The sequence below is a fragment of the Anopheles marshallii genome, chromosome 3, assembly GCF_943734725.1.
Source record: "Anopheles marshallii chromosome 3, idAnoMarsDA_429_01, whole genome shotgun sequence".
NCBI classification, from domain to species: domain Eukaryota; kingdom Metazoa; phylum Arthropoda; class Insecta; order Diptera; family Culicidae; genus Anopheles; species Anopheles marshallii.
In genome coordinates, this window is record NC_071327.1 from 78,292,405 (window position 1) to 78,359,480 (window position 67,076).

Here is a 67,076-nt window from a genome sequence, read left to right on the forward strand (position 1 = left end):
CCACATCAAATCTGATTGTACCTGCACATACATTCCCACCTTGAAATCTTGCCAGTACTTGGAAATAACATCAGACGGTCGAATATCCATTGCAAGTGGCATTTGTTAAGTGGAAGTTCTGCAAGTAGCAAAAGCATTTCTCAACCCGATTTTGTATTGAGTTTCAAAATAATGTACAACAATGGGGATTTTGCGCTACTCGCGTTGTGCATCCTGTTTTAAGCCCCCAAAAGTGATTTACGAGTTCATCAATTGAAGTTAACAACCGACCTACAATTGCTGGTTGGTAAAACGATACGATTCGAATAAGTATTTAGTGTGCTGTTTCGTTAAATGCCACTTGACACCTACGGCTTCCCGGATCAAATCCATCACTGGGCCGCAAATTAGGGATTGGTGATTGCACATCAGGAATTACTGATTATTTGCAATCGTAGAACGCTATCGTAGAACTTACGCAACGGGTGACGGTTTGTTTGGTCAGTTTGTGGACGTGAGCGGCGTCCAACTATCGGCACGATGAAGCGTATACCAAGATACCTCTCAACTGCATCACCACAACCAACCAATCACTTCCGATTAGTGCCCCAGTCCAATCGGACATCGGCATCAATGCGCACTGCCTATTAGGGTATCGGCGGTTAATGTGTTCTACATCGCACTAACTGATTAAAAGTGGACAAAACACTCGCCCATGCATATACGGATCCGTAAAAGCTTCACCCGTGTACGGTACCTGCCGTGGGACGAAAGCTACTACAACCCGCAAGCTAATATTCATTACCGATTCAATTGTTATGCAAAATATCTTCTAATTGGCTGCATCTGTACTCTTCTACACTCGTTCACTGCTGTGCTCGGCTCGATGGGACAATTGCCAACCGTGCTGGCTGCGTTAAGTGATGCGCCTAACCCCCCGGAGGTGTGCTGGACATCCATCCATCGGCCACTGCCAATCATGGTGTGTGGCACACTCATTACAAACTGCCCCCAAATGGCATGGCAAATAGAGAACGGTGCAGACGCGAAGGGATTTGCACAATTGAATGTTCCCGAATGAACCGTATTCAAAATGCATTCAGCTCCCAATTAATGAACCCCCGGGGCGGGCAGGTGCATTAGTATATCGTCGCAACACATTTGACCCACGGTACCATTTGACGACGGACGGGAATAATACACTCGACAATTAAACGCCACGATGGTATCGTTTTGCACGAAATCAAAACTTTATTCAGCTTAATTGAAACGAATTCAACCCCTGGTATGTATGTGTTGGCTATGTGTAGTAGTCGGTAGTAGTTGGGCGCTAAATTGGTCAGCTATCATGTGGAGCGCATGATTGACAGCTTTCGCGCGCGCCTACTGCTGTTATCAAACGCAGTTCATCCATCGATGGGGCGCAAATCTCGCACTGTTCTGTACAGTGTGGTTATTCGCAGCGAAGAATACAGCACTGATTATCTTCATTATCATTCACGCCTTTACACACACACACACATACGTCATCATCGCAAAGAGGGCAAGAAACGCAAGGATTCATTTGTTTGTTCTATGATTTGATTTTTCATTCCCAACGCAACACACGTCCCAGTGGTCATCCCAGTTGCAATCAGAATTCCGCAAACGGAATTCCCCCTAACCTCACTCTCGCATGACGTTAATGCTCCCATCCCCCCGGCATGGTGTCGTACGTACAACAACTAACCGATCTGGCAAAAGGTCACGCGAACCTGTAGGGAAATGTACCGTCGAACTTCGGGACATGGTGGTGAATTCCGCAAGCACTCTGCTTCGGGGAACTAACTTCCAGACGTAGCCACCACAGGAAAATCAATAGTCGCAATAGAAAATGCAATAACTGCAGTGTCCAGCGGGGTGAAGCTTCGATCGCATAAACACATACACATTCACACACGCAGAAGGGGGATCTTTCAGTGTCCACTTTCGTTCAGGTTGCAAAAGCATGCTGGTGGCAACGACTGCTCCGTCGTCCGTCGTTGGTATCGCACAGCAGTAACATTAGTAGCAGAAGAGTCACTACGCTTCAGGCGTGCGACGTACGTACGTGAGGGGAACAAACCTTACCCAACACAGCAGGAGGATGTCCCTACCCATAGCGTCCAAGTCTCCCATGGGGACCGAGTGGTTTGAGCAAACAGTACAAAAAAAAAGATGTAAGAAGTGAAGCTGTAGTAACTTTTTAACCGGCACCGGACATACAGCACTGGTGCTAACATTTTCGTCTCGTCCAAACCATAAGCTTCGGTCAGCATGCATCCACGGAATGTGCCGAGGTACAGCAACACTGTACCATAAAAAGTGCATGGAAGCACTAATTTATCGCTTACGTTCCCGCTTCTATGCTGGGTGCCGCCGTAATAAGTTGGCCACTGTAACGATATTATTGAACGTGGCAATCGTTCCCACTATAGCCGAATGTGAACGGTGGCTGGTCGTCGATGACCAGCCAGCCAGTGGGGCAAGCAGCGCCAGCACATAACGCATCCGAATGTGCATTGAATGCATACATACGGACACACGTACGGCGCGCCACACGAATGCAAAACAATCAGAGTAATTATCACACTGTGAATTGATTAAAACTAACATGAAGAAATGTCGGTTGATTAGAGCGCACACAGCTGGATGTGAGTGCCGATGAAATGTTGCACCGGTGGCAGGTCAGGACCGGCAAGGCAGGATTGCTACAGTGGTGTTCCGACGTTGTTTTTGTTGCCCCGTAGGCGTCCGGGGAATGTTCTATCGATAGAAGGATGCCCACCAATGCCCAGTGCCCAGGGATGTACGGTGAGGCAATGCAATTCCGAGTCACAAATTAATAAGCTTTTATTTACAAATCAATACAAACGCATAATTAGCAGGGCTATGATAGGGCCGGTGATGATGCCCTGTCGAATCTGTGCTGCCACACAGACGCACACAAAGTCAACGGAGCCCCACGGAAGAATGGGGCCCACATTCGTGTTCAATTATGCCAGGTAAAGGAACAGAGCGCAGGAAAGTCAGCAGCAATGGAAGATGTAGGCAAACATGGCTTCAATTACTCGTGTGTCGTTTATGATTCCGCATGGCAAATGTGTGCCTTTTGTTTTCCCCTTCGGGCACTCTTTTCGATACCGTGCCTTCGGTTCATTGTATCAAAACATGTGATAATGAATTTATGCAATTGCCAATGGTCTCTCGCCGTTGTTCTCTGCCGCTTGCATCATTCTTTACCGGCAAGGGCATTTACAAGAATATTTCCTTACACTTCGGTCGAACTCCAGTGTGTGGGTGTGTTTGTACATCATTTACATGCTGATTTGCTCATCCACTTTCATTTGTTGGTCCATTGAGTGTTGTTTCAACGTGTTTCACTTTCTCACATGAATGCCGTAATAGAACCACCGATCCGAACAGAAGGGAAGTGCATTTAAAAAGTCATTCCATTTATGGTTTCTTGTGCCGCCTCCTAGCACGTTTCCCAATACGTATCACAAGTGCTAGAGCACTACCTTTACCCGCTTGTCAATGTACGAATGCAAGGCAAACCGTAGGCCAAAACGGAGAACAACGTTGCGTAATGGAATGTTAATCAATTGCTGTGAAGTAACTACTGGCGAGAGGCTACGCAAAACCATTCCGTGCGATTAAAAACTGAGTTCTCATAATGGAGAGTATCTCCGGATCGGATGTGTCCTGGTGAGGACAGTTAGCTAGTGCTTTCATCATGCTACCTCAAATCGGCTGTAAACGCTCGGATCGATTCAACTGTAGGGGCTTTTATCGATATTGGAAAAGGTTTGTTGCTTTGTTTTGTAACACGGTCGGAACAGTTATGTATCCTGTTTCGCCATTCATTCCAATGATTCGGATAATGATGACGACAAAAAGAGAGAGAGAGAGAGAGAGAGAGAGAGAGAGAGAGAGAGAGAGAGAGAGAGAAAGAGAGAGAGAGAGAGAGAGAGAGAGAGAGAGAGAGAGAGAGAGAGAGAGCTACAACTACTGAATCGATACCATTTGAATTGTTAAACAGCAAAACTGTGCTTTTGGAAGTTTGCAAGCGCTTCATGTCCGTTTTAAACAGTGAAATGGATTCTACTGACGAGGTTTTTCCATAGAGCATCCATGTTTTGTATGATTCGTAACCAACCATTTTTAAATCAATAAACCCAGTTTATTCAATGCACTCGCCAGCAGCTAATAAAATGCTTCCAAGCATCAGTTTATCAGCAGTTGATGAAGTAACAAAATAAAACATGAACCGTTTGCCTATTATTCAATTTGTTCAGGCTGCACAACCCCAAGGCAAACGTCAAGATAATTCCCCCGTAGCTCCGGTATTTTCCTTTCTAAAACTCCGTCGCACAAAATACCCTTTCCCTACCATGTTTTGCCAAATCGGAGTTTTATCAGCCTGTTGATGACATTTATCAGCAAATTTTCACACAGTTCACTAATTTCACTCTCAACAACAATAACAGCAAACGGCAGCTTTGGCCGTACGTATAAAGTTATCCCTATACACACACACACACACACACCCCCCAAGGAAAACTTCGGATAAAAACGTTCGTGAAAAAGTTCCCGATTCACACTCCCAGGGCTGGTACCGGATAGGTCCGTTGGGAATAATAGAAGCCTGTCCTGTCTCTGCCACCCGGGATGACTGCACGGGGAATTGGTGACGCGCTCATACCGCTGCCCATGCCGAGACCGATTGTCAACGCCCAGACTGGTTGGGAAGGAAAATGCAAACATATTTCCCACCCTGTACACTCCATCTCCGGAGCACAACTTTCCCTCCACACAGTACCGCCTTCCGAAACGCTCATAAACACATCCTTTCTCCCCGTTTTGCTGTTTCCACCTTTCCTTAGCCACGTGCGCTACCTTAAATACCGATGCGGGATGAAAAGCACGGGATGAAAAACCAAATCAAGCGCACCAAATTGGTACCCTTTTCAAAATGGTAAAACTTTTCTAATTCTCTCGAACCAATTTCTCGAATTCGACACTGGCACACACCGTTTGCAGGCAATGAATCGGTTTGCCCGGTAGGACGGACGAGCTGTGTTGGTTGACTTTCCACCATTCGGATACTGGCCTGTCTGAAGATTCATCCTATCCTATCCAGTGCTTTGTATCGCGCGCACAAGGTGCCCTTTTTTTCTCTTCTCCCATATTGGCCAACGAACAGGCCCAGCTTCTGCTGTTTGGTGAAGCGTAAAGGAAAAGGATCTGTTAAGGGTTTGTTATGGCTGCGCTGGATATACCAATGGGCTGCGATATTGCCACGAATGTCATAACGACGGGCATCTTGCCTTTGCTAATAAACTGATAAATGCCATTGAATTCGAATTGAGCATTGGCAAGGGATGCGAATTTCTTGGATCTTATTACCATGTTTTCCTCTGCATTGTATGTGTGCGTATATTGTTTGTATTTCCGGTCTGATCTGTGTGACACCTTCCTAAGAAGTCGCTACATCCATATTACTGACTCGTTAATACACTTTAAATGCGTTTTCATTCTCTATGGGAATCATAATATTATTAAAGATCGATTTTCTGGGGAACAAGGCCCCATATTACGAGCAGCAAACTATTGAAAATGGAAATTAAATCGAATGCTGTACAATTGGCAATATACATACCGTAAAACTTTACTATCACACATCACTTGTCACCAAGCAACGAAGCGGATTTATCAACTTCATTACCGAGCTTTTACGGTTCCCGGTAGTGTGAGGGTAGCCGGGAGAGTAGCAGGGATGGCAAAAAGTATTGACTTCGTTTCCGTTTCCCTTGCGCGACACGTCAAACGGCTTCCTTCGACGGACTTCCTGCGGTTCGTACCGGAAATAAGTACAAGCGCTCCCGGACTGGTAGTGCACGACCTCTGTGAAGCGAAATCAACATAAACCTTTCAAAGGCGGAACCAGAACCGATTTACCTTCAACGACCCGTGCCACCCGTGCAAGGATCAAGATTGCGTGTTGACGTACGTCAAAGGGGGGTCCTTTAGCGTCTACTTCACGCTGGGGGCTTCCAGTGGTGACAGGAGCAATAGTAATGCGCACGACATAAACATGCCGTCGGAGGAGTCGACACAGGAACAACACACATACACACACTAAAAAAACGCGCAGTTTGACGATTGATGCGTTCTTCGTAAGCCTTGTGATATTTTCGCTATTCTTATACTATCAACGCCTACTAGACGACGACCGAGGGAACGAGGTAACGAAGATCCTATTTACCCGATTCACTGTTCCGTTTGCCTATTTATCATTTTATGATTGAATATATTCAATAAATTGCTTCGCACATACAAAAAAAGAACAACTCCCTGGGAAATGTATCTTACCGGGATTGAGTTGATGCATGGCCGACTATTCCCGGAAAGCCTTTTTTATTGAACTAACGAGAAACCAGACCTTCATAACGCCTGGAAGAACGCACCGGGCGCGAACATGCCTACATTGGTATGAAAATAATTTCAAACCTGCTACAAAAGAGCGTAGAATTCGAATCAGAGCTTTTTTTCCTTTCTCGATAATGCCGTAAATGTATCCAACAGTGTCCTATCACCGAACGAAATTGGCAGATACGCTGATAAAAATGAATCTGCACTAAAAGGTCTTTGTCACTTTGCCCAGCATAAATTTATCCCACCTAGTACGATTGGACTGACACTGATTTTATGTGACGACAAAAAGCCTAGGCATCTTCAGCCTTACTGACTTTACTCGGCGATAGGAAGGATGCGGGTAGGACTTCATCTTGATAAGAGTAGAGACCTACGCTAATGCGCCTAGCAAATGGGTTCGTCAAATAATATCTCGGAGTGCCACAGCACGAAACGTACTGTACCCCGAAGCTAGAGCATCCGGTCGATAAAGTTCGATGCGGAAATAGTTTCCGACTGGTGGTCAATGTTCTTCCGGTTTCTTCCCAATTCGATTGACACTATCTGACGAATGCTGACATGACGGTATGGTCATAAATGGAGGGAAACTTAATTCATGATTCTATTGTGGATGTCATTTGAATAGTTATAGGTGTAGGAATTTTGTTTGCATTTTTCCTGACAATTACAATTGACAATTACATTTATTGGTATCTATCATACGTATTCTAGGAAATTTCATACACTTGCTACATCAGCTTTACATATGCATTCATTTTAGCATCGACACATGCATGAAATTCCCAAAGATCGAATCTTACTAGAATATTCCAACATACGTTCCTGTTGCGATGACACCACTACAAACGCACACAAAGAGCAGCACACAACTGTCATCAATTTTACCGCGAACTGTCAACGCATTTTATGCAAGCGAAGATTATTCGTGTACGCATTTTCCACTGTGAAGTCGACTCGCGGTGAGGCTACTGTTTTTCAAGCATACTATTGTGAGTTGAAGTGAAATACTGTTTACAAAGGTTGGTATTTAGTTTCTTTGATTCCAATTTGCATGTTTTTGGCCCAAATTTGTCAATGCTTCCTGTTTCTCATCATAGACTCCACTTGGTGCAGAAGAAAACGTAATGGAACCGAAGGAATATACCAGACAAACAATAGCTCCATCGTCCGGCAATCCAGACCAGTATGTGATACCGCCTGATTGTTACAATTTCATTGCGAATCTAATCAGCGACACCAACCTGATGCTAATATCCGAACGCAAAGTGGTCGTTGGGCGCTTGACATCTAAAATGGATATAGGTTTCCCGGTGGCCAGGAGCACGATGATCTCTCACAAACATTTCGTTATCGGGTACATCAATAGTGAGTTTTGGTTGGTCTGTTTGAGCAAGAACGGCATCTACGTCAACAATAAGCTTGTGCGGAAGGGTGCCAAACCGTACATGTTACCCAAATCGTGCTACTTTCGCTTTCCTTCCACCGATATTAAGGTATTTTTTAACAATCTCATCCGATTGGAACCGAACATTGGTGTGCTGATGGATCGAGAGAAGCTGTCGACGTTTGTGTCAAACTTGGCGGTTCATCGTTCGGACACCACTTTAGGTGGGATCTGCATTAGCAATAGCAACGAACATACAGTGATTCTCGCGGAGACTCAAATTGTTAGTTCATTCGTAATGGACATGCTGTTGCAATTGGTACCAATCCGTAATCCACCCATTGAACGGGTTGAAACAAAACTAACAGAAGCACATGGGTCGGTGGTTGAAGGTGACATGCAACAAACGGTTTCCGAGACCCCGCCATCTAGTGATGATAGAAAGCCACCATTCAGCTACGCACAGCTGATCGCAGAAGCCATTGCCGCATCGCGTAAGCAACAGTTGACGCTTTCGGAAATTTATACTTACTTAATGGAAAAGTATCCGTACTTTCGGAAGAATACGAGCGGTGGTTGGCAGAACTCTATTCGGCACAATTTGAGCTTGAACGGATATTTTGTGAAGGTTCCGCGTACGTGCAAAAAACCGGGAAAAGGATGCTACTGGCGGATTGAACCTACTATTTTTAGAAAAACGATGGCAAATCGTCCCCAAAAGTATAAGCATTTCATGTCAAAGATTGTCTCGGAAAAAAACATGACCATGTCGACACCAGCCTCAATGCGTCATGGAGATGATTTGGATTCAGCTCCACAGATAGATGATGATTTCTAAAACAGAACAAAACCCATTCAAACTACATGTTTGAGAGGTTCTAGTTAAACCGAATTTGATTGTTGTGTCGAGTATTTAATAAACTTCAAAAGATTAAACATTCAACTGTTTCGTATTCTTCTAAAATAGTCAGTTTCATAACAGTCCGAGGACCGATGATATATTGTAATACAAATTTCTTTCGAAGCCAAAATTACATCATTGTTGTACTAGTTCATCATATTTGTATTGATTTTTTTATTAAAAATATTTTCCATTCATTTAAATTGAATTCCATCGAATGGCTTGTGCAACATGCTGCTTAACAAATTAAAACCGAATGTACACGGTTCACTTTTATTCGCACGTTCAAACACAAGTGACCGAACGCGAACCTATTCTACCAACCGTTAAGTAAAACAAATTCAAACGCAAACAGTTTTCCATTTTCCCACATCTTTCTACGGTGCAAATTCGATTCCAATTACCGCCGGATACCATTGGAAGCTCTGCCTGTGTAAACGCCTTCCCGAGACCGTACGAACCACCACCGGAGAAGTGCGTGTGAAGCGGAAGATAGATGCATACCGTGCTAGCTTTCAATTTTCACCATAAATCCACCCATCCAAACGCACCGAAAGAGCTTACACAAGATCAGCATAATTTAACGAACGCCGTTTCCCGGGCGGAAGATCTTCACAGATCGTTGACGCAGTTGTGATGCTGCTCTGCAGGGATAGCACGCTCGGAAGGGCAAAGATTGTGTTTACACAAGTTTTGTTCTTGAGTCAAATCCCCGCTTTTCTTGCACTCGTTGGGCCAGGAAAACTGGCATAGTGTGGTGTGTGCGAAGAGTATGTAAGACACATTTGCCAATGCTAACATACAATGGACAACAATAACAACAGAGCCCCATCCGGGATACCGGGAAGTGCCAATCAATAAGCACACAATTCGAGCAGCTGGGGAAAGGATCGTTCAAGTTTTGAAAGGTTTCTACCATAATCATCTTCCAACATAAACTCGGGACTTTTTTTCTTGTTGCTATCTCCACTACGCTTTGCATCTTATACATTTCATAACATAACAAAGTTACCCCGTAGGTAGAAGTGTTTGGGTATCCATAACCAATCCGTTGGTGGATGGGAGAACCATTTGCTTCTACTTGTCTGTTTAGATATCTTATCGCAGCAGCACTTTCAGCCGGCACAGAAACAGATTATTTATTTACTTTTCATTGCGTAGGGCTTCAGCATTCCGTACACCACCCTTGTCTCATGCGCTCGGCAAGAATCTCGATCAAGTGGCCGATATGTTTCCAGCAACTGCTTCGCTGTCGCAGTGCGTCGGGTGCGTTTGTTTGTGTAAGCGTGTGTTACCGCATCTCGGGTAGATTCCGGGAGAAGTGCAACCGGCGCAACACCTTCCCCGAACGGGCGCCACAACAACTGTCAACAACAGCAGCACGCAATTGTTATGCTTTGGGGGAAGGAGCTCCGTTGATCGCCAAGAATCGCGGTAGAAATTGTGGAGTGGAATGAAGCAATAGCAATTTTCTCGCCATCACGAAGGATGTACATTACGGTTCCGTCGTGCTCATCCTGCCTTTCAGGATTTACTGAAGAACCTTAACCGGAATTGACCAAAGCCTCGCATACATGAGGCTAGTCTAAGAAGAGTAAAATTTTCTTTTTCATTTGTTCAATGCGAAGAATCGGATCGGATCTTGATTGAAAATGTTCTCAATTTCCCGGCATCCCTGTTGCTCCCTCGTGGGCACATGGTTTGTCCACCGCTTTGCTCGTTTGTTGCCATCTTTTTATTCGCCTCGGCTATGATTAGATCTTCTTTTATTGGTTTTATCTGTGTATGGCAAAATGACGCTTGGCTCCAGTGGAGAAAACTTTCGAGCTGATAAGATGGATTTAAAAGACTCACAAACGCATCAAGAAGAATACTAAAAAAGGACTACGAATGGAAGTCGAAACCAACAAGGCGTACCCTATTTCCGGAAAGCCTACCTTTTATACAACCTGTTACGAAAATCCCATGTCCCCGAGCGGTACGGTCCGGGTTGCCCCAATGCACATCCAACAGGACAACAACAAAAAAAACGGAGAAAAATATTATCACCGGACAGAGCAATACATCTTCGAACCATTTAGTCAATTGCGATTAAAGTCATTAACAGGCGGCAATTGCATGGCCGTTGGACAGAGCAGCATTTCCTATGGTCCGAGTAATGGTGGCTCCAAATGGAGATAGAAGGACATTAAAAGGCTTACGCAAAGCTGCAGAAAGGTTGTTGCGAGCGTTAAATTTAAACAGCAATTCGAATTGTTTCTGTGTCCCTATCTTAATCAAACAGTAACTCCGGAAAATTGCCATCTTGTGTCGTTTATTAATCTTCTGCTTGTAAATGGACGGTAGCAAGGGATGTAACGGAGCGAATGAATGGCAAACATACCAGCCAGCGTCTTCCAGTACACCCGAAGGTTCTTTGCCAGAAGAAAACGAGTTCGTTTGTTTGTTGGGTGATTTTTTTTGTGTGTTGCTGCTGTCCTATAAATCCAATCGGAAAACAACGAAATGGAGAGTGAAAATGGTGTCCAGTGCTAGCAGTAAGTAACACTCGCCCCATCGCCAGATGGAATCAAACTGAACGACAATGGCGAAATTGCGCACATTGCTCGGGAGTGGATTACGGACACATTCCTGGTGCTTCGCATATTGCTCCGGCGGCAGAGATCCTCCCTTCCCGATAGTGCCCGATGATGGGGCGGCAGTTTCCCAATGCGCTTCAGCCATTTTCTGTCCACCATGATCACGCATGTGAATCTTTCGATGGCAAAACGGAGGATGCGCTGGAGATGGGACAACATTTTATTTCCACCGTGCATGTCTTCCCATCCACCCATATCGGCTACTGGCGATCTTTATGGATAGTTTGAGCAAACTAACAGCTTCTTCCATGGTCGGCCACTGCCACTGAAACATCGGACTCTCCCGCACATTCGTTCGGTAGGAAATGCGCTTTATGCATCCACATCCTGCAGGGGGAAGCTTCTTATTGCATATTCCACAACATTGGGGCTTGAGCAAACGGGAAGGAACGAAAATCAAATAAGCACCACGATAAGCTTTTTACCCTGCTATACCGGTCGGTGGAGACATAATTTTTACAATCTTTTTTAAATTTTTCTCAATACTTATCGAAGACAACAGCCGACAGATACGGGATCCTATATAAATTCTTGCGATAAAGTAAACGAAACATTCGCGCGGTATCCACCTAACAACATGGCGAAAGAAAAACTTTTCCAGCAAAAGGAAAAATCGTTCCGTTGCGGTAATAACGATCAGCCATGGAGAAGAAACTGATGGAACCACTTTGATACAATACCCCGGGTGCCCCAAGTATACAAACAAGTAATTTTCACAAGCTTCGGCTATCAGAGGCGATGTTACCGAGCGTGGAAGTAAATACACACAGGACAGGGGAGCAAGAGGAAAAGGCAAATATACACACTTACAACAGAATTAAATTTAAAGTAACAGCGAAAGGCAAAAAACAAAAGCAAATGGAATGACAATAGCGGTAACGATACTAAAAACCCAAAAAAAAGAACAAACCGGGTGAACTCTTCTTGTAATAAAATGTAAATAAGGAAATGAACCAAAATTGAGTTCCGAGTGTGAAAAGCGGGAAACAACAGCAAGGAAACAAACTGAAACGAAATAGAAAAAAAAACCCAACAATATCATCATACTTTCACACAAACGAACTACAGGACACGGCGGACTTAGAGATATTCCTGGAAGGAAAAATAGCGGTAACATGGAGCAACAGTTTTCTTTCGCAAATGCAAATTGCTTCCAAGATGCACAATTCTTGATAACTTGGGTAAGGTGGTTGGGGTTGGAAAAGGACACTACTACAAAAAAGGAATTTTTGTAGCCTCCTCCACTTTTGTTTTAATGACAGTACGGAAAGGACTTATTGGGCGAGTTGGTAGTAGCTATGGTTTGAGAATGAGACGGGTGGCCACAAAAGTTTCCGATACTTAACTGTGAACTTTGTGTCGGGGTTTCACACGACAATACAAAGTATCAAAAGGTTGTGGAGTTGTTATCAAATATCACCCTCTTTACTAGGTTCCGCTTATGCAACAACCTTCATAGAAGTGTAAAGGAAAGTTTCCATAAATGATTTGAGCACATTTCATACAATTTGTTCCACTCATTTTTTTTTTTTCTTGTATAAAGATTGTAGTGGATGTTTGTATGACGGTTACTTCTATACTACTTTTGTGTGAATTTTTGTGTCGGCTGCGAAATATGTATAGAAGCAACTCGCTTTCAGTTCGAAGCGAATCCACTTGAAGTATGATGGAGAGCTTTCTTTATCGTGAAATTGATAACACTTATTGACTATTGCTACAATCTTACCCTATCGATAGTAGCATAAAAGCGTTGTATACCATTCCGTCCGACCCATAATATTCTAATGAATAGCTACTGCTTCTGATTCTTCCCGCCCTATACTATGCACTCTGTACGATGCAGAAATTAAAAATCCAGTTTAATCCCACGAACCATCAATGCAGTTCAGCGTGCACACTAGCAGCAAAAACAAAACGCATTCCTGCGCGAAATCAATATGATGCCCTACGGTGAGAACTAGCATAAATCTACCCACGCGCGTCTGCGTTCCGCACAACCCATCGTTAGGAGAAGAAAAGAAAGAGGATAAAAAAGTAATTGAATTCATCTTGATCGACATGAAGCATGATTGTCGAGTTCGCTTTATGAATTTTCCTCCACTGTTACGTGCGTTTCTTCCATAGTCTAAGAGTCGGACGCATTTTCTGCGTCATCGTTTATGCTATCCGCCTGCTGGACGATGGCAGGAAGGTGTGTAGTCTGCCGGCATGAAAATGGATAGGCGGACGGAATCCCGTCATCATCTTGAGAGTCAGTTCTCTTCCGTCTAGAAATCCATTGGCTCAGGAATGGGTTTACCTTCCGGCACAACCCTACATTCGTAATCAGATCGTATGATAGACAGCATCATTCGTACCTGGTCTGCCTGCAGGTGCCTACCGTTTTTTTTCACCCCAGCGTACGCCCGAGTTGACCGAACCGGATCACGGTGCTTCTCCCATTGGTTGCGATAACGCGGGAAAACTCGACATGGAACACGCATTCACTGGCCCATTGTATGGCGCATCCATCCCCCATTTCGCTTCATATCTTCGCTCCGGATCGAAACTCTTTCACTAGCGCTTTTGATTGACGTTTCTCGAATGGGAGGAGACATCTTTGCACGCATTGAACGTTTCCGATGCTAGTGCTGGAAGGTAAGGAAACAGGATTTATTCTTCTATTATACACCACCGCTGCTCCCACGTCATGGACATTGATTACACGTTTGTCGTGTTCCGATTGTAGCAAAATAGTAACCAAATCTTACTTATTGGCTGCTTTGAATCACAACGAGTGTGTGTAGATGTGGTCAGTATGAACAATATAATTTGTTTACTTACATTTTGTAGACATTTGAAATAACTTACATCACTTTATACAAGGGAACAATCGAATGTTATTGGTAATACACTTGGCTCTACGTTAGTTTTCCCCAGAATACTCTTGATTAACATAGTTAACCTGTAATCTAGAAATTCAACTATTCCTAGCCACAAGAAATATACGTACCATACGTACGTACAGCAATCCGTCCATCGGTTATTCGATCGCTTCGAACCATAGGACCAAACCTCAAACATGATAAGGAAGCTGACTTCCGTCTCACGACCCACCGTACAGGAATCTCACGATATGGCTAACGAGAAAACCGTTAGTCAAACACACCCCTAGCCGGTTATGGTCTTACAAAGTGTCAGAGCGTGACGGAGAAAATTAGCTCTTATTACGTCCAGCCTACCAACCATCGTCCATCGCACATCGATTTTCACACAGTACCGGGCTCAAAAATATCAACATCGTCCCAGCACCACTGGTCGACGGATGTGAATTTATCCATCCGATACAGAACCCATCGGTCCGTGCAGGCCGTGAACTAGCGTCGTCTGACTGTTGAAACTAGCCCGAAAGCCTCTCCTTCATTAACCAGCACCATGTAACCAAGGCATCGGTGGCGGCTGAGATATATCGAAGCCTAGAGATCCAGGTCGATAATCGGCTGGAGAAAAGATTCATCCGTCGTTTACAAAACCTACTTGCCTGCCAGCCACCCTATCCCCTGCAGAACCAGATGGCTTTTATGGTTTCTCTAGGCCAAAGGGTTTGCTATTGTAGTTTCCCTGTGCGGGAAGAGATTGCTGCCAGTCCAAGCATTCGCAAAGGTAGCTTAATCGATTTAAAAATCGGTCTTTCCTGATGCAAAATCGTAGAATCGTATTTTCATGGCAATAGCAGTACCTAGAAGGTTACATTCCTCAGGCCAGAGCGAACTTTAAAGCAATTTCCAAAAGTAACAAGCCCAAAGTACAAAGCTAGGATTGCATCCAGCTTACATCTAAGCCAATCATAACTAAACTCGACAAACCGAACGATTTTCAAACAAATTAATGACCGCATGTATGTAGGATTCAATGGATTGTTTGCTGGAAATGTATTTACCATGGCAGATAGAGCTACCATGGAAAACTCAGTATGATTAATGATCGGAAGGCATTTAAACACACTGCTTCCTGAAGTTAGTGCAATTCATTCCGGGATTTCTTGGATCCAGATAGAGGAAAGTTCGGAAAAAAGCGTTCGAAAACTAAAGTATAGCAAATTCCAAAAAAAAATGCATCCTCCATCAGTACCACAATATCGCAAAAAACAATCGCAGATTACAGGGGTTCATCAAATAGATCCTGATAAGATTCGATTCACGACTCTCGGTGTGTTAGACCAAAAGCATGTACCTATTGCCATCGTACCACCATCAGGAGTCACAGATTGTAAAGTCATTAAAAACAACTGAACAAAGCATCAATTAATAAAGTTCTCCAATTCTTACAAAGACATTCAAGCAATTCCATAAAAATTGTATGAATGTTATCGGGTTTGAACTATTAACAGTTAAACAAAGAAAACAACTGCGAAAGGCAGTAATTAGCAATGTTCTAAGTAAACAAATGAATGCGACAAATTCTTCATACATGTAAATACAAGAAGAAAGGGAAAGCAAAAAGTAATAATACAAGTGTACTAATAAACTAGCTGAAAAGCGTCGCCGGTCTAGGACACCATAAGAACCAATGCTCACTGTTATAGGACGCCACCAAACTGTGTAAACCACTAAATTATACTTACCCGTTGATTGTGCAGCCAAACACACACACACACACACAATATGCCACCAGCCACTCATTGGCATGCTGCTTACCTTCACTTCGGCATGCCTTTTTGTAGACACACCGATGGTGTAAATTTTCCCACCGTGTCCCGTGTTCCGATGTGTATCTAAAAAGTATGCTCATGCACGACCGAAACCCCAAGCGTTCTCGTTCATCGACGAACGTTTGGCAAGGTTCCCAAGGGTTTGTTTAGGTACCATGTCTACGGCTGGCCCCGTCGCCCCAAACGTTCCGCATTTTGTTGCATCCTAAACAAAACGCAGGACCAACAGTCTCAGTGGCCAGTGGGTTGTCTCCACTGTCGCCATCGTGTTGCCGCTTGCAACAAAAGCACACAGAAGGAAAGGAGGAGGAAAAAAGCACTGTTCAGCATCACTGGGACCTGGCCACCACATACCGGTCGGTGGTTGCAAAATATGAGCGAACGGAAAACAGCTGTAAAATTATCATAAAAACGATACAACACCCCTCGCGGTCACTGTTCGGTTACTTCGGACGTAAATAAGATCGGTCCGGATCGGGGTTGTCTGGGTACAAATGGGTCCTAAGAGGGTTCCATAAAGAGTGCATGAACATGAGAAGGTATAGGACGGACAATACCAAAACAAAAAAAAAAAAAACACTCCTACCAAACCGCACGCCATGGAGGGATGGGATGGTACGAGCAGTGGAGCATGATGTTAAATAGAGAGCTTATGACACGTTGGTTTGGGGTGACTTTTTTGCACCTCTTCATGCGCATCTCCCGCCAGGACTAGATTCCCTGCACCAATCACGTTGGGTTCGATTGTGCTGCAATTAATTTACAGTAACGAGTGCGAAAACCACCCCTTGAAAAGTGGAAACGTTTCGTGCAATCAAAACGCGAGAGAAAAGAACTAGCTCTACCCCAAGCCCCTGAAACTTTTTCCAAGTGCCCGCTCCTCAACAGCACGTTACATCAATGAGCAGTGGTTCGGATTTTTAGTCCACATTTTCCTATAGTACGTGCTTGAAGCGATGCAAGGACTCAAATCTTTCTGCCCCATCGAGCACCGGTATGCTAACCAGCACACACACACACACAACGGCCAAGCGACAAACAATAAAAGCAACAGAACGAAATAATACACTGGAAAATGGTGCGAAATCCGAGGCACAATAAAAACATTTGAATAATTCCGTTATTATCGTTATTAATATTTCGCTCGTACTTATAAATCGTGCGACACGTTCCTAATGGCATGCACCACGAAAACCACCACCAGCGAGAAACCGTGTGAAGAGGAAGAAGGGCTGAAGGGCAGTTCTCCTGAGGAAAAGAGAAAGAACAAACAGATGTTAGTGCAATATAATTTCTCTTTCATATTGTGACACGTTAAAAGGGGTGGGTTGGTTGGTTGGTCGGGGCAGATTCTACCAAAGGTTGCCGATAGGTTGTCCCCGGAGGGACACGGTATCTCTACCGCGCGAGATACCTAACGCTACCGGACCCGGTTTTGTCGCCGGTATGTAAATTTTGACCGGTTGCCTTGCCGCAACCCCCAATCCAGCACTCTATCCGGCCCTTCCACATCCTCTTGGAGCATTATTTATGCATCATTGCCACCCATTCTCGTGCCCCAACATGCTAAAGCACATTGGCGCATTGTGGGGTATGGCGGCATGCACTGTTTTGCATAGGGCACAAAAACAAACCCTTCGGTTTATGCAAGGGTGATGCACCTGCAGTAAAAAAAAAAACACACACACACACACAGAATCGGGGGGCGAAAAGGTCGCGAACAAATCGAAATGCATAATATCGCATTATTAAGGGGTGTTATTTCGTGATTTGGTTTTAGTTCTTTTTTTCGCTCGCCGTTCTAGCAGCTTTTAGTCTAGGGCCATAGCCGTTCACACGGTTCACATGATTGCGGGCGCTTGTTCGATTGTTTGTTTGGTGGAGCATGGTTTATGATTGCCATTTTATTGTGATCGAGCTGCCCGCTTTATTGCCATACTCTACTTTACAGTCTCGCTAGGGTATGTGTGTGGCTTTTTTTTGTTCATCATTTGAGAAGAAATGCAATTGCGGCATGATTGCTTTTCTTTATGCTTCATATCATCATTGTCGGCTACCCGTTGCGGGTTGCGGCTTACCATTATTGCTACGGTGCCATCCTTCAAGCTTTCTTTGCAAGCTTTACAAGGGCCGATTTGTCCTGTCATGCTGCCCGTCCGAGCCAAGCCCAAGCTGACCACACGAACAAACGACGGGAACCCCCCGATCACGAAGAAGGAGATTCTTCACCCTTGCGACAACCAAGAACGATCCGGCACTTACAGTCTTGTCCTCCGCCAGCAAAGAAAGGCAATGCAAACAAAATGCACATTCATTTTACCATTTCATCCATTCATAATATTTGTATTGCTACCAAAGTGTTATTGTTTCCGCTTGTTGTGTTGTTCCTTTTTCGGCCTACGGGAAACTACTAAACCTCCCTGTCCCGGGAACCGTATGCAGGTCTTGTGGTGCAGCGCGCCAGCTTGTGACCGCTAATAAACCCGAAAGAGTTACGACACGCTCTCCCACCCGGGCTCACGGTGGAGTCTCGCAGAAGTGTAAAGGTTCCAGCGAGAAGATGGGATACGACAGGAACGAAACCAAAAGGAAAAACATTTATAATACACCAACCACACTGGGTAAGAAAGAGCGCCCCGGACATTCCTTTTGCCGTGGGCCACGACATCTTCTGGGAGAGGCCCAGCTAGGCCCACCGGCTCGTTAACCACACGCTGAATGCATTTTTTTGCATTGATTTACTCCGGCTGACCCAGGGACTGGCCGGTTCTTTCAGCAGGTTTTTTGCTGTGTGTTGGTGTAGAATTTGCAAGGGTTATGCCTTTTTGCCACGATCCATCTTTATCTTATGTTCGTCACGAACTGTATGTGCTTTCTTCTTGCCGGTTACGAACGACCGGGCGTTAGTTCCCACTGTCGGCACCTGTATGTTACGAAGTTGGTGCTTGGTGTGCGGTACTTGTTTGGAATTGAATCATTCAATTCTTTCCTAACCTAGCCCCGAACCAACCGGACATGCTTCATTGTTGACGATTGTGTTTTTTTTTATATTAGATTTGGTTTGCATTAACCAAGCACAAAATCCGCGTTAATGGTCGAGACTTACTCGTCGCTTCATAATGCTATTCTGGCACGCTTGATAAATGACAGCATAGAAAGAAATAAAAAAAAATATTTCCTTAAATGCGATTGTTATGCTGTTTAATTTTGTGTTTTTTATTGATATTAACATTATATAATCACTTATCTTCATATGCCTTTCGGATAAATTCAGCCAAGCCATCAAAGCCATTATTGTCACTGGACGACTTCAAAGCTATGATCCATCTACTACTCCCTACTACTATTACGTAGGTTGGAATTTTTGAATGCAGTCTAGGATTGTCTTTCATTTGCTCAATTCTTTGAGTTCTATTACAATGAGTGTGTAGACGAGTTTTATACCCTGATATGTAAAGTATTGGACAACTTAACCAAGTATCAGAGGATTCTTTCTTTCCTTGTGGAAAAATGTTTTAAATTATTTCCAGTATTTACTATGTGATGGAGAGATGTTTAGTGGCTTTGTCCTAACCCTCTCCGAGGAATAGTAGGATTAAAATATTATGAGCCCTGAGCCATACCCTGCCCTGCACCTTTCACTGTAATGTATATTGATTGCATGTTTCTAAATATCCCCATTAATATTATTACTAGTCAACTGACAGTTCTAATAGTTTGTGTAATTTTTAAGCTTAATAACTTTTCGTATACTCGTGTTAGGTAGAATATGTTATTCCTCACCTATTCAAAACCACTTTCCTTACGTCACGTCAATCATCACCTTCAGCTTCTTTTACCACCGAGCTTTTCTTTGTTCCTGTACAATAGTTAATTAAATGAAAAACCTCCACCAAACAATCACAAAACTAACAACGTATGCTTCATTTTTAATTATCTGCTCGCCCTCCGTATTCCCCAGGAAGTCCGGACGTAGCCGGATGTTTCACCGACCGCCCCCCCACCGTCATCGTCATCAGCTGGCCCGGCCGGGACCATCCCTCCTCCTATGGGCAAGTGTGCCTCGAAGCAGCCAGCTCCCGGACTGAACGAATTTGGAAGCTCACCGTACCTTGCCATCTGCGGCGAAGATGACATCCTCTACATCAATGTGGTAAGTTGCAAATGCGAACACTCTGGCGCTACTGATCCGCTTTACGAAACTGGCAGGATTAGCCTCCGGTACAAGCGAGTTCCCCTGGTAATTGCTTTTGTTGAGCTACGAGCTGCTTCGCAGGGCGCTACGTACGCTCATTAGCATGCACATTCAACGCACTATGCACGCTTCATGACGTTGCAATTCGTTACAATGTTCTGTTACCGGTGTTACAAGACACGCACAAAAAAAGAGTATCCACTCTATGGGACCATTTCTCCCCATCCATTCGATCACCGGTGGAAAACTCATCACATATTCATGGTGCCATGTCTCTGGCAAGCATTACGATCCGATAGCGGAAATTGTTTGCGCTGATCGGCCAGTACACAGCAAGACATTCGTGGCTTGATATGGGAGTACGACTTTGAAATGGTTTTGGTGCCCCCCGTGTAAGGAAACTCCCGCCCGAAGCAAGAGGCTTGCATGTTAATGAATTGTGCCAACCATCAAAAAGCAAGCGCTAATGATTCCGTACCACCAGCCACGAACTGAAAACTGAATTAAGATTCATAACTCAAAACCCCATCGGCTGGCCGTGCAACCTTCAGCAATACAATTAACAATTCACAACAATGCGAAGAAATGCTTTCAACTCACCCGTGGCCACTTTCGTTCTCATCTTTCCTTTCGCCAGGCGGAAAGGGGGATGGCTATTGCATAAAACTCATTGCGGTGTGGCGTACAGAGAGCGCGTACATCAACCACAAAACCCATTCCGAGATGACCTTGATGGCTTCATTTACTAGCCAGCAGCGGCCGACCAGTCAGCGTGAAGTCTTAATTTTAAGCCTTGTGAAGCGGGGGTTTTCTCGCAACTCCCGGCAGGATGTGAAGTTTTCTCACCATTTCGATTTGCCGCTCGGTAGCATTAGTTGCGGTTTTCCACTGTGGCCAGTGTTCCCGACGCCTGCATTTCTTTCTTCTTTTTTTCGCACCCTCGGCTTGGGCGGTCATTTCGTGGCAAGTGTCTGCGGCGCCAGGCGCCACAGAAAGACACAAAATTAAAATTCATTGAAAATTGGCGGTTTCGATTGCACGTAATTGAAAATTATACGCTGTTAACGGATTAACCACCCACGGTAAAATGGCAAGGTGGGCGAGCGCTGATCAGCGCTAAAGTGTGACCGGGAAAGTGATGTGACATGAGGGTGGGGGTGTGTGAGAAAAGCTTCGTGACCGTTTCCCATTTGTGACTCAACCGGTTGCTGCTTTTGGTTGTGGAGTGTGTAGATGCATTTCCTACGTTGGTCACAATGTTCGTGATGATTAATTTAATTTGCTTTCATCTTTCGATCAGTTTCTTCTACACATCATTGCCAACATAAATGGTGTGTCATGCGTGATGGATTTCACTTTTTTGGGTCGTGAGAACGGCCGTACTTCTAAAGATTTTTCTGTTACATCTTTTAAATTTGTAAACACAACCTTATTAATTGTAAATTATGAAAATAATTTAAAAAAAGCTCATGCTCATGAACACGAAACGAATACGTTTTAAGTTATCATGATGCTTTATGTCTCAGAAACAACAAGAAAACAACAATTGCAAACCACAAATAAACCAAAAAATAATGAAGTTATTTAAGCTACAAAGGTAATCTCTTCTCTCGTGTGTAACCGTAGAAGTTCAATATTCAAAGTTGTTCTTTACCGCATTTGCTATTCGAATTGTTGCTTTTTTATTTGAAATATATCTCACATAAAACTCGGTCCAATATGTTTCGAAACATTTCCTCGTTACCTGCGAACAAGTTGTACAAATTCGACATGATTTGACCTCGGTTAGGTATAACTCAAAACAAGCTTTTTTTGGGCCAGTTGTGTAAATGCTTCGCTCTCCTTCTGTGTGCTACCGCTATAAAAATACATTCAACATAGCTTTTGTTCTCGCCACTTCCTGTACACGAACATTTCCACACCTAGATGTCAGTGCAAAAGGATACACGGTTCCAACCTACTTCTGCCACCTTTCCAACGGACTTTTCACGAACCACTTCCAACGCACATGCGCACCATTTGGGAATCGAAGCGACGCAAAACTTTGTTTGCATCCATCGGCTAAACAACAATATTTTCCATTAGCGAAAGGGGGGGTTGGGGGCGCAAAATTTGGTGAAAATCCTCGCCACACGCGCACACAGCCAAGCGTCAGCTTTCCAGAACATTTTCCACGGCGAAAAATACAGAAGCTCACACACACACGCATACACACATGCATGTAAGGCACATTTTCTTCCTTTAACGGGCGCACGGCGGCGCACATACTTCCAGTGGGAAAATTGTAGGAAAATTTCTGATAGTTCTGCAGTGGAACCGTTCCGGACGGGTGTACGTTAAAGTTGGGCTGTACGTTTGCGGTGCAACTCGCACAGACAGTTTATCTTTTGCACTCAGACCTACACTTGCTGGTCATACGCAGTTTCAGAACGTGTACTATGTTACAGTGTGTGAGGAATGAAATTAATTCATCCCGTACCGCATTCAGTTCCCATTCGTGCAGCAGTGAATGGAGATGCCCAGTACGAGCAGTCTGCAATCGATAAATATTCACGTGATTCCGATGGAAAATGTGTGTCCCTTTTGTGAGGGAAAAATAGTGGCAGAATAAGATATTTCCTTGCTGCTGCAAGACAAAACCGATTATAATTTGACATAATTCCGCAAATATTTTGTGTGCGTGTATGGTGACGTTGGTAAAATTTGTGAAACTTTGATCGAACCAGCGCGCTGCTGCACCAATCTGTCGGTACGACTGGCTTTTTTTCCCGGACGCTATTCTACATCACCCCCCGGGGGGACACCACCTGTCCCGGTGGTGCAATATATGTGTACAGCGTGTCCGCCGGTAGCTGCAAAGTCCGGGCGGCCCTAGAGCATTCGCTGTTCAGCTATGGATGAATGCCAGCATGAGCTCGACTTTGAGGAGCTAGAAAAATTGTGCATAAATACACCGGAGGACGAACTGTCAGCGGAAGAGGAGGACACAGGAACAGTGCAAACGGGCGGTGGAGAAGAGGGAGGCGGAGCAGGAAGGTTTAGAGATATGGTAAGTCGTGGATCGATTTTCTACTCCTTGCGTGTCTCTGCTGCACACTTGAAGCATCTTGCAAGGGGAACGGAAAATCTCCAGCAAACAGTTCCGATGTTGCAGACAGATAGGGAAACTGCCAACCTATATTCGGGCAGGAAATCGATTCTACAACCGGACACGTCATTTATGTACTCTTTTGCCTTCGCTTTGGAGGAAAGAAACACTGTCATCCACTTATTATGTTCTCATGAGAGTCTTAGCGAAAGTATGTACAGCATGGCAGCAGCATGGTGGTCAATTCAGGGGGCGCTAGAATTTCAAGTTAAATATTGTCCAACAAAACATCGTCCGATTGGCGGACCCTTGAAAAACTACCACGGTGTCCTTAAACGGTAAACCTTGATTAGCTCGAAATTATTCCGAAGACCTTCGGGTCCTTCTTATGCCCATGGCCACACGGCGGTACCGAAGGCTACACACAGCAAACCCAGGGAGAGCGTGTGCGTGTGTGTGGCTTCTTGTACGCATGCTCCACCGTTTGTTTACGTCTGCATTTGTGTGGAACCGTGCATGTACTACAGCATTCAGCAGTAACAGTCAAGCATCTTCTGCTCCATGAATCAGTTATGAACGAAGAACGATGAACGTTAAGAGCAATCGCCATAGGTAATACTCATAATGAGATGCTCATCTGAAGCTTAATGTGACCAGCATAAGTAGATTTGGTTTCATTAACGTGAAGATGTATTGCTTCTGGTATGAAAAATGCAGCTGCTTTCCCTTTCACCTAATCGTTGCGGCTTGCAAGTGCATGTGACATCAAACACCGTAATTAAGAGCATAAATATATCCAGATGCCATCATAAGACGTAAGACTTTTGCTCAGATACACATTCCTTTCCTGCGGGAACATTCGCCATTCAGCGTCACCTTTCACGTAGGGAATTTTCTTTAACTAAATACCATTCACAGACACACACACACACGCAAACCCGTCTGTCTGGAGGTGCAGTTGAAGTTCATGAACTTCGTGTGCCATCGTTAAACGCTGCACCACCATTCCAACCATCATCATCTAAGCTACACAACACCGGTTATTGGCCTCGATCAGGTATCGGGAAAAGCGTAAAAAGCCCACAAAACGATACGCGTGGCAACGAAGCGTCTACGGCTAGTGGTTGCTCTGTCGCATGTTCTTTTGCAATGCGCCAGACAGACGCCAGTGCACCCCTTTTACAGACGCTATCGCTTAATTATGGGTCTGCAGCGGAGCCCTGCTATTTTACTGCAATAAAATATTCACAATAGTAGCTGTTCCTTAAACTTAGTTCATTGTTTCTGCAACTTAAAATATATCAACAAAGCGCTGTCAGTATACCAGTACATGGCGATGACATTTGGGATAATAATACTTTGTTTTGACATTTCAACAGTTGCTCAATATTGTAGCACTCGCCCCCAATTCGCTACGCAACAATGGCCACGAAAAGCCAATCTCATAACCGCCAAGAACGATTACGGCTTACGAATGTCTTCAGGTCAAGCTGAAACCTACACTCGGGAGTTAGCCCATCCACCAGGCGGCATATTAAACCGCCTACGAAACGTGCCAAACCTACCGCGAACTGCTCGATGTCAAACGTAGCAAATGTGACACCGCATTACATAATAATTGGATTTCTGCGGAATAAGAAGCGGGGACAGGTGGATACCGCGACCACGGAATCTTCCGCTCCTGCCCAACAACTTCGTTCCGGCCATTTTCACTGACGGATTTAGCCACAAATATGCTCGCGTGCCCATAACTAATCCAAACCCCCGGTTCTCGTTACTGTCCACGAAGCGCGCACCGGCCTTAAACAGACCGGTCATGGGTTGACAAATTTTCCTTCAAATCTCTTCGTTGCGCTTTCCCGGCATTTACGCCCGGTGGTGTACAATTTATTTCCATTTGCCGATTTGATTGTGGCGTTTGTCTCTCTGGTCGAAAATCGTCATCGCACTCGGTCCACTTTCGATTTCTGCACAACGCTTCTCCCGTGCGCGTTCTGTTGTTGCTGCTGCGAGTACGAAATTGCCCCCAAAAGTCTGGAACCGGGACGGGTGAAAGTCACGATTTCTGCTGCATAAACATACACACAACACACACACAGTGCTACAAACTGTACCATGCACCCGGAAACACATGGCGTTTTGCAGTCAGCCGAGAAGGGCCGTCGAAAATTGGGCTGAAAATTGCTAAAAATCCAACTGCAGAGCATATAATTTTCCGAACAATTCGACGATCTCTCTCCGTCCGCATGGATTTGGGCGTGCGCTGCCACGTGATCGTGGACTAGGGGGGTCCCATTCGATACAATACATTTAATTTTCATTCGATTGTGCACAGCAATAAGAAGGAAAAAAAACATTGAATGAAATATTAGTTCGATTGATCCAACGGTTAGCAAATCACAAAAAAAAACAAGAGATGAATACTTTCAAATTTCGAAAGCATATAAAAATCAACATGCGATATACTGACCGTGAGCTAAAGGCATAAGCAGCATGCAATGGATTCCTTTCCATTTTGCTCTGATAGTGCTGTTCGGGTTGGTTTTTTCTTGCTTTCCTGTTCGTGCTTGCTTTGGCCCCCAAGACGATTGGGGTGCTGATCTTCTGTTTTCACCCCCTCTCCCCCCTCCTCCCATCCTCCTTTTTTTAACTATGTACCTGACTTCTATCGATAGCTCATCGTTCAGGAAAAGGCACCGAATGGTAAAGATTCGCGTGTTGCTTCGTCATTTCGCTGATCTATCGCCACGCGGTCGAACGGCGGTTCGTGAGATTGCGGGCCAAAGATAAATAAATATAAAATGGCATAGTCCGATGTACGGCAGAAAAGCGACTAACCGAACGCGTTGACGGTTGTTTGCCGATGGCGATGTTTCCTACATAAACAACAATCGATTAACCACCATCGTAACCCATCTCTTCCGGCGGCATGAAGATGAGAGAATGAATGGTTTGTTGGAAAAATAACATCACTCCAGATACCGGTGCAGGAAACCGGTCTTCGATCGCAGATCGCACTCTCTGGTTCTCTGCGCCACAGCACAACACAGAGCGAACACAGGGCGCTGGGGATAATTGAAGCCACACATAAAACAGACATGCGATTAGATGCGCAAAGCATTGCAGCTAAGCGGTTTAATGCGGTGCAGAAATGGCACACAATTTACCCTGCCAAACCCTAAAACGATAGCGATCGTCATCCCAATAGGGCCCAACAGCACTGTTCCACATTTCCACCACCGCCGAGCCAAACGTTGCTGCGGCACTGCAATGAAAGGTTAATAACAGGTTAATTTCATCCATTCCATTCAATTTTCCAACCAAAGCTTTTGCTGGGTATTGCAAGCGAAACGATCACACACAGTCTATTGTGCATTATTGCACCGGTTGGCACATAATTGGATAAACCATAATGAAGATAAACGGATACACTTTGCTCAACGACACTAAGCTGGGGAAGGGGTGGGCGCTTTCAGGTCGCTTGATAAAAAGCGATAAAAAGCTTTTGTGGTGGAAAATTATGTAAGCATCATCAGCATGAACCTTTCTTTAAGATCCGTCATGAGTTGTTATGCATCTCGTTCCTGCCGAGTTGAGTTCAATGGCTCATGATGCGAAGGGTATCAAAATACACTTGAAGCTGAATTTTATCTGTCGCTCACTACGCTTCCCCATGATTCGGTGCTTAACGTGCCTTGTGGAGCTTATATGAATGCGCCATGTGACTATTTTTTGGCAAAACAAACCGTGTGTGTAAGGCTCAATTGCGTTGGCCATATGCCAAGAACACAGCAATCGATTCCTGAAAGTCAAAAGGAGAAACGGACCATTTCGCATTCAAGATTTTATTTGCTGCAGTGTGGAACCTAAATCTAATCCAGCTGGTATATAATGTTCGGTCATAAGGTCAAATATATTCTCCTGCTGTTCTGTGCGAGTTTTGTACGAGACTGCAGATTGAGATCGTTATTGATGTTTTAGAATGCAATAACGAGCTGGTAAAGTAGTAAAGCCTGTATTGCATGGGCCAACAACACGCACGGTAGTCTCTTCACTACACTTTCCTGTGGCTCTGTGACTATTTAGCTAAATGGGGTACTTTTATTCACAGATAGGCTCACCTACCATTTTGGGGTCTCGTTTAGGGTGCGCGAAGGCCTACATCGAAAACGAGTTTTATTGGAGTTGGAGAAGAAGGTGAAAACAGCGAAAGCAATCATCAAAAACATGCTCTTTCTTCGTATTGAAAAAGCCCAACAACCTAGCGTTCATTATGGTGTTTGTTGAAACACTTCCTGCCATTTTCGTGCAATAATCTCGTCCCATTACCAACAAGGCTGGTCGTGCTCACCTTTCTCCCAAAAAGAGCCATGCCTTTAATTAAAGAAACAACAGCTGTGCCAAAAATTATGTTGTTTTGGAAAAAGCAAAACCGACCCAATGCAGCTCGCACTCGCCGAAGCTTAAGCCTGCGCAAATATGTTACTGCTTTTTTTGCTTGTGGATAATCTGTTTTTGCCCCTTTTTTGTGGACTATCGTTTGGATGGCTGCTGTGGTTTGTATTTGTTGTCCTACATTTGTAAATATGCAGGCTCAGGAGCATGCCACCTTCTTTCGCCTAACAAACGTTTATGTTCAAGTAGAGACAACAAAAACTATAGCGTAACTACTGTAGTTAAACAGCTTTTCCGGTACTATTATCTCATCTCAGCACCCCCCTTTCAAGCTACTTTCCTTTCGATTAGGTGTATGAGAGATTACACAGCAAAACAAAAAGAAGCTAGCAATGGAGTTCCAAGCGACCCGAAGGGAAGACAACCTCAGGTCGAACACATGTTGAAGGTCTCGTGCAAATAGCCACCAAGGCACGTCCGCAAATGACTCACCTGGAAGTGGAAATGGAAAAAACACACATACTTGAAGTAAATCGGATCGACTCAGGTCATAGGCTTTCGTATGGTTGCCGACTGGCAAATGACCGCAAAGAGGTGTGGAGGTGTGTTGGCACGCCCCGAAACATGAACATTAACCAGAGTTCAAACGATCAACCCATTTAGCACGTGTCCGGTTCAGTTTCGGTTAGTTAGTTAAGCGAAAGCCACACAAATACCACATCGAACCTCTTTCTACTGATTACTTTTAAACGATGAAATTGAAAATCAAAGCTCTAAAGCTCGGTCGAAAAGGTTAAACGGTGTGCAGTTGCAAGTTCCTGTAAAGCTGGCATTTGATTGCATCCGTACGAAGGCAAGGGAATATTTTCAAAGTTGAAGGTTGTTTCATGTTTGTCTGCCTTTAATGGAAAACATACAAAGCTCTGCTGGCACGCCGTTGGGAAGCAACACGATGGTAACGAGCCGCACGCAAATGTTTACATTGGTTCGGAATGGAGCAACCGTGGCCTTGGCAGTGAGCTTTGAGTCAACAACTTGATGTTTGTTATGGCCCTTCGGTATAGCTTTTATCACCTTTACCTGTTCCACACACCTTTTCTATGGAAAAGTTTTTGGGATTTAAAAAGTTCCACGTGCACTGTGGATCCCCCTTTTGTTTCAAATTGAAGCACTTGCCATAAGAGCATGTTGTTGCAGCAAGTGTTTATTCCCTTAAAAAAAGGTCAAAGGATCAGCTTTTAGAGTGTGCGTGTCTTCCTTCTCGTTGTGTGCATACATCGGCGTTAGTATCGATCACTCATCGCCATACTGTCACAATTGTTAGTAAACAGAACATTATCATCAATAACCCCACTCTGACAGCTCACTTCTGTTGGGTGTATTTAACGACTAATTTTTAATCAGCATAACCATATAAACGAACATAATAGCGCGCACAATAAATCATCTAACGTCTCTTCATCTCCCTCTCTTCTCCCGCACCCGCCGTCACATTAGGGCCAATCGGAGAGCAAGAAAGCGTCGAAGAAAGCTGCCGCCACCGACACCGGTCTGCATACCAAGGGTACGGCCATGTCGTTTGGTTTCAAGAAGCACAAGGTGCACCAGGCGACCAGCAACAACGGTACGATCGGCACGACCGGAACCAACAAATTGGCACCGGGCGGTAACGATGGTGGTGGTGGCGGCGGTACGGAACCAGTCCCGGGAGCGGTCGCTAATCAGATCAAGAAGTTCAACAATAACAACCTTACCAACAATAACAACAGCAGTGCGACACTGGAAAGGGAGAAAGCGGAAAGGGAGCTGGTGCACGCGACCGTCATCACGAACCCGGGCGTCGATGCGGCATTTAGCGACAAGAACGGAAATACCGGTAAGTGTGGTGGCAACCGTGGAGGATTGTTCCTTTTAATGATGTGTGCCGGTGTAGCAGAAAAGAAGATAGTTGGCAGTGTTTCTTAAGCTGATTTGTTTGCTATACATCAAACCTCTAGTGCTTATTTGCGTTTCGGTTTGAAATCCTCGCTGGTCAGAAGGGTGCTTTCATCGAATCTGGTCAATAAAAAAAACTTTAGTTCAATCGATCGAGGTCAACGACATCGTGTTGACAGGTTGATGATTAGAGCGACAGTCTATCGATAGCAGTTGATCTGCTGACACTCGATCGTTTCCGTACGCACGTTTCCGTAGCTAAAGATCAACCGATCCGAATGTCAAACGCTTACCTCATAGCACTGTTCGGATGTTCGTTCAGTCAAAGTATTCCTTTCGGTAATAGTGTAGTGCAACTGTGCGCATTAAGTAAATATTAGTGGTGTAAACATTTGCAAGCTCGTGTTAAGACCAACTACATCTGCGACGATCGTTACACAGCGTTACAGCGTACAGCATCCCGTACATACGATTTATGTTTTTTTCTGTTTTCTTTTTCTATTTTCCCACTTCAGGTTCAATTGAATCGGTAGACGACACGGGTGGAGGTACCGGCCGTAATGCATCCACCGGCCGTACCACACCCCGACTGCAACCCGCAAAGAAGGACAGCCATGGAGCACCGTACCGTAGCAATCGGTTCGGTTTCCGCACCAACAACATCGTCCGGCCGGCATCGGTCGGACTGCAGCCCCGGGTGGCCAACGATTTTGACAAACATTCCTCCAATACCAACAACAACAACAACAACAACATCCACACTAACAACAATAACAACGTGTACGTCGTTAACGATAAACGCCGCTCGAAGAGTGCTTCATCGGCGGCATCAGCACGCACAACCTTTACGCCACTGTCCGGCACAACGGCAGCACCGGCTGCTGCAACCGGAACCAGTGGGAATGCGGCCATGGCACTGCACCAGCACGCGTACGGTGCGGGCGGCGGTGCAAGTGCGCTGCATCGTCCAATGCCGAAATACCAGGCGCCGAATACAAAAATAACTCACAACACGTCGCCAGCCACTAACAACGGGTGCGGCGGTGGTTACGGGACTTATCAACAGCAGCAGATGACGAAATGCAACCAGGAGGAGCATAAAAATACTCAGCATTCCGGTGCGGGCCTGAAGCAACCGGCCCAACCGCATCAGTATACGCACGGTAGCAAAGCCGGACAGACCGCGTCCGGCAGTGGTGGTCTATGGTAAGTAATTCGGTGGTCAACTGCCATTCGGTTAGAAGAAGATTATTCTTACCCATAATGGAGCGTAAACAGTTTCTTACAGCGTTGTCATCTACGTCACGCTGATGCGTACGTCGTACACGATGCGTACGCCGAACTGTTTCCTCTCCGACGCATTAATTGTAACGCTTAGGAAGATACATTTATTAATAGCTTATTTTCGTCTGTTATTTTCCGTCTTTTTGTAGCGCAAAACCACCACTGGCCGGTAATGGCACTGCTGCCACGACAACTACGGCCAAACTAGGTCAGGAAGCGGCAACGACTGCGAGCAAATTTACGCTGCATTCGTCCAGCCTTCCGAAACCTCAGTATCCGGTGTCGATCTCGCTAACCGGCACCACCTCCGGCCCATCCGCCAGCTCGCGGTACACGATGGACACGAAGGGTGCCAAACATGCAGTGAACGTAAGTCGTAAAGAGTTCGCCAACACGAACGTGACCGGTGCACCGGCCCTCGAGGATACGACCACAACGACGACCAGCAGCATCCGTATGCCGAGGCAACGCTACCGCAATTTAGAGATGGTAATGAGCGGCAGACACAAGTTCGAGGTGCGTGATCTCGAAGCGCTCACGACAGAACCGATCGTACCGCTACCGCTTCCGGAACTACCGAGCGCATTTTGCAGCACAACCAATCAGCGAACCGCACCGCTCAGTGGGCTGATCCGATCGACAGAGCTGAATGCGAGCACTAATGCATCCACCCTGCACGATGACATTGATATCAACGACAATCGGTATGAGATGGGCGAACCCGGTGCAGAGGAGGAGGCGGAAAGAACACCCACCAGCCCTGAAGGTGGTGACGTTCCGAAGGAAAGTTTGGAAGAGGAAAAGCTATTGCGCGATAACAACTCATCGGAGAAAAGCTTGAAGGGTGCGCTGATGAAGGATCTGGTTGAGAGTTACGAGGAAAGCAAGAGTTCAACGCCGAGTTGTTCCAGAGCGTCCTGGTTCACTGCTGGTGAGGCACTCGCAGCGAAAGACTTTGGTATTCGCAGCTTGAGCACTAGCGTTGAGAGCAGCAGCACTTCGAAGCAGACTGATTCGATTCCAATGAAAGTTCAGGAAGAACCGGACGAGGAAGACATTAGCTCCGTTACCATTACGGCGGGAAATCCTTCGGCATTTTGTAAGTATAATTTAGCGTCATTTTATATGTGGAGGTGACGCAAAAATACTTATTTTTGGTTGATTCTTCCTTAGCTTCCATCTCAGCGCCAGTTCCGATGGATATTTCCACCAATCTGGACAGTGTGTCAGAGGTGCAGATCAGTTTCACCGATCCCGGAACCGACCCTTTAGCCTCCAGTGAGGCCGACGTACCGAACCGAATGTACCGCAATGAGCAGACTAAGTTTGCCGAAATGGCCGCCGCCATCAGTGACGTACTGCTGCTGGATGATGAAACCTCCCCAACCGATAGTCTCGTCAGCAGCTGTACGGAAAATTCGGACGATGCAAAAAAGCCACGCCATGCCAAGAAAGCGGTGGAAAATACGAAGGAAAAGGAAAAGGATATCGATGAAATTTCACCTGAGCTGGACGAACTTACCAGTCCCGTTTCGCCCGGCACTCCGACGCATGCTTCCAACTCCCTGTCGCTGTCGGACGGTGGAAGAGATTTTTTAATTGACGATGAAATAGCCGATCAGCCGGGCCTGGTGTTCGATGAGGGTAGTACGCTAGATCTTGGTTCGCTCAATTTAAACCTGACATCACAAAAGACCGACACACCAACGCTGAAGGATAACCACCACAATCGAGCGGGTGTTACACCGGGTGGAGCTCCGCAACCGACGGCGATCAAAGCGACTCCTCCAACGGCAGTAAAACCACGCAAAGTTATGCCGGATGCGTACGAATCGCCAGCCCTGTCGCGAAAGTCAACTCGCAGCGGCAATCGCATGGCCAGGGCCGAATCACTGGACACCTTGTCACCGTGTGACTCGATCGCATCGGATGACTTTATGCTTGATTTTGACTGCAACAGTAGCATGGATTCGATTGATCGGTAAGTTTGAATCGTTAGCAAATCATTTCATTTACATATGGTGCAAAATGATTCTTTCTACAATTTATAGAGTTGCTCGATCCAGTATGGGAGGCAGTGCTACAGGGTTAAACTCCATGGATGAACTGCAGCTGTGGTCCGAACTGGAAAACAAAGGGGGCCACATCATACGCGAATGGAGCACACTGCTGCGCAGCAGCCCTCAAAGCATCAGCAACAGTAATAACAGGTAAATAGTTTATTATTTAATCTTCTCAGTTGATTCTGCAGCTTCTGAAGTGTGGGGTGGCTATCTGTGGCCAACATTATTTTTTTACGCGGTAAAGTTACATTTCAAACTGCAAGAAATTGTACACCGTTCGCATGGTAACATGTGAACCCCTAAAAGTATGCAATTGTGCTTACGTATTATGGTACGTTTATAGCATGCTGCAAAAAAAGATGGATTAGAGCATCAGGGCGCTCCAAAATAATTGTTTTTGTCATAAACGTTATTAGCTATGCGTTTTCCCAAATATTTGTTATTTATCGTTATGAATCATTGACGAACAAAAATTTAAATTAGATATTAAAAAGCTGAAAATATGTCAAACCTCACTCACTATATTATGTGTCCATTCTGGACACTGTTAGTTTTTACACTGTCTTCCGATTTACGTAGTGTTTGCTCGATTCAGACAAGCCAATGTCGAAACAGTAATCCATCCAAATTGGCTTACCCTTTCGCATGGTTGCACTAATTCCCGGCGTGTCAGACACGTCGATGTAAACCCAGCTAGTTCGACCCTAATGAGAGCGGATTACCGTCACCCTCATTAGGGTCGTGATCCCCCTACGGGCAATCCATGATTGTCTTTCCTACTGGCCTTAAGGTGCCGGTCGGCAGAGCTAGAAGAGTAGCACAGCAGAGATAGAAAAATTTACGCAAATAGCGTATTCTTTTCGACCGTCCAGAGTACTAACGTTTGCCATTTCCGGCCATTCCCTCTCCGAACTTGGCCCCATTCATTACAACGGTGACGGTGATCTAGCAAAAGCAGAACTGAGGAAGGGAACCAAAAATGCACAACTAAGCTCACGTGTGTCGTTGCTATGCATTGGTACACTATTTGTCTTTGTGACTTTGTGGAATTTGAAACATTTTAGTGTACTGGACCAACCACCAAAAAGAAGGGGGGGAGATGAGTGTGAGTAATTGCGACGGAGCTCAAAATTCATATGAAAATCGCTTCCAAAGCGTAACTGTAGACTACACACGGTCGCTACATAGCGGAGCTCGTTCATGGCTTGTCAGGGAGCTAACCACCCATCAATCCACTCCCGGTCCCATATGCTACACATAGCCCAAAACAGCTTGTTCTACGTGCCTTTAGAAAAATTTGTTTTCCTTCCATCCTTCAAAGCGTAACTAATGGCGATTATGATACACGGGGGCAGATTATCGCGATCATGTTACTACCATTTCCATTGGAAGAGTGAAAATGGGAAGTCTGCTGTGGCCGCCGCATATTTGCCACACGGCAAAAGAAGCATGATGTTGCAACATTACGCCTTTTAGCTGGTCGGTGAGTTCGTTCTATAAAGGGCGTACGGTGCGGTTAATCGGTTTACTGTTATGCAGAGCGTCTAGATGAAAAAAAAACGACGGGTTAGCTCGTCGTTAGTCCTACAGTAAGATGAACAGTTTTGCTATTTAAAAAAAATAGTAAAAAATCAAATCTTTTCCACAGAAACGATGGTATGTACCCACCGTCACATGAGGTAAATATGGTTTAAACAAGCCATGTGCAAATTATCATGTAACAAACATACTGTTTCCCGCAACATGATAGAAAATAATAGAAAATTCATTCTGCTTTTTTAAGCTGCTCGTGCATGTTTGCAAATGTATTAGACGGCGCTAAGGAGCGAACCTTGGCTAGAACCTTCTTGATGAACTTGCGCTCAAAACCAAAATTCCAACCCTGTAACACCGTTACGAAATGCACCGCAACACTGCATTAACCACAATTTGCAGCCACAGCTATGCGACCATCTCGCATGACTGCCCTTTCTCGGGCGCACTTCAAGCAGAGAGTGTGTGTGTGTGTGGGTGCGCGGACATAGACCACAACATTGCGCCGTGTGTATTGTTTCGGTCTGCCAGCTGAGCTGAGAACGCGTTTCCATGCACACTAGTAGTTGTGTCGGGAAAGCCGGTTTTTTAACAACAGGAGAAGACGAGATCCCTGCTCTCGCTCTCTCGGCTGATCGCACCTTGATCTGGTATGATCTTCGTGATGCTGGGATTTATTGAAAAGTATCCAAAGGAAACTATTAAAACCATGTAATAAAATCTGTTTTTAAAGCATTGGATGTTATTTAGTTGAAAAGAACAACCTCCCTGCTAAATGGAATCGTTGGAAGGCTTTTCCAACACGCGAGACGCCTATGTTGCACTCACACTGGTGGGTTTTGCTATAACACCCCTCAGCGTTCGCTACAAAACCACCAACACAACAGCAACGGACCAACTTTTTCCACGCAAGCCCACCCCTGGTGCGCCCCGTCGAGGGTGTGAGTCACACGCACCCGTGTGCTGCGTACTCATAGCCCACAGCACACCTCTCGGATGCTTTTTGGGCTCCGTCAGCACCAGTCAGTTCTTGGTGGCTACGTATTACGGGCACAACACACATCGCCGGTGTATTCGCTGGTACCTACGCGGCGCAAAGTGTTTTCTACTCTCGTACGTACAGTGATCGATGCTATCACGATCACCACGAACGCGGTGTGAGGCAAGGTTATCTGGCGCGATCAACCTCAATCAATGGTGATGGTGGTGGGGAGTTGATTTGATAGAGGGCAAAGATCGACCTCATGGTCAGCTGTGTGTTGGGAGGCTGGCTTCGGCGGTGGTTTGATCTTGCCAGCAACTATTTGGAGCATTTTCACGGTTACGTCTAGTTGCGCGGTGTGGTGATGCTGTTGCCCGTTTGTTTAGTGGATGAGACAAAGCAACTCTCTCGTAATCGTCTTATGTTGTGTGTGCGCCACGGACTCTCACCTGTTTCCTTCAACGATACGTGTGATGCTCAGTCGAAGAGATGCATTCGGACGAATGCATTGAAGGCAGTGACGTTGGTTGAATTGTTTGTGATGGTTAGCTTCTAATTTGGACATCTCACCCGAGCTAGGCTGAGCTTTCGTGTGCATTGATTCACGATCGCGTGTTTGTGTTTATGGTGCATTTCCTGCGAACGTGTGCCTCAGGGTCAACCGAGAGTCGTACGTGCAAGATTAGTTTCTTGTGGTTGTTTGGCCAGTGTGACTACGGTGCTGTGGCCACCACATCACCACAAAAGTGTGATTGGTAAGGTGGAAAAGATATTTTTATTACCATCCGTCACTCTTTCTCAGTGTCTCTCTGTGTTAGGTGCTTTGTTTTTTTTTTATTTGCTGTTGATGCACTTCCCAAAGAAAAGAGAAATAATATTCCGATTGCGGTTCGGTGGCGTAGAAGCAAACAGTGTCGGTCCGCAGTTCAGTGGATCGCGTGTGGTGTATTATTAGTTTGTCATTAGTGCAGTGGTAAAGTTGGCTAATTTACACGATCAAAACAGATTAAAATTTCCAAAATAGTGACATTATTCGCTATAATGCATTTGTTTTGAACTCGCAAAATTCAAACAAAGCACCTTCAGCTTATTCTTACCGTAGAATGAGCCTAAAAGTTCACCCATTCCCAACGAATGCAGCGAAAAAATAATAACAGCAACAAACCAGCCAACCTTACTCACAAAAACCACAATTTACAGTTTATACCGCACCGTTCATCAACCCCTTGACGTAAATAGCCCAGCACAGGGTTGAGAACGACTCGAGAAAAGCCTCCCGGATTCCATTAAGAATGTTTGCCCTCGGCTAGCGCTACCACTTTGGGCAAGTTTTGTCTTTCGGTGTTGATGCTCAAGCACAGGCCCACAGTCACGGTGAATGAGAAGTGAAAATTAAACCCCAGAAGCTTTTGGTTTTTGCCGGCTTCCGAAGTGTTGTTAGTGCTGCCAGTTAAGCGAATCCAGACGGGGCGGATGGGAACGCCGAAGCCCCGAGTGGTGTAATGCAGTGCAGTGTTCCATCGGTACCCATCGTACGAAAGCACTAACGAGCAAAAGAACATCTTTGGAGAAGATCCTCATCAGTCAAACACCGCAGCGGAGCAACATCACAAGCATCACGATCACGATGAAGGATTGTGAAACATCGGTTCCAACGCCGGCAAACAGTCCGTCGTCATCGTCGTCGGTTGTTCTGTCGGAGAAACCTACCGCCAACAATAATGGGTAAATGATCGTTTCCATCACGTACCACGAGTGTGGTGTAGTTCAGTGTTAAGCAGTCTCTTTTTAGGACAGAGCCAGAGCAAAAGGGTTTCCCTATCGAAGGGGGTTGTGATGGGGAGTTTCATACCCGGGTGAAGAAACTAGACCATCGTTCCTTGGGTTCATTACGCTATTCTATTCAAATTTCATCACATCGTTCACCGCTCCAGGAAGCAGCTTGGGAATTGTATGCATCTTTTCCGGCCTGTCCGCACATTCGCAGGTTCTAATTTCCATTTAAACAGAGTGTGTGTGAGAGAGAGAGAGGCATGTGAAATATGTTCTCGTCAATTGATGTATAAATATAATTTGATAGACCGTCCTCTCGGGAAGCCTTCTGGCGTAAGGAAATTGCTTTAAATCCTTTATTAAATTCAACTTTAACTGAGAAGGAGTGTTTATACGCAAAGCTCCTTCTTAATAAGCATCAAACCATCATTCCCGACAGACATTTTCATTAGTCCACAGCATTATTTATTATTTAATGAGAAGGAATACTAATGAAAGCTGTATTTCCGCTTCAATTTTTCGATTTCCAACCAATCAATTATGCAGTTTTAGCAACAGTTCGCATTTTTCCCAGCTGCCGTTAGATCTTACCCCCTCCCCTTTGCTGGTGAAAAACTCGCACGCAAATAAAAATAATTTACCAATAAATGTAACCAGTACGGAGAAAACTCTTTTCACTAATTAAAAGCCAAATAAGCACCAACAACGCCTAATTACCATAGAATCGGGTCTAACACACGCAAACGTGCAACCTTTTCGTCCATTGAAGCGTGTACAGGTCTTAAAAGCATTTCATCTTGCAGCAAATAGAAGGAAAAAAATACATTAAAAACCGTCTTATCAATGGTACCCCCGATGGTCACGACTTACGCTAATGTGCTTGCAATCCCCATTGATGTGTGGCCCGGTTTCTTTGTGAGTAAACACAGCGCCCGAGATAGGGTGGCGCGGTTTTTGTTGTGGCGTCGTTAGTCTCGCGTGTTTTTCGCGTGTGTTACTAAACAGCAGCAAACCGATTCGGTGCGCAGGTGAACGTCACATGGGTGGAAAGAAGCTTGTCGTCTTTCTTGAGCTATTGTGCGGCTATTTAAAATAGCGATTGCAACGTCTTAAAATAGTGCTGTTGATGGTGGAGGCATTCGAATGGATGAGGGAATAGTGGTGGCTTAGAAATAGAGATAAATTAATTTAACATTTAAAGTTACTTTTTTCACCTTGACTAATTACACCGTGTCAGAGCTGCGGCACGGTTGGGTCACAAAGCTGAACTAGCGATAATTATGGTTGTTTTTGTTTCCTCCCTTACCGGACGTCAACCGCTGATTTTGAAGGTCGTGAAACTTAAATGCTCTTGACCCGGTAGCGGCAGCGGTGACTAGCTAGGCTGTGATGGCATTTTGCGGACATGCAGCAGCGTTAAAGCATTTTCCACCACACGTGGATTGTGAAGTGGTAGTGGTAGTTTTCTTTCATAAATTATACTGCTGCAGCAAAGGAAACAGAAAGCTTCACGGCGGTCCTAGTGAATAGAAGACGTGGTAGATGTTTGAAGCTTTTACTTTTATTGTTTTGCGTGTAATTTCTTTACGTAAAAAGTGAAAAATCGTTAAAAGCGTTAGCCACTTAACAACTGCTCCATTTAGATTTGTTACATGGATTGCATACTTTCAGGCAAATTATGTTATGCCACCCTGGAGCTTTGATCGGCTTACCAAACCCAAAACCATAATCTCTCGCGATGAACACACCCCGTTTGGTAATCGGAAAAGCTTCCGCACGAAATCGAAAATTGGCCCCTCCCGGGTGGCTGCCAGTTATGGAAGATTAATCAATTAATTGTGTGTTTCTCGCGCGTGTATGATCCTCTTTGCGTATAACCACAACAATAACAAAACACCCACTTCCGTTGCCGGAAGAGCCCGCGACTTTTTTTTCCCGGAATGGAAGAAAATGTGAAAATAAAATTTGCCTTGCCCGCTTACCAATGGAAGGAAACATTCCATTACCTATCAAACACTGACCTAGGCCAATGCGAGATGAAGTTCCGTAAACCAGTTGCTCATAACAACAATCTTCTCTACTCCCCGAGCTCCATCGTGTTGCCACCCCTGTTGTACTGATATAGAAAGTAAACTTGATTGCAGCCGAAAATCATCATCCGTTGGTTTGTGGTGGTTGATAAGATGTACTTTTGTAAGAGCCCCAGACCCCCTCCAGTCCATTACCTCAATCATGTATGTGTGTGCGTCTGTTTGAGTATGCGATAACATTCCGAAGAAGCACATCCCAATAATGATTATTGATTAAACGCATCCGGATTTATTACAAGATCTGCCGCAAGCAGCTTCCTTCCGTTGCGGTAACGAATGTTTTGTGCAACATATTAATGTATCGGTTGCAGCTCGTTTAACATTCCCCAATCCGGTACGATCACGTCCTCCACCACAGCCAAACCTTCCAAAACGATGCGCCTGTGGCCGTGTGTGATATAATTTCACGATTTCACGAACCCATTAACAAATGGTGAGTGGAAAATTGGTTCACCGAACAAGATGAGGCTCGGCTCCACGAGGCGCACTGCGTGTTACGATTGTGACCAAAAGCTCAGACACCCATTTCCCAGCCGTGATGCAGTAGGGCGATGAGTCATGGCACGGTGGCGATTGTCCCGAAACGACTGGAGGTGTTTTCCGTTCACCGTAGGTGTAGAATGTGTTGGTGACGCATGGTTGACCACGACTTCCAAGTCTGCCCGAGGTTAAGAGAAGTTCGATACGGACGGTTAGTTTATAGGTCTTGGGTGTGCAAGATCTACCATGCGTGGATATGCCACCAATAAACCGAACGCGATCATTCGTAGGGCAAGCGTTCCTGTTGGGAGGCAGCTTAATTCTGGGTGATTTAACACCTCGTCTTTCGACAAAAGAACTGGCAGTTGGTAAAACAGTTCCTATAAAGCTTATGCCACATCTTCCACTTTGATCATGAAGCGGGTTGGCATAAGTTCCTTTCACCTCTTACAACACTGAAGCGCTGACGGAGGGAGTTCCGTCAGGTGTGTCTCATCTATTTAATTAAGCTTCAATCCAACATTACCTCACATGTGTAGAGATGCCGCAAGATCAATGATTTGGAAACGACCGCCAAAGTTTTAACACCTCTCCTTAATGTAATGTCTTAATGTGCAGCAATGGTGGCTGCAAATCGAATTCCATTCCAAGTATTCTGACGGCCTACAAAGCACACCACAAAGATCAAATATTTAAACAGCTTACAGTGCCTCGCAAGCAGAGGTCCGTTTAGATTCAATATTTATGTAGCTTTTGTTCGACAAACGGTACGCGCAAAACCGTGCACGGGACGCGTGCTAGACGAATAAACATAAACCATGGTGCTTTATTGCTTTCGCGCACTGGGCAAAGATCCGCCCGCCAAGTGTGCTACAGAATGTGACAACATTCACCTTCCGTACGGTACGCAACCACCCGGGTGAAATTTGTTGCAGATAAAACACATGAAGTCATCACTCTTCGGCTTTTTTTGTGTGTTTGTAGTGCTGATCAGATGGATGCTGTTCTGTTTGTGGCTATTTTTGGCTCAATTATGTCAGCATGTGTATTGTTTTGTTTAGAGAATTGGAAAGACGTTAACCTTTTCCTGTATTCATTTTTAGCTCTCGCGAGGTAAATGAGCTCCTTCAAAGTGACTATTATTCTAAAGCATAATGCTAATTCATGTTTGATTCACAAAGTTTGGTGTATTTGATCCTCAGACATTAGACCCTCGGGCCTTGAATGTTGTAACTTGACATTTGTCTTGTTCGATAAACCATTGGTGGCATACCGAGCTTAGACGTATTTGTTATACGACAGAGACTTGCATCATCTATCACTTTCACAAAGAAACTTTGATTAAACGCCTCCAAGATACATACATTCAATTATGCAGTAGAAAACCGCCCAACAACATGCACATAGGAAATATCACTTTGCATCACAGGCGAATCGCTTCACTTCGGCGCATTATTGACCCAATTCCTAAGGCAACGCTCTCTAGCGGAGGGTCTAAAATCAAACGAAACAAACACATCCACACTTCGGGGAATAGAAACGCCACCCAATACGCTCTGGTCTGTTCCGTTTATCAGCACGTGATCCCACACGTGATCACGCGATCGTGTTTCGAAATTTGAAATCGTTCGTCTAAAGCAGCGCCTAAAGGCCGCTAAAGAGACGCGCGAAAGCTGGTGAACGCGCGCGAAAACAGTAGCGAAGTCCAGGTGGAGTTTGATACCAATATCACCAATAACCACACGGACGTGTATACATCGGTCAGCCAACCGGTGCCATGCACGAGTGCACCGTAATTGGAGCTGCTTGCTGATGCTCGTGATTTATGTTGCCGGCAAACATCGGGAGCGCGCTGTTAGGTTTTTTCTTCCCCGGTGTTCGCCAAACTCCCAGCCAAGTCACTTTCCTTGCGAATTTCACGGATTTCACTCAACCCACCGCACCCACCCATCAATCGAACGAGGAGAAAGAGAGGCGAGTTATTTTTATAAATAACTAGAAAACAAAAAATCGGCAAACGATGTGAATTTCCTGTCACATCCGCGCCCGGCATCGTTGTGTTCCCTTCATCGGAAGTTTAGAAGCAGAAAGCGAGAAAAGGTGATTAATCTGAGAACAGCAGTTTTTCGATGTTGATTTTTTATCTATTTGTAGAAACGCATGTCGCCGATTATTGTAGTTTATTGCGTGTTTTTAGTTTTGCACGGGCGCGTAAAACAGCCAACATCCGGTCGGGCAGACCCCGCGGCAAATAATGGTTGTTTAAAGAATTTGAACAAATATTTTAATAAGAGTCTTTCACATTCCTACCCAACGTAAAGTAGTGTCCTGTTTTCAGTAAAGTTAATGATAAAGAAAAATTAGACACTCAATAGAAAATGTGCCCCTGTTTGATACATACCCCCCCATTCCCAGTGCGAGATGTCCTCAAACTCGAAGGGTGACATCATCCTCTCATCGAGTTCGATTCGGTTGCTTTTTTGCTCGTTTACCCGAGCGAATGTTCACGCTCCGTGCCGAATGTCGAGAGGATCGTGAAAATGCCCCAATGGACAGTGGGACAAAGCAACAGTCACAAAAAAAAATAATACCCCCACAAACCCACCCTCAAGCGAGAGAAAATCTGTCATCTGTCTGGTGGTGAATGTCACCAGCAACTCGGGTGACCGTTCCGTACTCGCTTGGCATGATCGCGCACCACCCATCCCCACCACACCGGAAGGATTAAAATCGACCCTCCACCCCTAACAAAATAGGGGTACTAGGTGGTAAAGCGACTGGGCGAAGGGGAACCAGAAGAGGGTCTTATCAAACGACACCGTTTCGATACACGGTTGTGCGATGTGGCAGCAGAAGAGCGCAATGTTGGGGATCGCTTACATATGTGCGCGTATATGCGTCCCATTCACGTTGCTTTTTCGTGCGTCTCTTTCAGGCATCTTGTTAAGGCACTCGCTGAGGGGAAAAAAATCGCACGCGGAAAAACTCTTGCCCATCACACACCTCCCTACAGCGATGGACCGTGCGCGCCGCATACAGGTGTCTGCTCTTCAACACACTCGCTGTACATATGAATGCACACTGTGTGGGGTCTCTCGTTGGGGGGGGGTGGTGCGAAGCAAAGGGAGGGGGAGGCGAAAAACAACACGGACCAGTAACTCCCGTCCGAAAAAAATAAAGAAAAACTCAACCCACCACCACCGGCAAATTGGTGGCGCAACTTTTGCGCCTCTTCAGTACGCAATCAGCAGCCAAAGCAAGACGAAGACGCGCGCACACACGGGTGTTGTGTGTGTGTTGTATTGTGACACTGCGCTCTGTGCGAGGCGATTTTTTTTTTTGCTTCGTTCAGCGTGTCCGTTTGTTTACGTTTCTGCCTGTGACACACAATCCAGCAGGAGAACCAGAACCGAACCTCAGTAGGCTCTCTCGCCCGCCAATGCTCTCCAGAGTGATTCTCCGGTTCACAGTATCCTGTGGAACGATTTTCCCGACCCTGTTGCTTCGTTGAAGAGAAAAGAGGCCCGCAAAGGATACACAACACAACAGTGTGTTTTTACTATATCCTTCGAGAGTGGAGTTTTGCTAGTGAAGAAAACGGGAGAGAGAGAGAGAGAGAGAGAGAGAGAGAGAGAGGGCGAGAGAGAGCGCAAATTTTCCTGAGTGAATAGTAGTTCAAAGAACGAGCGAGTGAGTGTGGTGTGACTACAATGGAATGGAAATCGTAGCAGGCCCAGGGAAACCCCAAGGAAACCACAATGCGAAGGTGCCGAATCTGTGCGAATATCCGCGATTCTCGCCCATGAAGAGAAGGTTTGCAGTGAAGCACTGTGTTTGTGTCCCCTGTCCTGTTGATATCGACCCAGCAAGGCATACGCCGTCCGTCGTCTTGTACGAAGAAAGCCTTAAAAAAGCGCACTGTTCATTTCTGTGATAATTGTGATAAGAAGTAGTGCGTTAGTAAAGTGATGCTCTCGCTGTGCCACGTTACAAAGCTAACAAATCGATACTGCATCCGTGTACCGACAACAGGTCTTAGTGCGTCTCTTATCATTTAAAAGTGGCAAAGAAGCATACCCCGTGCACGAAAATCGATATACGCAAGTGGAGCGTGTGTTGCTCCTTTACCCGTAGCTAAACGAGACGCTGTAATCTTCGAACTGTTTATTTGTTATCGTCCAGCATTAGGATTAGTATGATAAGGGGCGCCAACCGGTCAGAAAGAATCTCGATGTGCTCGCTGCTTCGGTGTGAAGTAAGAGCCAGTCATTAGTAATTCGATTACCCGTGCCTTTGTAGCGCGTTGTGTTCAGCGAGCTTGTAGCGCAAAATGCAATCGAATGCATCCGGTTGCTCACCACCGATCGGTGCCCGGCGTGTCAAGACCGATCTGCACACGTCGGAAAAGCTGTACATTCATTCCGTCGGTCGGTCACGATCGAACTCACCGATGCATGCCGGTCTCGTCGGTCGGCATCATAACGCTGCCCACCGGAAAGCTGCCAGCGAACCGAAAGGTCCCGCAGTGTCATCTGCACATCCGTCCCATGCAACGAACTCCACCACTGCTACAGCGTACCTTACCGTGCCGCATAGCGTTACCACGACGGTGCTTCACAGTCCAAACCGGCAGCGGAGCAGCAGCACCGGTACACCATCCTCAAGGGCGGGCTGCGGTACAGCCCACCATCAGCGACTGCTTCCACCACAATCGTCCGCCAGCATCGAGCGGAGTGCCAGTGTCAGGTTGAGCACGAGTCCTTCCAGAGCGAACGACCACCAGCCACCACCGAACGGGGCGGGAATTGCAAATAGGTTACTATCGATTTTCTGCCAGCGCAATTTTACGTGTTCGTGGGGGGAGTTTATGGCTTCATGGCTGGGAAGGAGAAGGGAGGATTAGATTGTATATCGAAGTAAACAGTTTTTACTGCACCACTTGTCGGTTTCCTTTTTGGGGGTTGACGCTGCAAAAGCAACAAAAAAGGGTGTCTGTGTTATGCGAAACGAAACAAAACGAATCTATATTTATCGTATCCGCATTGGGGAACCTATGTTCTTTTTCAGAATTCTTCGTCTAGAATATTGGAGTTATACCTCACTAACTCGCGCTCTTTCCACGTTCATTTTCCCTTCCAGATCCCAGCTACCGGCAAGGGCACGGCTACTCACCAGACGGTTGCAGAACAATGCGACACCTACGAATGGGTCGGAAAGTCCCCGCTCGATCGACAGCCTGCCCCGGAGGACGTTTTCCGGCTCGTACAAAACGGCCACGCTTAGCCAGTTCCACAATCTCGCTAACAACAACTGTACGACGGACTCTGCCTCGACGGCTACCAACTCCGCGGAAGATCTCACCCTGCTCGACAAGTCACTGCGCAACTCCATGCTACAGGACGTGGTGCACTTCAAGAAGCAGCTGGTACGACTTCGCCGGATACTGCAAGAGGTGAGCCAATCCCGAGCGCCCAACGACTGTCTCCAGCTGCCTGTAGATCCGTCACGCTCACCATGCTCATCTACCTGTCCTGATCTCTGAGCGATCATCATCCTGCTGTGCACGATCTGCCATAACATCACACATAAGCATGCGAATATCGTTTCCCATACAGCACCTGCATGCAGATGTGGTATAATTTGTTATGAAAGTCCGCAATCAACACCTTGAGATATTATTCTTAATTCATCTTTTGTCTCATCTCATAACTACCGTTTCGCGTCCCCCTTCATTGTGGACAGTTGCATCATATCGCCTTCGAAATGACCATTCGCAACAAAGAAAATACCACAACATTTTCATTACCAATTCCAATGTTTGCATCCTTATTTCTGTCTTCTGCATCATTCATCGTTCATTAATGAATGTGCTTTCGCGCATTCATTTTCGCGCGCTCGCATACGCAACGATTTTTATCAGTGTATTTCCTGATGTGTGTATTCATCGCATTCGTTTCTTTCGCCTTTTCATTTGTGTGTGTGTGTGTGTGTATTTTGTTTTCTTATTTTCTGTTACTGTTACTTATGTTTTGCTTCTTTTCTTTCTCTTTTTTTACTTATATTTTCTTCTTTCTTTTTTCATATCCGTTTGTCCGTCTCTTCTATGTTGTTGTTGTTGTTGTGGTTGTGATGTTTTTCTACGCCATATTTTCTTCATCCCACGGATCGATGTGCGTGTGGGGCTCTTTGTTCCTATCGCCACTACCCCCAACAACTCCGTGTCAACCACCCTTTTGTACGTGTCCTACTACCCCGAACCCGACTGTCGCTGACTGACTTGCACCCAATTGCACCTGAACCTTAACAGGATGAAGAAAATTTGATGATGGTAGGTTATTTTAGTGTTATAATTTTATCCTGTTTTTAGTTAAGATAGATGTTTCACCGAACGGAAGTAATAATAGTCGATGTCCACCAGTGCATGTGCACTTTGTACATAAACACATCTGTTGCATCCTTACTAAACATGTTAATGTAACTAATTGTATCCCCCATTCCTTCTACGTACGGAACGTATAGTTGTGTAACAATTATTCATAATGTTTTCCCCCTCGCTTTCTGTTCCCTCTGTTGGGTTCCACCATTCTAGACCGACACTCTCAACCCATTTGAAAATAACAATGGGCAATTCTTCACGACGGCAGCCGCCGCAATCGCAACCGCCAACGGTAGTATCGGGTCTGCAGCGACAACAACCACAACGGCGTCGACAGTGGGAGGCCCTGGCCAGCAGGAACAACAGCAACAAGAAAACGTACTCATCCGTGAGTCCAGCGTAGCGGCCCTTGCCCTACTGGAGGACCAGCGGCAGGAACTGGCGGATCTCAGAAGACAGGTGGTTTACCTTCAGGTATTTGCACGTTCATTTCCCTTTTATTTCTTTCTCTCTCTCTCTCTCTCTCTTTCCCAATACCTTACGCTTGGTAGTGTTAAAACCGCTCGCCATACAGGGCTTCCGGTCCGCACAATCAGTGCATATCAGTGCAGCAGCGTGTAACGTGTACTGATGTGTTTGTTGAAGTCTTACTTTTAGTTGTCCAAAATTGCAAAAAAAATACATGTGCCCCCCACCTCAGCAAAGGAAAGGCTGGAAGGAAGCAGAAAGGTATCGAAGAACGGAACGAGAACTACGAAAGTTAAATCTATCTTCCAAGCTATCAAACCGATCTATACTATCCAGCCCTATCGTCTATCTATCTTTCCGTTTTTGGAACTCTTTCAAATCTACACACAAACTTATATTTATTGGCTTTTGCTGTTGTAAAACTGTTCGTTCAATGCTCAAGCACACTCACATGTTACTCTTGCAGCAATCTGCAAAGTCCCTGTAAACAAACTTCCAAACCGCTTGTACAGATATTGCTTTATATTATAGAAATTAATAGTAGACCCAAAAAAAACTTTTAGTAATGCTTTCTCCCGACCAAACGTTCGTTATTTTAGAGCTAGAAGTTACATACATTATTCTTTGTTTTTACTGTTTTGCGTATTCTGCGTTTAGCAAAAGTTGTCTTTTTCTAATAGTTTTGTAAATTATCTTTATCTGTTTTTTTTTGTGCAATTCGATGATACGAATATCCAGGGTGAACTAACGGCCAAAGATCGCACGATTCGGCAACAACAGAATCTGATCGAAAAGTATGAAGCGGAGCGAGAGAAACAACTGCACAGCCTCTCGAACGGTGGCTCATCGGTGGACGGTGGAGATGGGCCGGGAATAGTGGCCACCCCAGGTGACAACACGTCCGCCAGTGACAGAAACCAATCGGCGGACACCATCAGCACCGCAACGCAGACTGAACGCGTACGTGTAAAATATAAGCCGCAAACGTGCGGCCAGCAGTGGCAATTCTTGGGCAAATCTAATTTACGGCTTCTTTCCATTTCTTACCCTACTGCTTGTTCAACAGTTGAGGCCGGTGTCGTTCGGTGGACAGGAAGGATTAGGCAGGTAATTATCGGATTTTTTGAGTTGCACCAGTTGTCGGTGCACAGTTGATGTATTGATTTTACTTACCACATATTAGTCTCGAAACCATTTAGTTCTCTTTACGTTTTCGCTCTTTCGTTTTTTCTTCTTTCCTTTCTTCTTCTGTAAATTAGCTTCTGGTTGTTGCTTTTAACTTTTCTTTTCTTTGTGTTTTTCTTTTCTTCTTCCTTTACGACTGTTCGTTTCCCACTGTGACATTGGTCCCTTTCTGTAATATGGTCTCTCCCGCTTGTGGGGAGGTGGAAATTCGATATGCAAATGTGAACTAACTGAAACAAACAAATACTGCAAAAACAAAACGGAAACAAAATCCCGAAAAAAAGAACCTATTTGCGGCAATTCCCAACACGCCCACTGTACGTGGCGGACTATTTTCCCATATGTCATAGATCGGTCACGATCGGTTTCGAGATGGCCCTTGCCTCACGCTGTACTAGCTGGGGGTGTGCTGCTGTTGCTTGTGCCTCACTTGTAGCCCTCCGCTTACTGACCATTATCCGTGATTTATTTAAACGCTTGCTAAATCGACTGAGCCCCGGTACATCCCGGGCAGGTGATGCAATGATGGCTCCCCTGGAGTGGATTAGAAATGTTCCACTCGATCTTGTGCGTAATGCAACGCAAAAGCTCTACTCTCTTCTTCACTGTTTTATCGCATTGTTTTCCACCTCCAAAGAAGCGAGTCCTTAGAATTTTTTGTTCCATTTGCTTAAGATTTTCTTTTCTTTATGTATCATTTCAATCATCTTTAATTGCCCCACTGTATCAACAGTACGCTCATGAAGAATTGTTTTCTTTCTTTCTCTAATACATGCGCTCTCGAACACAATGATACTCTAATAAAACTATAACAAACCGCATCACCACAATCAAACAAATTCGGGAACATCATCAACTCGGATCAACTCCTATGTATATCATATAACACACGTTTGCTAACAAACTAACCGTCAAATTCGCTACTATTAACACAATCGCTTCTTCATCCCGTGGAACTCATCTGTAATACTGATCATGTCATTGTGCGTAACTATTCCTCCCCGAAAACCCTCCATCCAATCTCCCAACCCCCATCCAACTGGAATCCCACATCGTTCGCTTGTGTTCCTTATTCCCGGCTTTGGATTATTGGCTTGTCGAACCACGATTATCACCACAACCAACTCCTCTACAGGCTGCAACTGGGACAGGTACTGCTTTGTGATATAGTACTAGCAATAGGCATGCTGTGTGCGATCAATCTCATCTGTCTCCTACACCTCGTGCACAGTCAGCTGGACACTTGCCCTGCTACGGTTGTACTTCCATCGTTGCCCGACCGCATCCCGGTTAGGTTACCGTACGCACCGTAAAGGCAGATGTCCATATCCCTGACCGTGTACTGATTCCCTTTTGCGTGTCCACACACACACACACACATCTCCTGGTGTTTATGTAGTCGAAAGCGTAATTGAAAATTGTTGCCTAAAAGAACACACATATTTATATTACCTATATTTTCATGCCTTACCCTGTGCAGTTAAATAAGGTAAAGGATACTATCCTTCTCTACGTACGTTCAGAGCTCATCAAATCATCCGATTCCATCCTAATCTGCCTAGCAGAAGCTTGTATACTAAGGCATTCTAACGTACTAAAACTAGCAATTGTACATAGAGATAAGAGTCGTATCTCATTTTGTCGGAATTCATGCATGTCTCTCTCCAATTACTATCTTTATTATGTATATTAATTTTCTTCCATTTCCCCTTTATTGTTTATAGTCGCAGTGAGCGATCGGTGATGAATGGACCTAAAAATGGACTGCGCACACCAACAGCAGTTACAGGACTCCCGAGTAACGCCACAGCCAGTACAACCCCGTCACAACACCATGCCACCATGGGCAATGGTCCAACAACGCCCAAAAGCAAAACCCAAATATCCTCCGTCTACACACAGCTATCTTCCGTAAGGCATAGTATCGCCGGCACCAGTGCTCCAACAACACCGACGACCGCAACCCAAAATGGTCCCGTCGCACTACGGCGTACATCGCTCGGATCAAGCCACAATCTAAGCTCGTTCGGTGTACACACAGCGAGCGATCGATCTCCCGGTGGCAACAGTAGTGCTAGCAATAAACCCGTCCGAACGACACACATTGGAACGTTACCTTCCCCAACGGCCCGTCCACTCCCACCAAACGGTGAACGCATAGTGCCACCGAATGGGACAAAGCACAGCAAAACGATCCCGAACCGAACAACAGCAAATGGTCACGGTGGAGTCACTAAACTAAACGGTCTAAACGGGACGACAAAAAGGACGGGCATTATTAGGCCACCGTCATCGTTCGGCAGTAGTAACAGTCTCGTGCCGGTGGAACAACAGCTAAAGAGTAAATCAGCACCCGCCACACCGCTGGTGGTGACGAATGGGAAGCTACTAACACCTGCCGCCACCGGTGCTGCGGATGCCACAGCCACGACGAATGGGCATCGGGAAGAGTGTTCCAACGGGCGGGAAACATCCGAATCCGAATCGGATAAGGATACGGTAGTGAATGGAACGCTGGTGGGCAATTTAAAGCTAATAGCAACATCATCCGGTGGAGTAACGGTACCAGGGGGATGTAACGATGAAAGCAGCCTAGGCAATGTCACCAGCACTGCAGCGAATGGCATCGTAGGACATTAGGAAGAAGGCTAAAACAGGATGTGTGTTGTGATAGGATGTGAGAAGAGGTCGTGTTACAGTGAGAGATGATTCCGCGTTGAGGTATTACAAAGCTCCAATCACTTTTACAGTGATTTGTTATTTTATTAGCTATATGCGTCATTTGTTACATGCTCTCAGTTTTGATGAACATTTGTGGTATGTTGCTAAACCGTTTTAACAGAGGCTTTCCCTTACGGAGGGATTTTTTTTGTTTTCGTAAAAGAATTGTTCTTAAACTTTGGTTCTCTAAACACATTAGAAAGCAAGATGGACTCTAATTTGTGTTTTGAATATAGTCAAAAAGGCAAGGTGGGTTAGGTTGGATATTGTCCCCTTTTTGCCAAAAACAAAAACGCTTCCCTTAAATAGCAAATGAATCCGGTCTCCGTGGTTCCGTCTCGTACTGTCCCTGTATGTTTTTTGTTTAGTAATAATTAATTCATTTCCAAAAATCCCCATTCAACAAATGTTGATGTGAAAATAAATTTAATAAAAGCAAACAAAACGAGACAGACATTGAATAACAAAACCTTTACGCATTGCAAGCAAGTAAAGCCAACACGCAGCAAAACGCAACACAAAACAGAACAAAAACAAGCAGCAAAGAAATACATTATACTAAAAGAATTAAAATATATGAACAAATGTGATCGATTTGTGTGTAATGGTTAATAATCCAATGTATTTGTACATCTTTAAGCAGGCAGGAACACTTGAAATGCAAAAAAGGAAAAAAACACACTGAAATAGCACATCATCTAAGCAAATGTATTTATTCGAACGCGGCTTATCCTCTTTGTTTTCGCGATAGCCGAAACGCCAATGCTACAGAGGGGATATTGGTAAAACCGTTTTTGCACAAAACATGAGACGTATGCATTAAGAAAAGCGTGGGGAGGCCAAGGAACGCAGATCCCATGGGGTACCTTGTTTGGCGGCCTGTGGAAGGAAGTGTATGTAAAGACTAGTTTTGTTTTTGCTTCCGTAATATGGTTCACAACCAATATAAAAACCTCCCCACTATAAATGGCCCTTACACGCGCCAGCATTAAAACCAGAAACCGCCTCAATACGCTATTTTTAACCATTTTTACATCCTCGTTGCAGCTGCTTTTTAGGCGGATGTGTGGAGGTTGTTGTAGTGGAAAGTTAGAAGAAATTTAAACAGGGAAATTAGTGTAGTGCAGAATCATTTTGAGAAAAAAAAACCGAGAGCCTTTAGGAACTTTAAATGCTCTCCTTACTATTACTTTGCACGTTTAGGTGCAATTGGTCCTTCACCTTCCCGGTTTTACTTGCTTTAGTTTAGAGAAAATGTACCCTAGTGCAGAAAGATCATCCTTTGAAGAGAAACTGGCTGACACTAAATATTCGTTTGTAGAGAAAGTTTCTTGAGAATCAGGGGTGCTGCCGCACCAGCCGCGCGTCGCAGTAGTGTGTTGGTTAAGTAGAAATTTACGATTTGTTGAATAGTATTTTTAAATTGCTGATAATGAATCCTTTTCGGTACTCATAAAAAAACATAGAAATTAAATCATTCGATCAGATCCATATTTTCTCGTCTATTTCTTCGTCACAATCGGAACGCGGAGCAAATCCATATTTGAAACGCGACTTGCGATTTAACAAAACACACAACAAACAAATATAACAAATTGATCACAAAACATGTTAAGCTGATATATCATAAATCTTCATAAACAAAACAAAACCAGCAACAGCAGCAGCTACATACACACAATCGGTGTGTATGAAGCAAAGGACAATGAAAAGCATTGCAACAAAGAAAAAAAACAGCATACAAACGGCAAAGACAAAAGTATTTCGATAATAAATTATTAAACTGTAAAGGAATAAATAAGGTATTGCAATGAAATTGTTGAGAAATCATGGTGATTTGTTAATGGAAGAGAATCGAAATCCGAATTATTTGTACATTTTTTCGCTCTCATTATTTTATCCGCACCTAACCACTTCCGTAACGACCTTTTGTGGTCCATGATTCAAAAGTGCGTTCTCTGTCTCTGTAGGAACGCACACTTGTTTTGACAGCTCCCGAAACGTCACATGTGACAGCTGCCAGCGCTAGCTGCGTTTCGCCGCTTCCTGCTTTAGACAGTTCGCTCGTTCTCTCTTTCTTTCCGGCTCGTCGCAGAGTCTAGTGAACACACATTTTGTGTATCATTAAATTAACTTTTAAGCCCTGTAAGTGTTTCGGTTTATGAAGCGTTGTTCACCAGCACGTAACATCACACCGTTAGCATGGGTGGGAATTGTGGGAAGTGAATATTTGGTCCTGGAATGCACGGAAAAAGCGTATCGTGGCCAATGTTTTTCACCGCACCGGGTGATGTTTGAATGGGAGGGAGTAAGGTGGTGATGTTGCTTGACGTTAGCGCACCGTCGTTTTTTCGTGTACGATGTTGCGTGCTGTTCTGGGGCTTCGAATCTATTAAAATAACCTGATTACTAATAAAATTATTTTTGTTCTCGGTTGTAGTGTAAGGCGTCGAAATGGGACGCGTAATTCGTGCGCAGCGTAAAGGTGCCGGATCCGTGTTCCGGGCACACACCAAGAAGCGAAAGGGACAGCCCAAGTTGCGCCATCTCGACTATGCCGAGCGTCACGGTTACCTGAAGGGTGTCGTGAAGGTAAGTTTGTTTTTCACGGCATTTACGATGTTCAACTCACTATTCCCGTTTGTTTACATTTGTAGCAAATCATCCACGATCCGGGCCGTGGTGCACCGCTGGCGGTCGTTAATTTCCGCGACCCGTACCGCTTCCGGTTGAACAAGCAGCTGTTCATTGCGGCTGAAGGTATGTACACCGGCCAGTTCGTGTACTGTGGACGTCGGGCGCAGCTGCAGATCGGCAACGTGCTACCGATCGGTCTGATGCCGGAAGGTACGATTGTGTGCAATCTGGAGGAGAAGACCGGTGACCGTGGCAAGCTGGCGCGTACGTCGGGCAACTACGCCTCGGTGATTGCGCACAACCCGGACACCAAGCGTACCCGTGTGAAGCTGCCGTCCGGTGCGAAGAAGGTGCTGCCGTCGGCTAACCGTGCTATGGTCGGTATTGTGGCCGGTGGCGGTCGTATCGACAAGCCCATCCTGAAGGCGGGTCGTGCGTACCACAAGTACAAGGTGAAGCGCAACTGCTGGCCGAAGGTGCGCGGTGTGGCGATGAACCCCGTCGAGCATCCGCACGGTGGTGGTAACCATCAGCACATCGGTAAGGCGTCGACCGTCAAGCGCGGTACGCCTCCGGGTCGCAAGGTCGGTCTCATCGCTGCCCGTCGTACCGGTCGTATCCGTGGTGGCAAGGGCGACGAGAAGTTCAAGGAGAAGGAGAAGAAGTAAACACACACGCGGTTCCTGTTTTCGGGGTGTGTATGCTGTTTATGTTCTGGTCTTTTTCTGGTACTGCGATGGTGGTTGCAGATGCGTCATTGAAGCGGGAGTCCTATCGATATCGTTTGCATATTGATAAACAAAAGATGAAAGAGAAAAAAGGAAAGCGATGTGGGAGGTTGAAAGTTAAATAAATATCGACTTCCAACTGTATTAAGTGTGTTTGTTCTTTGTTGTTCTAGTGGTTTTAGTTTGAGCCAAGCAGCTTAATCCTTCATGAAGAATTATTCATATGCATCTTCAGTTGGGGAATCATCATCAGTCGATTCTCAACAGATTCATGAATCTATCCATCAATCAGAAGGCTGCGATTTCGCCGTCAAATTGGTAAATCAAAACATTCAAGAATCTGAATTAGATTCTGCCCAACTCTAGTAAAAGATACCAAATAATCCAGGGTAGACGACAATATGATTAGTAGGACTCAACCAGTAAACTCAATATCCTTTACACGGAGTACAGCTTGTAATACAAAGCAGTTTAAGCTACAGTGTACTGCTGGAATCCGGGACCAACCTTTCGGCAAGATTGGAATACTGTTGCTGTGACAGTCCAAGATGATGATTTTAACTAGATTGACTCAGTAAGGTAATAGAATGGTGTCTAATTAAACATCATAACCCCAATTACGGGCTTGGTCCATTCGATCCATTAGACCCACTAGCTGGCCATTAAAATGAGAATTAGCAGGGACATTTTCTTGAGCAATTTTAGCTAAAGGAGGAATAAATAAATGAACAGAGTTACACTACCGACTGTTTCCATGGTAACGTGCTGGAAGTTGACAGTACAGATGAAGTTTCGGGATCTGTTATCGTAACTGCAACTATCGTAATAACACACAGCATGTTAAGTTACATTATATTTTATTCCTTTTTTTGTTTACTTTTACAATATAGAGACATAGTTTTTTTGTTTCTTTTAATAAGTTGTTTTATACAATACAATAGACGTATTCCATGATCTATGTTACTTCTGCTTTTTGTTTGTTTGTTGTGTGATTTCTTCTGCTTCTCTCACAAAGCCCACAGCGATGCTGCTACATTTGTTCCACATTTGTTTCCATTTCCTACCCACGTACCAGCAGCTTAGCTTGCAGAGACAGTAGTAGATGTAGTAATAGTAATGGTGGTAGTTAGTAGTAAATTTATTGTGTTTTGCTGTGCTTTCAACTTGTTCTGTTTCCGAATCATTCTGTATTACAATCCAACAACACCAGCAGAGGCGCTTCCTTCTTCGGTTGTGTTTTTGGTTGCAAACCTATTTACAGTGTACAAAAATATGATTTTCCTCTATGTTTTTGCCCCCCACAACACCGTTAGAAAGCGTTTTATTTTATGTTCTGTTTGCTGTTCAGCTATTTCCTTTCCAAATGTGGTTTGTTTTGTTGCTGAAGATGAAGGATCAAAATTGCAATCTTCTACACATGCTTTCTTCTAACTTTTACGTACGGTTTCCACATACTAACACTAATGTGATACATTTATAAAGGAAAAGAAAAAATTAAATTAAATTATCCACCCTCTCTACAGCCTTTTTGGTAAGAAACACAAAAATAAACACATGATTAGCAAAGTAAAACAAACTTCCTTGCGGTAAGTTATCTCGTGGCAATTTAGCAACATTACACTTAAGATAAAAAAAAAACAGTGACATGATGTGTGTTCGTATAACAAAACTAGCAAAATGTACACATTACATTCGTTTTGTGGCAGGACAACAGTTAGGAAACACAAGTGGGGGAAAAACGTTATCGAGCACGTATAAACAAAAAAAATGGGTTTTCGAGGGTCTTACACGCTGATTGCTATCACAAAATTACTATAATGATTCCTTTACGGCCATCCCTATACTCCTTCTACCGTCCATCCAAATCCCATCGTGCACCGATGTTTTGATCATGATTTTCAACATTCCCTGAAGTGTTGTTATGCTCTCGCGTACAGCACGATTCGGTTGGTAACCATCGTTACGATGGGCTCACTTTGATCGTCCTGCGAGCACCTATTCTGTGTGTTTAAGTTTGTGTGTCTATATTCAAATTGGAGCACTAGGAGACGGATTAAAATTACTTCCCAAAAGTAAGAAGTTGACTCATCGTCATCAGCAGTCGATGTTCAACGATGCTTCTAAAACACAACCAAAAAAAACTCTCTTGACTCTTAAAAACTACGCTTATGGGAAAGAAAAAAAAATCTAAACCACAAGTAGGCAACAAAAACAATATCAAGCAACCGTTGGACACACGCAAAAAAGGAACCCGCATTAATAGAAGAACAGAAGCCGTTCCTGGGCGGATGTGGACAGCAAACGCCAGGTCCGCTTAATGCTAATGTACTGCACCAGTGCCCGGACGCAGATCAAAAAGCCGAACGCCATTATTAACCACCACAGCCAGGAGTTTTCGTGTGACGCAAAGTCGGTCGAGTGTTTCATGATCAGCGTCCACTTGGCGAGCGACAACCCGAACCCGGACAGCGCACCGTACCGGGCAGCGATCGTGTGACAGAAGCACGTCAGCACCAAGAATCCGATCCAGTTGAACAAAAACGCAATTAGGAAAGCGGTTACGAACATGATGTCCGTACCGAGCAGTCCGTTGTCGGCGGTAATGTTTTCCCCGTCGGCATCGATCGCTATGAACGTAACCTGCGGTCCACCGGGTACACCCGGACCGCGACCACCCATGGAGGTGATGCTGGGTGGGGGCGGTGGCATCTGCGGTCCCATCGGTGGTATTGGCAGCTCGTGGTTGATCATCTTTTCCATCTGCACCTCCTCGTAGGTGGGCAGCTTGGTGGTTAGCTCCGGCACCGGGACCGATTCGTTGAGCTGCTGCTGCGTATCGGTCGCTTCGTACGGGGGCGGTGCACTAAAATCGGCCTTTGGCGGCGGTAACTCATCCGGCCGATTGTTTGTCGGTGGCATTGTGTGGGTTTTTTGGTGGCTGAAAGCAGATGAAAGCTACGATAAGTTGTAAAGCGGTCTATGGTGAAGGAAAAGATTAGATATTGCGCGTCATGTGATGTGTTTTTTTTTTGTGTGATTAGCCAAAAATGTTCTGTGAACATTAAATATGAGCATTTAAACCGACTTTCACAACAACAAAAAACATTGTAACCGCAAAACGGTTTGTTGTGGTGAGTCACATCGCACTTGGCTACGTAGAGCATTATCGATTTTTTCCTACTTCCACACCACACGCCACACTAGATGTTTATCTTTTGGTGTATGGAAAAATAACGCTGGCGTGGTGGTTCGTGACCACCACAGGCCCTACTGCGTTGCTTACCCTGTTTTAACCCAACAACCGTACTTCCGTGATTAAAGTATTATCCTCCCGTGTTTTTTACGGGCACACCACCGCTTCCGGAATTACGATTCTTCGCGTTGTAACGCTTCACTGCACCGCACGGTATTATGGCAGCGCCTGAATAGTGTCGTCACTTTGTGCGAAGACGACCTTTTACTGCTGCGTACGATGACCACAAACCAGGCGAACGATATTAAATAATCTTTCCGTCCCGTAACGGAGTTCCCTTCGGGTATCGAAATTGCTCTGTAACTCGTCGGGTTAAACGTAGTAGCACACAGATTATGCGTTTATTTACTTGCTGATATCACTTTGTCTACACGGCAGCGTTGTAAAGTACGGACAAATAAAATTTGCCTTCTTCTCTGGGCCTTCTTTTTCTGGTCTTTTCCAAGAAAAATCCAAACATCGACTCACGCACACATCGATGCGTTCGCTGCTGTCAAATGGAGTTTTTTTGTCAAATCGCTGTCACCGAACTGTCACACAACTGGTCTAAAAACATGAATGAGCGCAATAGCGACTGGTCGAAAGAGTTTGTGACTATTTTTTTTTTATTGAAGAGTGATTCCTAGTGAATCTAACGCGTAGAAATAAACGAAAAATATTATTTTCCTGAAAGAGTATCGATTTTGTTTTTAAATCGTTTAATTTCTAAAGGGGGAAAAATACCCGTTTGAGCTACGGATACATTTCGACCAGATGTGCTCAAATCTTGATAGAGATGGTCGCTTCGCATACATCCGCTCCACTCGGATCGGAGTTCAAAACCGAAGCATCATCAGTTTTGGCGCGCTCTGAAGCAGCAATCATCTTTACTCCGTTGCGTGCATTAGTTTGTGGCGTTATTTTTCAATAAAGTGATAAAAATGCAGCGTGATTACGCCAAAGATAAAGGTACGATAGTTAAATGCTTCATTTCATAGTGCAATGGTTGTAGTTAATGCGTTTGTTCGTTGTTTCCTTTTGCAGAAACAATCAAATCCTTCCTGGCGGAGTTTTACCGCGAGGAAGATGATGGGAAGAAAAACTTCGTTTACGCACGCCAGCTGACAAAGATTGCGCACCGCGAGCAGATACAGCTTATCGTCGATTTGGACGATCTGATAAGCTACCGGGATGAGGTGGCAGAAGCGATGCAGTTGAATGCCCGGCGCTACTTGAAGCTGTTTTCCGATGCGGTCTTTGAGCTGCTGCCTTCGTACAAGGAGCGTGAGGTGATGAACAAGGACACACTGGACATCTTCATTGAGCATCGGCTGATGATGCAGGGCCGGCTGCACAGTCCGAATGATGCTCGCGACGCACGGAACAACATTCCGATGGAGCTGATCAAGCGGTACGATGTGTACTTCAAGGCGCCGAGTATGGCCAAGGCGGTGTCGATTCGCGAAGTGAAGGCGGAGCACATCGGTAAGCTGGTGACGGTGCGGGGCATTGTGACGCGCTGTACTGAGGTGAAGCCGATGATGACGGTCGCTACGTATACGTGTGATCGCTGTGGCGCGGAAACGTACCAGCCGGTTACGTCGATGAGTTTCAAACCGGCGATCGATTGTCCCTCGGAGGACTGCCGTGTGAACAAGGCGGGCGGTCGGTTGTACCTGCAAACGCGTGGCTCGAAGTTTGTAAAGTTCCAGGAAGTTAAGATCCAGGAGCATAGCGATCAGGTACCGGTGGGTCACATTCCACGGTCGCTGACGGTGATGTGCCGTGGTGAAACGACACGCTGCGCACAACCGGGTGACCATGTGGTCATAACGGGCATTTTCCTGCCCATCCAGAAGACAGGTTTCCGGGCGGTTGTGTCCGGATTGTTGAGCGAAACGTTCGTCGACGCGCACCGGATTGTTTGCCTGAACAAATCTGACGAGGGAGAGCTGAACAACGAGCTGACACAGGAGGAGTTGGACGAGCTGGCGAAGGATGACTTCTACACGCGCATCGCCAGCAGCCTGGCGCCGGAAATTTACGGTCATTTGGATGTGAAGAAGGCACTGCTGTTGCTGTTGGTGGGAGGTGTCGATCGCAGTCCGGACGGTATGAAGATCCGTGGCAACATCAACATCTGTCTGATGGGTGATCCTGGTGTGGCAAAATCGCAGCTGCTTGGATACATCGATCGACTGGCTGTGCGTAGCCAGTACACAACCGGGCGCGGTTCGTCCGGCGTAGGTTTGACGGCCGCCGTCATGAAGGATCCTCTGACCGGCGAGATGGTGCTGGAGGGTGGCGCACTGGTGCTTGCCGATCAGGGTGTGTGCTGTATCGATGAGTTCGATAAGATGGCAGATCAGGATCGTGTGTCGATCCACGAGGTCATGGAGCAGCAAACGATCTCGATTGCAAAGGCCGGCATTATGACGTGCTTGAATGCGCGTGTTTCCATCCTAGCCGCCGCCAATCCTGCCTACGGTCGGTACAATCCGCGCCGTACGATCGAACAGAACATTCAGCTTCCGGCTGCGCTGCTATCCCGGTTCGATCTGCTATGGCTCATCCAGGACAAGGCCGATCGGGACAATGATCTGCGACTTGCAAAACACATCACGTACGTGCACAGCCACGGCAAACAACCGCCATCGCGCATCAAGACGCTGGATATGGCCCTCATCCGGCGGTACATCGCACTGTGCAAGCGCAAGATTCCCGTGATCACACCGGAACTGACGGACTACATCGTCAATTCGTACGTTGAGTTGCGCCGTGAGGCACGCAACAGCCGTGACATGACGTTCACATCCGCTCGCAATCTGCTAGGCATTTTGCGCCTTTCAACGGCATTGGCTCGGCTCCGGTTGGCTGACACCGTCGAAAAGGACGACGTGAAGGAAGCGCTACGACTGCTTGCCATGTCGAAGGATTCACTGAATCAAACCGAACATCGTGATACACAGTAAGTTTTGATGGGGAACGTGGAAAAAGTAAGCGGTGTCACCGTGTTCTAACCATTTTCTTTAATTTCGTAGCGTGCAAAACACTTCGGATAAGATATTTGCTCTGGTGCGTGAACTGGCCGGTGAGAGCAAGACGGTGAAGGTGGCCGACATTATGGAGCGCTGCACGTCCAAGGGCTACAAACCGGACGAGGTCGATGAGTGTATCGAAACGTACGAGGAGCTGAACGTGTGGCAGGTCAACCAAACACGAACGAAAATTACCTTCCTGTAAGCTGCTAGCCCCACTTATGTTCTTCTGTTTCCGTTTACGTAAAAGTACGCAATGTTTTATTCTCGCTTTAAAATTTTTCATTTTAATTGACTTCATTTTCCCATCATTTTTCACGTAGTCCGTAAGATGTCTCACTTTTTATTGATAAGAAATTTTGAGTACCTTTTGTAGTGTCGTTGAAAGAGGGAGTAGTAGGTTTTTGTATTGTGTGAGTTTACTTTAATTTACCACTTTTTTCATTGAAACTGACACAAATAGAGAAAGGTAGGAAATGCACCTTCGTTACTAAGGAATGATTAAATAAAGGAGAAAATGTGACGAAAAGAAGGGCATGTATTGGATCAATGGCTTGTACCCGAAACTATGGCCAACACAAAACAAGTCATTAATTTGCAACGATTATCAAAATACCATCATGGAACAAATTTCGGAACGGATGCTAAATTAACATTATGATGGTGGAGGACGCCAACACATCAGTGGTATTTCTCAAACACACCACCGATGGACTGGGATTTGGGCCAAGAGAGGAAGAATACAATGCTTCGGACATTTCGCGAGTATGCAAGATTCGTTACGCAATGAGACAGCGTTTAATCGGTTGGTCTGCCAAGAAATGTGTGACCTAGAGCAGCTGATTGGTGATACCACGGCATGCTCAACTGCAGCTGGATAAGAATATTTGTTTGCAAATAGCCTGAATACATGGCTTAAAGTCCTAAATTTTCACTTAAATCAAGGCCTATTGCATGACCCATTCACGTCTTGACTGCGACTGGTATGTCCCAGATGCATGACTGGCTATGGGTACCCTAAATCAATGATAACCAACCAGTACGAATGAATGATCAAAAATAACAACCACTGTACAGACAGATTCATCGTTTGAATGATGCAGAATAGCTAGGAAATCCATCCGGTGACGGAGTTCAAATAATCCAGAATGTCCAGAATAAGGACAGTAGCAATCAACAAATACCTTCTTGTGGATTTCTTCTGCTGAGAGTACACAATTTTATCCTAAAATCCGCATTCATCTGTTAACAATTTGTTAACCTCATTACTAAAGGTATTTGTCTAGATTCAGATACTACAAACCAAGTGGAATTATCTCATGAGCAATTAAATTCATTATGAAGGCTAGTTTTGTGAATAATCTTTTCGATATATCCACTGTCTCATGTCCCATCGAATCGGTCGGTGCTGACAGTTAAAGATTGCTAATAAAACTACCCAATTTTTACGACTAGAGGCGCCTCCCATATGATTGTTTAAACTGTGTCTACACCCCATAAGGGCACAATTGATTACATTCGACACGTTCCATTTGGGGGTTGGTGTCCGTTAAGCGACTCAAGCTGAATTACAGACTAAGCCACTAGCGCACCCATCTGGCTAAGGGCTTTGGGCAGGGTTTAACGAATTCTCGGGCAATAAAAGGCAATGCTCATGTAGGGAATAATTCATGTACTTTAACGATCATTTGAATAAGCATTCGGTGGGAATAAGGGTGTACGTTGGAGCTTCTTGTTATGCCCAACCACAACCGAAAAAGTCATTAATGGAGGATCTGTTTCCTTTACAGCTTTATGTTCGTTTTGTACTATCAATTTCAAATTAGAAACGTCTCAAGGTCTTTTAAGTGTATTGCTAAAAACAAAACGGAAACAGTCAAACTCGCCAGAAAATTGTATCGAATGAAGCGTATGATGATGTAATGCGAGACAGGAAGCGTCCATTATCCAATCGCCACCGTTTACCATATGGCTTCACGGGAAGCAAAGGGGGAAAACGGGTTTCATCCCTTCCGTCCGGCAATCCGGCCCTCTTAAAAGCTAATACACATTTAGCCTTTTTCCTTCCGCTAGCGCCATAAGATTGGTCAATTTACAGTTCATCCAATTTTCCCGTTAAAACCCAGGTGGAAAGCGAATTCTCATTCGGCATTCAGATTGTCCTTTTCTGCTTTCTTTGCACAAACTGAAAAAAGCCGAATCGGTCGATTACGAGCTTTGGGGTTTCTCTTTATGTAAATTCCTGCGTCAATCCGTTTTTTTTCCTCCGTCCGGACCCCACCAACTCTCCAGGGTTGGCCCTTTTTTCTCCCGCTGTCCGCAAATGCAAATCCTACATGCTAGTGTGGCTCTTCTGCCGAACACGAACGTTAGTGGAGAGTAGTAGTAGGAAAATGGCCAAAAAATTCATTAAATCTGATTGCCACTGATCTTATCGGTTTTTTGGCGGTTCTCTTTGGTTGGACCACTTTTTAACACGGCGACCACTTTCGGAGCAAACAAACTCGATTCGAACATGTTTACACAGAAAAAAAAGGAAACCAAAGCCCCCAAGAAGCTACCCAATCGGAAGTATAGAGAATCATTCAAATCGAAGCTGGTGGGAAGGAAAGTTACAAACACCAAGATAAATCCACCCACTGTTCTCGAAGGACGAAAGCTAAACACACAGCCACACAAGCTCAAACTCAAATGCAAACAGCTTTCCGCTACATTTGCCCTGTACCAGCGAGCCGGCAAGGAAAGGATGCCAAAAACCGAAAAACCGCTTCACCGTTGCGGCCTATTTTTCTGCAGCTCGGCGTTCTCGGCGGCCGGTATTGTTCGGGGGGTCGGTCAGCACGCCGTTTATCGTTTCGGGATAGGTTATGGTTGACGGTCGACGCGTACGGTATCCTTTCACCGTAGCCTGGCATGCACTACATGCCTTGTGCCTCAAACCTCCAGTCATCTCCCATATAAATCTCGGTCCGTACGGATCAGACACCGGGACGCTTCGAGACCGGCGCTCTTGGATGGTAGCCATGTTGGGCTTTTCTTCCTCGTTCGCTCTACTTCAAATGGTCGGAAAATTGTGATGACACTCGGACGGAGCGTGTTGTTTCTGCGTCCCTGTCTGCCATTGGTTGCTGTTACGTTTTGTAGATGACCTAATGGAGGTCGAAGGCGCATTTGTGCGCATATTTTGAAACCGGAAACAGCCATACTGTTTCGAGACCCGTGTGCGTTCTTTCCCGCATTAATGAGAAGCGTTTTTTGGGATTAATATTTAATATCAGTTCAAACCCGAAAGGCGACGAGTTTTTAAAGAAAAGAACCGACCACTGCAATGAGCAAAATGAAGTAGTTTGTGTTGAGTATTCCTTTTAAGAAGCTATTTTACGTTATTAATATGAAATGTATTTAAGTGCAATAAATACTGACTCTTTAAAGGAAGGATACACTCATTAGTTCCCTGTGCCATCTTCAGATGTGCGCCTAGTATTATGCAATTTTAATACACAATTGATTTAAAGAACTGCATACTTTTGGGCGTCTATTATTCAAATGAAAAACATGAAAATTTTGTAATTCAACACAATCTAGTTTTCCGATTAGAGTCTAGAATTGGTAAGGAATGTTTTTGCGCTGCATTTAGTGAATTGTTACGCAACACTGCCAACAATGCAACAAAACGCCTAGAGCTATGCAATAACCATAAGTGTGTTACCATTAGGAGACTTTTAAAAGTTTCCCTGATGCCAAAACAAGAGCTCTGTGAAATGTTAGTAGCTTTTATACTCCAGTAGTGTGAGCTACAACACCTCAAAATATGCAATCCAATGGAAAAAGACACTATCAGTCACTATTGACACAAACAAACAAACATTGATTAAAATATCTATAAAACTATACGCGAAGTAATAAAATCCCTTCATAATTTCTTTTTCACATTCTCATCATCACGCATAGTCGATAAAATTTACCATATTATGCATTACAATCACGATTGTGTTTTTGCTTAGTAATAATGCTTGCTGGCAGAAAGGGATTTTATGGAATTGTTTTGCTTCCCGGAACTCCCAACTAGCCCGTTTTTAATTGACATGTACTAGCACTAAAATCGATCCCTCCCATAAACCATTACTCTACGTCACGGATATTAGAATTCCGTCAGGTAGCACAGCAAGCCCTTACTGCAGGACCTCGTCGAGTACCAACTCCTGCTGCTGGCGATGGGTGTGAATCGGTATTGTCCGCAAGCTTAACTGCCTGATTAATGAGCCATTATCGAAACGGAGCGAGTCAACATTTACATCTTTAGTGCGAAGGTTTGTTATTGCTGGGGTGTGATTGAAATGACAAAAGCATTGCCCTTGCCCTCAACGCCTGCATAAAGGTATTTTAACGATGGGTGAAAAATAGGCATTTCGTTACATTCGCCTTTAACGTCGGGATCCATTGGCACATCATTACTTGGTCGGTTGTTGGACGTACCTGTTAAAATTCCAACAGAAAATTGAGATATTAATTAGGTGTGATTGTTTAGCTCCTTAGCTTATTGAGCGAAAACTTCTAAAAAACTCCTAAATTTATGCAATTCTTTTTACAAAAGGTGTTTGATTACGACCAAACAAATTTGGCCTTCTTACCTGCTCGCAATTTTATGCTCGCAACTCCTCGTTACTTAAATTTAACGTTAAATCTGTACATGGATGTAGGAATTAGTGTGTCATAAATTGTTCATCACATCGCCAAATTTTGCTTTCGTTACAAGCTAATGGCCCATTTAGGAGCGAAAATGTAAGCGCATTTAACGGTAACGTCATTACCTAATCAATGTCTTATGGCACCAACGTGGGATTGGTCGTTTTTTGTTGATTTGGCAATTCGTTGCGATCTCATGCTCTTGAATGTACTGTGAGGTTGGTTTCAACGAATGTCTTTAAGTCCTTGTGAAACTTCGACGAACATGTTGGTGTATAAAATGATGCTGAAACATGTGAGACATATGTGTTTTCACTCAAATGCAAAATACGATAAACAAATTTATAAAATATATGCAATCCTAGCAAAAAAAAAAAATAAACCAAACAAACATAAACAGCAAAAACTGCAGACAAGAGATTAAACAAACATAAATATAATAATTCTCATTAATGTATTAAGGAAACATCCAACCAAACAATGTCAATGGGTGATTGTAAATTAATTCTACTGTTTGTCAGTATCTGCTATTACGATTTCGTAAACATTTTGCTTTGCTAATCATTTGCTTTCGCTAATTAAAGGAGCGAAGTATAATCAAAAAACACTCTCATACCCTTCATAAGCTTTTTTTCGCGTTTTATTTCAGACGCATAACTCACAATTTAATGTTCATGGAAAACAATTTGGGGTGATTATACTATTTTTGCTCGGCTGTGGTTATGATCCAACGTTCCATAAAGGGAGATGTATTTGATTAAGATCGGTGTTACTGATAGGAGCACGTTTTAGGTGTCCGTTTTGCAGATCTCTTTTGTTTAGCTGTAAGAAAAGTTAATGAAAAAGTATCAAATTATATTTTAGTACTAGCTTTAGTACAAAACAAATCTGCAAAGAAACATAGTAGAGTTACTGTGTCAAAAAGCCGTTAGGAGAAGATTTCGTGGATGAACAATGCATTGAAGAAAATGTATTTCCATTCGCCATCCATGACCTTTGAATTCCATGAACGGGATGTTACAGTTGTAAGAAAAGCGGATGTTTTCCTTCTGCTCATTTTACTTCATGTTCTTCGTGCTCAATTCGGCATGCACGTGTCAGTGTAGCAATGTTTAATATAAGAACTAGTGTACTGTCAAGACCCGTCGCATACCGTCAGGTGCGTGGGTCGCTTTTATTCAATCGATCACATCCTTTCAGTCAAACCACCTAAGCCTTCAAGCTCTCACACTTCAAGAGTAACCTATTTTCGAAAGAATTCAATATCCAACCGAAGAAGCTTTGGTCTGGGAAAAAACGAATTAAAAACGTAGCTTAACCACGTGACAGCTATCGCAGCAGAGATGTACGCAAAGGATGCTGAACTCACCACACAAACACAAAAGCAAGAGAAGCAAACATTCTCAATGGAAGATGAAGCTTCTTGGCTGCGATTTTTGGCCGATCGATGCCGTGTGGCGCCATGCTGTCCTCAATAAACATCATGCGCTATGCGTCGGATGATGGTTTGGAATGGGAGCATCAGCACGTTCTACTGGTGCCACCAACAACGGTAGTAGTCTGGATAATGGCTGTGATTCTGTGTCGAAAACGTAGCTTTTTTGTTTTGCATCTCTTTCGCTCCGTGTGTCATAGGTCAACGTATTTGTCACCGAGCTTTTTGATATATGAACATGTAGGTGGGAAAAGAATTATGATACCTGTGCAAAAGTGTAACATCCATAAGTGTATTTGTTCATCGGAAACATAGTTCTACGCATTTAACTGAAAACCGTCTAAGATACTCTTAGAAACATAGTATTTTAAAGAATAATGCATAACTTTAGGCGTGATGAAGCTAGCTGATGAGATGATCACGGAGGTATGCAAATCGCATTACAAATCCCCCTTGATACTTTCGTTTTTAATTTGAAGTTACCTTTACCTACCTCTTTAGTTACCTTTAAAACATTCCACGCCAGAAAGTATTCAATATTTATTCGCTGATAACCAGTCCTGTAGCATTGCCTAACTTTAGGCGGTTTTGTCGTTAATCGTAAATACTATGATGGCTATTTCATTCCTTATTTTACGAAGACAAGCTCTTATCCTCTTTTAATATCGCTTCCCTTTGAAAGCACCTTGCACAATCACACATA

The 67,076-nt window shown here is 44.8% G+C and overlaps 5 protein-coding genes across 5 annotated transcripts; 4 read left to right on the top strand and 1 right to left on the bottom strand.

Annotated features, from left to right (window-relative positions):
- The first annotated feature begins 7,559 nt into the window (after nucleotides 1-7,559).
- LOC128713189 (forkhead box protein K1-like) lies at nucleotides 7,560-8,657 on the top strand. Its single transcript, XM_053808050.1, has one exon. It carries the CDS (start codon nucleotides 7,560-7,562, stop codon nucleotides 8,655-8,657), a length of 1,098 nt encoding a protein of 365 aa, XP_053664025.1.
- A 14,480-nt stretch (nucleotides 8,658-23,137) lies between these two features.
- Nucleotides 23,138-50,536, top strand: LOC128716083 (uncharacterized). The gene is made up of 12 exons (XM_053811004.1): nucleotides 23,138-23,293; nucleotides 29,225-29,603; nucleotides 30,178-30,868; nucleotides 31,096-32,045; nucleotides 32,120-32,927; nucleotides 32,998-33,156; nucleotides 45,007-45,319; nucleotides 46,175-46,195; nucleotides 46,457-46,717; nucleotides 47,450-47,671; nucleotides 47,778-47,818; nucleotides 49,621-50,536. Exons 1-12 carry the CDS (start codon nucleotides 23,138-23,140, stop codon nucleotides 50,534-50,536), a joined length of 4,917 nt encoding a protein of 1,638 aa, XP_053666979.1.
- A 2,527-nt stretch (nucleotides 50,537-53,063) lies between these two features.
- Nucleotides 53,064-53,927, top strand: LOC128714016 (60S ribosomal protein L8). Its single transcript, XM_053808892.1, has 2 exons — nucleotides 53,064-53,209; nucleotides 53,275-53,927. The coding sequence occupies exons 1-2, from the start codon at nucleotides 53,072-53,074 to the stop codon at nucleotides 53,920-53,922; spliced, it is 786 nt and encodes a 261-aa protein (XP_053664867.1). The 5' UTR covers nucleotides 53,064-53,071; the 3' UTR covers nucleotides 53,923-53,927.
- A 2,301-nt stretch (nucleotides 53,928-56,228) lies between these two features.
- LOC128714253 (NEDD4 family-interacting protein 1-like) lies at nucleotides 56,229-56,901 on the bottom strand. Its single transcript, XM_053809128.1, has one exon. It carries the CDS (start codon nucleotides 56,899-56,901, stop codon nucleotides 56,239-56,241), a length of 663 nt encoding a protein of 220 aa, XP_053665103.1. The 3' UTR covers nucleotides 56,229-56,238.
- Nucleotides 56,902-58,155: 1,254 nt separating this feature from the next.
- On the top strand, nucleotides 58,156-60,457 carry LOC128711934 (DNA replication licensing factor Mcm7). The gene is made up of 3 exons (XM_053806824.1): nucleotides 58,156-58,183; nucleotides 58,259-60,182; nucleotides 60,256-60,457. Exons 1-3 carry the CDS (start codon nucleotides 58,156-58,158, stop codon nucleotides 60,455-60,457), a joined length of 2,154 nt encoding a protein of 717 aa, XP_053662799.1.
- Nucleotides 60,458-67,076: the final 6,619 nt, after the last annotated feature.

Bases quoted from the DNA above. Each gene is read 5' to 3' on its own strand.
- LOC128713189 (XM_053808050.1), top strand. From the start codon at position 7,560: ATGGAACCGAAGGAATATACCAGACAAACAATAGCTCCATCGTCCGGC.
- LOC128716083 (XM_053811004.1), top strand. From the start codon at position 23,138: ATGGATGAATGCCAGCATGAGCTCGACTTTGAGGAGCTAGAAAAATTG. The intron at 32,928-32,997 runs GTAAGTTTGAAT...TACAATTTATAG, and splicing joins AGCATGGATTCGATTGATCG to AGTTGCTCGATCCAGTATGG. The intron at 46,718-47,449 runs GTATTTGCACGT...ACGAATATCCAG, and splicing joins GACAGGTGGTTTACCTTCAG to GGTGAACTAACGGCCAAAGA.
- LOC128714016 (XM_053808892.1), top strand. From the start codon at position 53,072: ATGGGACGCGTAATTCGTGCGCAGCGTAAAGGTGCCGGATCCGTGTTC. The intron at 53,210-53,274 runs GTAAGTTTGTTT...TTACATTTGTAG, and splicing joins ACCTGAAGGGTGTCGTGAAG to CAAATCATCCACGATCCGGG.
- LOC128714253 (XM_053809128.1), bottom strand. From the start codon at position 56,901: ATGCCACCGACAAACAATCGGCCGGATGAGTTACCGCCGCCAAAGGCC.
- LOC128711934 (XM_053806824.1), top strand. From the start codon at position 58,156: ATGCAGCGTGATTACGCCAAAGATAAAG. The intron at 58,184-58,258 runs GTACGATAGTTA...TTCCTTTTGCAG, and splicing joins TGATTACGCCAAAGATAAAG to AAACAATCAAATCCTTCCTG. The intron at 60,183-60,255 runs GTAAGTTTTGAT...TTAATTTCGTAG, and splicing joins ACCGAACATCGTGATACACA to CGTGCAAAACACTTCGGATA.